Consider the following 72,089-nt stretch of genomic DNA (forward strand, 5'->3'; position numbering starts at 1 on the left):
CTAACTTTAGATGACATAGCTAACTTCACTTACCGTGAATGGCCGACTAGCTTAATGTTACATAATTGGCGCAGGTGGGAGTAAGTTAAAGAAATATAGTTTTATAATTATTGGTAATTATAATACCACTAAAACTAGAAATGAGTAGCTTTAAGACACAACCACTTCGTGCTAACGTTACAAATGAATCTTCTTTCTTCTACCTGCCTCCGGTGCGGAGTTTGACTGTGAACGTTAACGTTACATCCCTGGTTTTCTCCCTTCAGCCTCTGTGTGTCTCTGCCGCTCACACACACACACACACACACACACACAGGAGACTACAAGCAGGAAGTAGAAAAAAAGCAGACAGCAGCTGATGAAAATAAGGAAGTAAACGCTGTCGGATCGAAGCGGGAGCCTCTTTTTGCTGCTATAAAGTGAAAGTAGATCTGTCGACAGCTTAATAATAGAGCCAGAGCACAACAGCTGTGCTAAGGAAGTTAGCCGTCAAGCTAACTCCTCCACTGACTCCACATTACCTCAAAACAAGCCCTAGACAAGAAAAGCAGAAAGGGGGGAGGAAGACACAGACGAGTAAGTACACTGCAGTGAGTTGCAAACTGCTAAGCCCCACAGGATGAGGGAGAAAATGCTTGTGTGTGTGTGTGTGTGTGTGTGTGTGTGTGTTTACGTGAGGAGGCATCATGAATGTGTGAGTCAGAGACAGAGAAATAGCAAAAGGGGAAGAGGGGGTGTTTTTTCTCTCTCTCTGCATTACAGCACTTTTTCTACCGGTTGTTTGTGTCAGCAGTGGGGAAAGAGTACACAGACATAGCTCAGGAGAGGAAGGCTCCGAGGAGAAAGAGAAAGTGAGGAGTAAAAAAAACTCTCTTTGTGTGTGTTCAGTGTACAAGGCAAACATACAGGTCTCGCTTCACTTTCAGCCTCACTCCTGCAGAGTGAAGTGAAAGCAGGGCGAGAGGGCATAAACACACAAACTAACAAGACATGTAAAGGTCAGGGCCTGATGACAAGAGGTGAGATAAGAAGAGCAATGGTGTTCGGTCATGCTGAGGGTACAGTTCTGCTCAGCACTTGTGAGTCAGTAAACAAAGTGAGCATGTTTGCACACATAGTGATCGCAGATGGGGTCTTGGTGTTTATTGTCCTTGCAAAATGATTCCCTGTTTTTGTGTGGCTTGTGTGATGGTGTTGCTCCGGATGCTGTTTGCTGTGGACTTTGCCTCCCGCTATACATCATCTGTCTGGGAATATTATATCAGAGGGGATTAGTCCTGAGGATCTTGGACTTTCCCCTGTGCAAATATGAGATCTGCACACAGAAGGTCACAGCTATTAATAACCTGTCCTCTACTCTGTGTGTCTCCTACAAGACCTGCTCCTGTTATCCCCACAGTAATTATCAGCCGCCATGGACCACAAAGGGGAACCCCAGGAAGGAGCTATGGGGCTGAAACACGAGGAGCTGCCACAGATGGATGGATCATGTGATGCGTGCGAGCCCGACGAAGCCAAACCGGCCACACAAGTGTGCTACATCTGCAGCTTTGCCTTCTGCCCCGTCCACGCTGACAGACATGCCAGCAGTACACATCACCCCATAATGCCTTATAACCACGAGGAGACACAAGCTAATGGACTTGGCACCAAAAGAGACTCCAGAGTGGGAGATGGAGCCGAGGATGAGGTTGGTGTGGAGAGGGCAGCTGGAATGGGCGCTAATCAGGGAATGGCACTACTTGGAGTGGCAATGGCTAATGGCGGTGAGAGCAGTGATGCTGGGGACAGGGAGGGAGCCCAGAATGGCCTGCAGCAGGAGGCTGAGCTGGATGATGGAGCCAAGGGTGCGGAGGCAGGGCAGGAGGCCGTGGCAGCTGGAGAGGCTGGGAAGAGGGACACAGTGACAGTAGAGAGACTGCGCTGCAAGGAGCACAAACAGGAGGGCTCCTTGTACTGCAAACCAGATGAGAAGATCATCTGTGTGGTGTGTGCGGTGCAGGGTGAGCACCGCGACCATGAGATCATCACCCTGCATGAGGCTTATGTGTGGCAGAAGGTGAGTCACACACTGAGAGCATGATAGGTTCCTATATATAAGAACACTGTATGCTCTCTACTGTACTTAATCACAACATCTGCGGCTCTGTAATGTATTCAGAGTGTCGTCTATCTGGTTTGCATTTTAAATTCAGTATTAAGTAGTAAGTCAATAGCTGTAGGCCCTGTAGTCTTTAAGTCAACTCACCAGGGCTCTGTAAGAGCTCTGTGTAATATTTTAAACGTAACAATGGCTCATGATCACCCACATGACATCATTAATAAATGGATTCAATTACATGGCTACATAAATAATTCCTATGAAAACTGTGAAATTGATATTAAACATTTATGACTATATCCCAATGTCCGTTTGGCTTGATGCCAATTATAGCTTCACCCTTCCTCCATTTCCCAGATGGCTTTTTTGCTTCAGGCGTATTTCAAAGGTCCAGGGAATCACCGCTCATTCGGTGCAGCATTTCAGTCGGTCCAGTAAGTTGGGCTAATGCCGTGCTGGTTTTTTAGAATAACGCCATCATCACTATGGGCTCAGTTCAGCAGAGCATAGTGTTTGTGATGATTATAGAACCATTTAGAGTCAGATGTTATCTGCACAACGAACACATTTGGGCTGTGTTATTGCACAGAAGTCCAATTAACAGGGGTGTGATAGTATCAGAAACCAGGACGTAGTTTTGCATTAATATTTTGAACGGTCAAGGGTTTTGTTTGTGAACATTAAAATAAACTGAACTACAAAGCCGGCGCATTTAGCTACAGTAGTAATGACCCACATGGTGCGCCAACTGTAATTTACAGAGCACCGTTTTTGTCCCCTGCCCCGTGGCAGCACATCTGAAAAACAGAAGTGGAGCAGCACACTCCAGTGCTTTTCTCTTACATCATGGCCACATACGGATTGATTAGAGACAAATGGGGTCACACACACGCACACACGCAGCCCTAAGGCCACATTATTTACTCTAAACCTACCCTCGCTTTTATCCTGTTTACCGCGTCAGTGTATTCATGTGAAAGAACCTTTTATCTGAGGGAGTAGTGATATGATTTCCCATTGCTGTACATTGCATTGAGCATGTAGCGTGGGAAACTTTAATATAAAATTGTGGCGTATCATGCCTTTTTCTTGTGTGTAAACAGCTTTTAAAAGCAGCAAAGCAAAAATATTGTCACATTATCTCTACTGAGATGTTTGATTAAAAATATGGTAATTTGTTTTTTTGTCAATGTCCCCAGTTTGTTTTTGCATGGAGTTATAAACTGATAAGTATAGCCTACGTTAATTTCGTGCTCTTCTAAATGATTAACAGTGAAATAATGAACTAATGAAATGGATATATGTTTATTTTCTGTGTTTTATGCAGTCATTTACTCTGATGTGTTCACTGTGTGTTTGTCTGCTCCACCTGTAGAGTCGGCAAGGTTACGACCTGCTGGGCTGTACACAGCAGATGGCTGAGAATGTCAAGACCAAGTGGACCAACCCTGAGGTGAGCGCAAACTCCTGCATACAGAGTCAAATCTCAACATGAGTTATACAGCACGGGCCATTTTTAGAAAACCCCTCCCAAAGGATTTGCACTCAACTGTTCTCATTTAGGAATCCTATCAAATGAAATTAGAATTGCTCCGCAGCCATAAATGGTCGACTTGACCTCCTTGCAAGGAAAGAAAGGAGCCTCAGTCAGCCTGTCAAATGAACACGGCAGATCCTGCAGGTCCTTTTCTATATTTTAAATGCAGTTTTATATTTCAGGTTCCCTAATTCATAACTTTACTCCCTGCCAAGTCCAAATTGGATCGCTGACTACCTGATTTGAAGACCATGAATGAGTGATCATCATTTTCATTCTGTCTCAAAAAAAGCTGAATGAGTTTTTCTTTGAAATAGGTTATGTCTATAGGAATATGGAAGCTCATTTCCATAAAGATCCTGTAAGTCATTATAAAGAGCCAAGTTCTCAAATAATGACATACTATGATAATAATAATGATTTAGTATCTCAAAATAATGAGAAACTTTGTCAGTATAATGACGTATGTCATTTTTTACGTTATTTTGAGATATTAAGTCAGTATTTTTAGAAAGCTTCTCTTTTTTTTACTAATAATATGTTATATTCCATGCCCATTTTCACTATTGCAATGGAAAAACTTTTTTTGAAAGTGATTGTAATGGGAAACTTTGTTACGATAATGACTTAGTACCTCAAAATAATTAGAAACGATCTCAAAATAATGACATAGTATCTCAAAAAAATGAGAAACTTTTTCAAAATAATGACATTATCTCAAAATAATAAACTTTTTCAAAATAATGGCATATTATCTCAAAATAATGAGAAACTTTATCAAAATAATGACATATTATCTCAAAATAATGAGAAACTTTTTCAAAATAATCACATTATCTCAAAATAATGAGAAACTTTATCAAAATAATGACAGTACCTCAGAATGATGAGACGCTATCTCAGAATATTTACTTAATATTTAAAAATGATGAGAAACAAACCCAAGTCATTATTTTGAGAATTTTTCTCATTATATTTTAAATAAAATGTCATAATTTAGAGATACAAAGTCATTATTTTGACATGCTCAGTCAGTATTTTGAGAAAGTGATATTACTATGAGACACTAAGTCATAATTTTGAGGTACCAAATCATTATTATTTCAGCAAGCTTCTCATTTATTTTACTAATGATATGTTATATTTCATGCCCATTTTCAATAATGCAATGAAAAAAAGATCCTGAAAGTTGTAATGGCAAGCTTTCTTGAAATATTGACTTCGTCCCTTAAAATAATGACATAATACCTCAAAATAATGAGAAACTTTCAAAATTATGAGAAACTTTCTCAAAATAATGACATAGTGCCTCAAAATAATGAGAAACCTTTTTATTAATTATATGTCATATTCCATGCCCATTTTCACTAATGCAATGAAAAACAAAGATCTCGAAAGTCATTGTAATTGGAAACTTTCTGGAGATAGCAACTTAATACCTCAAAGTAATGACATAGCATATCAAAAAATAATTTTCTGATTTTCTTTCTCAAAATATTTACTTCATATTTTAAAATGATGAGAAATTAACCCAAGTTATTATTTTGAGAAACTCCCTCATTATTTTTTAAAATAAAATGTCATGACAAAGTCATTATTTTGACATACTGAGTCAATTTTTCAAGAAAGTTTCTCCGTGCAATAACTTATCTTTATGATCTTTTTTTAATCACATTGGCAGAAAATGGGCTACCATGAAATTTAACATTTTATAAGTTCGGTAGGTTTTTGATAAGGATATAAATAAACCTTTAGTTGAAGCTGGTTTCAAGACATGGGGAGCCATAACAGAGCCAAAAAAAAAAAGAAGAGGCATTACTCATTTCTAATTCAGTGGGTACAGCAGTAAGCACTGCGGCGGTGTATAGACTGCAGCAGTGGAGACACAGCAGTCTAGAATGAGATAAAGAGGGATTAGAAAGAGATTATGTCATAAAGGCATTGGGTAGTAAACATGAGAGCCAATTATTTCAATCCATATATTTATCATTCCGCCCCATTCACAGATCACAGACCGTGCCTTTTGGGTTTCTGCAGATATAATTCTACTTGAAGCGTAGGAGTGATGGCATCATTGTGTGTGACTACTGAGTCATGTCATTGTCAGGCTTCAGCTAATGTCACTTTTTGACTCAGCACTTCTGTGCTAAATCAGAGGTTGTATTTTCAAAGTGACTCTATTTAGGCATTGTCATGTACAAAATAGAGAGGGATGGTGAATACAGAATACCCTGTAGCTGTCTTTAAACCCTTGTTGAACTTGAAGTTGACATAAAAATCCTTGTATTCAATCTAGGACTAGGATGGATGTAGTGTGTGGTGTACAGTGTGTTTAAATGTAAGGGGTTTCTAACGTTTTTTAACCATCCCTATAATGAAGTGGACAAGCAGAGGACACCTTTCTATATAATGAAACCCAATATGGCTCCAATACTCATACAGAAATGACTGTAGTGATGCATCAACACAAACGGTTTGTATTTTTAACAGGACTGTTGTATCACAGCATACAGATATTTCACTTTTTCTGTTCATTGGTTAAATCTTTCCACACTCACACCCCCTTCTGTACTCATACCAGCAAGGTTGACCTCAGTTTTATAGTAGGGCTGCACAAATATCATTTTTATATCATCATTGCACTGTCAGCTTGTGCAATAAACATGTCACGACATACTGCGATACTGGAGTCAGGGATTATTTTTTGAGTTTGTTGAAAACTACACATTAAAGCAGTGGTTCCCAACTGGTCCAGCCACGGGGTCCAGATTTCTCCTTAGTCATTAGGTCAAGGTCAACACAGTTTAATGTATATTCAGCGTCATACTTGCGTTTGGCCATGTCATCGAGCTAGTTTGTTGTCTCTGTCAAGTAACTGTCTGTTCTCTCACTCATTTTACAACAGGAAACAGCGCTTGAAATTCACCATATTTCAAAATAAAGCATGGTTTTTACAAACTTGACATGTCCGTGACCCACTTTTGGCCCACGACCCACCAGTTGGGAACCACTGATCTATAATATCATTCACTATACTTTGGCTTCAGGATTTGGGAGAATGTTGTTCATGTGTACTCATATTTTCAGACTGTCTTGGATCACACAGACAGCATTTTGCAGGTTGCAAAACACGAGGCGTGCCGCACTGCCCTTTTTTAAATTGAATGCCACTAGTGGAAAAAAAACACTTGCTGCGCCTTATTATTGTTGCCAGGCAACCAAGGACTCACCTCCTTATTCTAACCTTCCCGTGTAATCAATCTATCGTTTATTTATTTATTTCAGTTTGACAGTAATTGGTTTCTAGTTCCTAAAATGGACAGGCAGAGGGTACTTGATGTAGCTCTGGTTGAGGATGAGAGGCTGTCAGTACATAGTTTGTTGGGCACAGGGAAATGGAGATCTGTGTGGGTACATGAGACCCTAAAAGAAAGGGTGGATCACAGGGAGGACCGCCAGTTTCGCCTCGATGATGGCCGTATTGAGGAATATTTTAGGATGACTTAGGGGGCAGTTTGACAACCAGCTGTCTATCATTGGGCCGTATAGCTCTGGGTATCCAGCAACCACTACCACCAGTTTCTCCTCCATTGTTTACCAACTGTACACAAACAAACTTGACCCACTTGCGAGTCACTTGCGGTCCATTCAGAATCAACATGCGGCCCACTTTTGGACTGTGACACACCAATTGAGAACCACTGCTTTAAAGTGTTATTCTTTCTTTATCGGTGTCTTTTGTGTTCAGTTCAATTTTCAATTTGTTCAATAAAAGAATGTAGGAAATAATTTCCTTCCATTTTTCTTTAATTTTGCAAGCAATTTGTTGTATTCCAGCATCATATTTCAGCAGAAAGGCGGAACTGAGTACACTTTAATATTTATTTATTGCAAATAATATCATTATCATAGTATTGTATGTTTTCTTTATAGTTTTCAGCCCTGTTTTATACTGCTGGCACTTGAGCAAAAGCACATTCTATGGTAGTTATTGGAGAGGACACAGAAGTGACAAGAAAGTGTTTGTACCACTCAGATTGTCTCAGTCAGTCATGTGGAACCGAGACATGAAATGAGGGTCACAAGCTGAAATAATGATCAAAACCTTATTTCAGTCTGTGTGTCTAACCTTCACCGAGTCGTCGACTGAAAATCCGGGTGCCTGGCGCATTTCGCACACAGTCACCTCTCTCTTGATATCAACCAAAACAAAAGCTGCAAACTGAATTTTCATGACAAGTCAACCTTGAAAACAGTGGCTGTATTTCCATTACAGATGCCACAGTGGGGGCATGTTCTGCCTCTGAAAATGAAACTTGACCACAGACAGTTATGTGCTGTGTGCCGAGAGATCTAACAGCAAGCGACAGGATCAGGGATGCACAGCTAGGTCTCAGCTACGGTCTCAGCTACTTACCGTTGTCAGGCAGCACCTGCTCTCCCAGCCACCCCTGCAACGCCTGTTCTGCCTTATGCTCTGCTTATAATACTGTGTCTGAACCCAGCGGAGAGCAGAGGCACACAGGAGCATTGCTTCAGTACCTGCAGAGATGTGACCCAAGCACAGTGGCATAATGTAGAAGGTTAATTTGACTGGCCTGCGAGAGGTAACACTTTTACTGGCAGCCGGCACCCCAGCCGAGTTCATGTCTATTATCATACTGAAATATCAATGCTGCCCCAAGGACTTCCTGGACATTTAGTCTTGTGCTGTTCCATTGTAGAGGTGCTCGGCGAAAACCACTTACCTGCTCACTCACAGGCCACTGTGTGAGAGACTATTATGTGGATTTGTCGGCGTGTCCTCCCTGTACTCTCAAATGTCAACCTTTCTTATTATGCATGACAGGCAACCATCAGAGTGACTGCTGCCGGTGAGGAAAGTTGTGTGTATATGTGTGTGTGAGAGAAACAGAGGCGAAAAAAGGGAAAGGAGATAGACAAAAGTTTGAGAAGGTTAAGTTGTGTGGGATGGATGTTCCTGAAGGACTTCAGAGGGAAAGACGTGTCAGCAGCTATCTGCGAGGGGGCGAAGGGTGAGTTTAACCCTTAGCTGGTGTTAGCTTATTAAATCTAGCCTGCTTAATTATGTACTTTGCTGCAGGTGTGGGGATTTTAATCTCTCAAAGCTCATATCCCCTTTCTCCACAGGGAACTGGAATATAATGCAAAAAAACCCCGATGAGGCTGCATACATATTAATGGCGGACCAGAGGCGTAGCGTAACATAAAGGGCCTCGATTGCGGTCTGTCATTCAACCTATCGTCAAAGAGCTGGAAATGATTTGTGAAGCGTGTTGTGGCGTCAGCCCAGGACAGCAGGTAGTCAGCATATTTATCTGCTCTCATGTTTTATTTACCCCACTTTCCGCCGGCAGGGTGCTGTCTATAGGACACACGGCGCCTGTGGAGCAGCTCTCCGCAGCTCCAGCAAGAAGAGTCGGATATCTGGAAGCAGCGCGGCAACATCAGCCCAGTCACAAACGCGAATGTGTGTGCAGTAGCTACATCCATTTTCCCTGCCTCATAAAATCTACAAGAGCAGCAGACACATTAAAGCTGTCTTAGGGAGCCAAGGCTGAGGAACAGACAGGAGAGGCATGAAAAGACTTTGCTGCTGCTGTTAGGTTTATTCATCCTGCTTTTTCTTGTCCTTCTCTACCTCGTCCTTTTTTCTCCTCCTCCCCCTCTTCCTCTCTCTGCCCCCCTCCTCCCATTGCTCTTTAAGGCTGCTCTTCCCTTTCTATCTCCACTCACAGCATTTTAATTGAATTACTCGGTATCATTCCCCCGAAAGTTGCTTGGCTGACATTGCCTCACTCAAAACCAATAAAAAGGTGCTGGATATTGAAACTCTGCTATTATAAAACCAAAGGCCTTCTGTCTCATTTTTCCTCTGCCCTCTTTTTTATACCCCACTTTGTATCACTTTATGTGACTTTTGAAGAGCTGGTGTTTTTCAAATGAACTTGTATTGCTGTGTTGTGTTGGAGGTTTAATTGGTGAATCTAATTTCAGGAAGAGATAAAAGAGAGCGTGAGAGAGTAGTGTTCACTTGGAACAGGGCCACTATTGCCAAGGGCAAGGACAGTTCAAATCCATTTACTCCTAATGTTCTATTAATGCTTTTTAAGCCTTTTTAAAAAAGCATCACACAAAACAGACCTCTGAATAAGCAGCACGACGCGCTGCGATTTCAAAGAAAGTTAACCATTTGAACTCTAGTGCTCCCCAAAATTCCCCCCTGAGGAGCATCAAAGTTAGATAAAACATTCTCATCTCTCTGTGCCATTTCCAAAAAAGGAACAATTCTGCATCTGCATTTTTCATCACTTCACTGAAGTTGCAGGATGTTTAAATTTAGGGAAATACTCTAGCCCAAGACAGCAGGGTTTTATCTTCGCCATTGATGTGGAGAAGAGTAATCAAATTAGTGCTTTTGTCCATTTGCATTTGTAATGATAGACCCACTGATGTGTCTGCGCAGGTGAAGGGGTTATGCTTAAAAGCTGAAGCTATTTTGATATTTGTTGTGAGCCATTTGCAGTGCATCCTGATGTCTCACCAAAGTAATGACACACAATTTGTTTGTTTTTCACACTGCTAAATTTTCATTCCCAAGGGCTTTGGTTCTTTTTTTGCACTTTTTTTCATCAGCACTAATGAGTAGCACAACCTTTTTTTGTAGCCAGTCACAAAGTACACCAGTGTGTGAAGTTAATTCTATTTAAATGTCTTGCTAGAATGTAATCATGTAAAGTGTTAGTGGAAAGGCTTAAGAAGTGTTTTATTTTTAGTGAGGCACAGATCCAAACTTTCTGTTTCTGAGGAAGTCACAAGGAGTTGTTTTTCCTCCCTTGGAACTTTCAGCCCACCTTACACAGCTCCAAAAATGTTCGTAAAGTAATGACATCAAGGTTTAAGTTGGCATTTCCTGATTAGAACAACCATTTTGGAAGACACGCATGACTGCAGATTACATTGCATATATGAGGTTTGAGCTGATAGGCCTTTTTAGCATTAGCTTGCAGTCCCATTATTCATGAATTTCCCAGATAGGAATGGTTCCACAGTGATAATACATGGCATGTTAGAAACATGAAAATGAATTTGGCTTTCCTAATCTGCTTGCTTAATGTTCTACCTCTTTTTTTGAAAACAGAAATTAGCTTTCTTAATCTGCTAGACTGTCCTACCTCTGCTTGTGCTCCCTCTCTCTCGTCCTTACTCTAACTCTGCCCTTGCAAGCAGCGTGCCACTGTCTCTCCCGAGGCCTCATTTTGTGGCCGCAGCTTGCAGCAATGCAAATGAAGATTAGCACGCATGAATGCTCCTTCCTTACTAGCCGGACCAATTCTCAGAGATACTCTGTCACTGAGTGAAAGGTCCAAGGGCAGAGGGCTCCTGCTCCACATACACAAAGAGCACTGATCCAGGATCACGCTTCCCATCTGTCACAGAGGCCACGGGGACTCAATGAGAGGGCAGGGGGCTCGGTGGAGGTCCTGGAGATTGGGACATGTGGTGATGGAATGTGGCGGTTTGATGACAGATACTAAAGACGATATGTTTTATGTTATAGCTCGGTCCGCCCTATTCATGTTGCAGCTTTGCTCTTGGCGACCGTTGTTCTTTATGATTTATGCTGTCTCTTTTCTCTGAAACCTGCTACGACCACAAAAGAACAAAATAGAAAGATGCAGAGTTTTATGCCTCCGCACTGGTAAATGTTTTCACATTGTCTGTTTGTCTGCCCCATTCTTGTGAACGCAATATCTCAAGCACACACTGAGGAAATTTCTTTAAATTTGGCATAAGCATCCACTTGAACTCAACAATGATTAGATTTTGGTCATCAAAGGTCAAGGTCACTGTGACCTCACGTTTGTCTCACTCTCATGAACACGATATCTCAAGAAGTCCTTGAGGGAATTTTCCCTGAAATTTGGCACGGACGTCCACTTGGCCTCCACAAAAAAAACTGATTCGATTTTGGTGGTCAAAGGTCAAGGTCACTGTGACCTTGTGTTTGTCCCATTCTCATTAACACGATATCTCTAGAAGACCTTGAGGGAATATTCCTCGAATTTGAGACAAAATTCCACTAGGGCTCAACGATGGAGTGATTATATTTTGGTTGTCAAAGGTCAAGGTCACTGTGACCTCACGTTTGTCTCATTCTCATGAACTCAATATCTCAAGAAGCCCTTGAGGGAATTTTTGTCAAATTTGGCACAAACGTCCACTTGGGCTCAACAATGGACTGATTGATTTTGGTAGTCAAAGGTCACTGTGACCTCAAAAAACATGTTTTTGGCCATAACTCAAAAAATCATATGCTAATCATGGCAAAATTTCCCATACATGTCTAATAGGACAAAATGCATAAGTGATGACACTTTATATCCAAAAGGTCAATAGTCAGCTTCACTGTGACATCATAATGTTCTGCAAAAATACTTTTCTGACCATTGTTACACCATAACTCAGGACAGAAGGGGAGACATTTAGTCAAATACTGAATTGGTGATGCTAATCTTGGGTTGCCAATCTTTTTTTTAGAATATGTAGCCTCTTTGCAGCGACATCCGTAGCCTGTTTGAAGTATTGTCAGCTGTCATGGCTACATATGACAATACTTAAAATGGATGTAAACTGTAACTGCAACTTGACAGGTGGGGAAGTTCGAACCCTGGGGTGGGGGAGCCCTACAGAGTTTGTATGTTCTCCCCGTTTTCTCCAGGCACTCTTACTCTAAATTGCACGTAGATGTGAATGTGAGCGTGACTGGTTGTCTGTCTCTATGTGTCAGCCCTGCGATAGTCTGGCAACCTTGGTTTTACCCTGCCCCTCGCCCAGTGTCAGCTGGGATTGGCTCCATAAAAATGATTAATATGTTATGTACTGTTATTTGTGTGGGTAAAATCATGCCATGTAATGTGACATGAAAGACTAGCCAAACCAAAAAACATATACCTCTTCATCCATATTCATGATAGTCACTGAATGTTAAAGCTGTGTGCACCATGGAAATAACCACTGAAGTAATCACTGCTACTGCTAGCTGTTAAGGAATTCATACTGCAGATACCATTGAAGAAATTGACAGACATTCACTCCACTTGGCCGACTGATAATAAATGTAAATGCCTAGCAGATGTTAAAGCTCTTAAAAATTAATATTTGAAAGGATTATTTAGGGGAATCGGACTTTAATATTGAATATGTTGATTCATCACGGTGCCCATGACACCTCAATCACAGACAACTTAGAGCAAGACTCCTCAGACGTCAAACCATCAGCAGCAGCTTAAGCATTAAATCATTGTCCCAGTACCAAATGAGGTAGTAAATGCCTTGTCAGTTCTTAATGTGTTTTTTTTAAGTGTTCACTGCTCATGTTTAAAATGATGAGTCTTCTAGAAGATTTCATCAGCCGCTACTTTAATTTAGTAGGATTTATTAAATTTTAGCACTTCCCTCTATTGTGTTAAAAAGAAGAGAACTTCCAAAGGCATAGGGTAGTAAATGATTGGAAAACAATGCTTCGTTCTCTCCAGTCTTACACATTCACAGACACATTTCACTAGAGTATCTGGACAAGGAATGGAACGTGTTTCTAGTTCAATGCCGTTGTAGTCTATTGTCCTTAATTCGTCAGACATATATTTAAGCTATTGATCTTGGCAAGGCAAAAAGAGAAAACGACTCTTTGCTTTCCAATTAGATGTTAACTAAGTCCCTCTGTCTGATTCAGGGTGAATGATGTGCACGTTTTTCTCTGCTCATTCAAAGAAACTAAATTAAAATTGTTACTTCTCGCACTTGGTTTAATGGCCAATTTGGGGAATCTGATTGCTTGTGCAGAAATGGCATATATGCGATAAAACTTTGGGCCCATAGGGGCCGTGGCTCCACCAACCTCAGTAAAGACGGATGATTCCTTGCTTCAGTGGAGAGAGGGAGGCTGAGGGGAAACAAGATAAAATAGATGGAAGGGAGAGTGAAGTTCTGCTCGAGGGAGGAGGAAAGACAGAGCAGCTGATGTTCGGAGATTGGAGCGATTATAACATATTCAGGGGCAGAGATCATGACAGGGGACTTTGGAGTGTTTTACCACATGTCGGTATCTGCGCTGGAGGTGGAGCCATCACAGCAGGAAGGGTTTCAGGGAGGCATTTGTTTATTGAGGTGTTTTAAGGTAATGAGTCATAGCTAAAGAGAGCTTCATCGGGGAACAGAGGAATGGATTAAAAAGGGTATCTCAGTGAGCAGTTCAGTTGCCTTGAAAGCCAAACAGATGGCTTGCTGTGGTAGAAGGAGCCTCTGAGGTCTCTATCTACAGATGGGATGCATGGAGTTTACCTCCAGGGGATGTGCTTTATGCTATCAATTAGCTACTGCATGACAGAGACCAGTGGGCTTATTAAAAAGTATTCACATGTCAAATAAAGACAGAATCCTGTGTGGCCCCTATACTGTGGTCATTACAGTTTATACTCTTACTATCTTCTTTTCTCTATTTTTATTTACTTGTTTTTAATTTTAACGGCTGTGCTTCTCTGTTCATCTCAGTATTTCAAACCTACATTGACGAAGTTCATTCATGTTATTTTCAAAGGCAGCCCAATCTCTTTCCAACTTGGTAACTTGCGGACATCCTGCGCTTAAATTCCCCCAGTCAATTCCTTCACATACGCTTCCCTCTGTCTCATCTACATATCTTAGATGTCGACGGAGGAGCTCGAGGCCTACGTGAACAGCCAGTTCGATGAGCTCCGCAGACTGGTGCGCCTGGAGGAGAAGAGGACCCTTCACCTGGTGGACCTCAAAGAGGCCTTTCTGACGGCATCTGCCGCTGAGAAAATCGCGGAGATCTCCGTCGAAACGGAACGCCTGCAGGAAGAGATGGCCAACATCACACACCAACTGTGCCTGCTGGAACAGGCCGAGGCGATAGGTCCTGTGGCGGCAGCAGAGGCCCTCGTTGCAGCGCCTGGACCAGCCCACAGAGTGCAGGTGAGAGGGATATGCCTTCCTCATTATCCTTATTCTGCATGTTAAACTGCTTCTCTATAATCAGCAGTGTGTGTCTGACTCACTGCACAGCTAAGTGCGGGTGGAGAGGTTAGTAAGCTGATAATGACACAGAAGTCTAGTGTGACGGACATTCAACCTGCCATTATTTATACATAAGCTAGTTTCATACAGTATATTTCACAAGTCTGATGTAGTTAGAGGTGTTGGTCTCACTCAAATATGGCCTTCTGAATCTAAGTTGACTTATTTGTGTAAGTAGTTAATGGCATTTTTCATCCCAGTTACAATCAATATCCTGTATTTTTCCATGTTTTTCTGTCTGAGCAACAAGTTGAGGCAACGATTTTTGAAACTGGTCCAGTATTGAGAGAGCCGGACAGTGAAACAGGCTGCAGTGTAATCCCTACTGACAATTGTGCGCTGTCAGTTTACGTCCAGTCAGTGTCTTTACCAGTGGCTGGCTCAGATTATTAGAAGTGTCTGACAACATTATGGAAAAAACCCTACAGAGAAATGAAATGTTTTTCCTTAGCTTTTACTAGTCGGGTGTATTATTGTGACTACTGGGCCTTTACCACTGCCACTTGTGGCCACGCTGACTGAAGCCATGCTGTGCAGATTTGTGTTTCCATTATCCGATAAAAGACACCGTGCCTCACAGAGCTGCGCCAGAGATGGACCTTCTCCAGAGTGGGTCCAAAAGCCGAGCCGTCAGCGGGTAGCAGTGACGCCTCACTGACTGCAGCCCAACCCCCAACGACCCCACTTCTCCCCCGCAAACAAGTGTTTGAGTTGCGAGACTCCACTCACCTCTGTCTGCAGGAGACCAGAGAGAAAGGTGTTTTTGAAAGTCTCTCTGTGTTCAGCTCTCAGTACTTTTGTAGCTTCTGAGTGAATCTCAGTGGTTTGAAGTTTAGTTCCTCTCCTGTGTCCTCATCTGCTTTATTTCACTGTTTCATGTTCGCTATCAGCTGTGTTAGAAGTTGTGTGAAGTTGCTGCTCAGAAACTCAACTTATTCTGCTCTTTCAAAATAGAAGTTTTTACCTCACAAAGTAACAGTACTTTTATTGTGAAGAATCTATAGGAAATTAAATGTGCTTATCACTGAATTAGTGGAACTTTATTAGCGGCTTTTCTTCAATAAAGGCAATACCGCAGGGAGGAAGAGTAAAAGCAGAAACAGCCACAGTGAGATGTTAGATGAGGAGCTGCAGACAACAGGCTCTTACTTCACCTCTGCAAACAGCTCACCTCCAACAGGTGAAATTCTTTTACCTTTTATCTTTTACGACAAAAATAACGGGGTACTTTAGCCATGGATCAGCTGCTTTTAAATGTCATCACTCAAGACCAGCCATCATCAGTAAAAGACACACCTTCAAGTTAGTAGCCCTGTTGTAATGGAAATGCAAATCCCTGCCATGCTGGCAAACTCACACCCAAGCCAAGTAAGCCAGCCCATGACTGTCGAAAAGGGGTACAAGTCTTACTCAAGGAGAAGTTGTTGTTGGAGAGAGGAGTGCTGGGAAGAGTTTATTGTGTTGGAGTACAGAAAGCATAGCTTAGTGTTATCTAAAAGTGTTTCATTGTCATGGCTGAATATTTAACTGATTTTGACAATGTAGAGAAAGTCTGCAAGATTTCACAACAAGACTTCTGCTTGAGCGAGACTCGGTCACACATAATAACACAATAACAGACCGGATCAGTGACAGCTAAGGAAAAACATTTCATTTCTCTGTAGGGTCTTTTTGTTATGTTGTCAGACAATTACAATAACAATCTGAGCATGTCAGTGGCAGAAACAAGCACTTTTACTTGACCTAAATTGACAGTGTACAATTTCCCATAGGGATTACATTGCAGCCTATTTTGCCACTGCGGCTTTCTCAATACTGAACCAATCTCAAAAAATTGTTGACTCCATTAGTCACTTAGACACAAAAACATGGGAAAATAGGGTCCAGACTGAAAAACACTGAGGTCTCCCTTTAAGGCAGGGTTGTAAAACTTTCACACTTCTACCTTTGTGATTATGTCTATCCAAGTACTCTGAACTCACGCTAAGGTGATATCTATAATGACAACATTACGTCACATGACACGGTGCTGCTGAGAGCACTTTTAGTAAAACACAAGCACACTGCGTCAATGATTAATTAATGTAAAGTTTAAACACAGAGGTCTGATGCCAAAGCTGTTACAAAGGGCAGCCTTGTAAAACTGGGCACTATTGCTCTTGTCAATAAACAATTACAAACAATTGGCCAGCCAGCACAAAGTTGCTTTGTTGCTGATCATGTGTAGCAACTTTACAGTGCATGCCGTACAGAGTTATTACTCATAATTTCAAGGCAGTGGCACCTCAACCTGTCTTCATTTGCGATTTGTGATGTGGCCCAACTTAAAAGTGTTACGCTGGTAAAATGTTGGTGCCTTGCTTAAAGATACCTAAAACAGGGTGGATGCTTGCAGCTGTGGAGGTTTGAGCCCGGGCCTTTAAATTAAAGGATTATCTTTCTAATGACAGTGGCATCTGCTTCATAGTCATTATGGCAAAAATGAATATGGTAAACAGGTGCCACCATACACAGCTTTGTTCCAGTTGAAAGGAGAGACTGGCTGTATTTATCCATGCGTATACATTATGTTCATGTAGAGAAATGTTTTCCTTTCACACAGTCAGCTGTGTCAGTGTGATCCAGGTAGTTAAATGAAGATAAATCTTGAGTTGTAGGCTAATAAAGCACAAGTGTAACTATGCTTGTCCTTTGGCTACAGTAGATGTCAGTTATAAACACAGCAGCTGGGTACACTGTTCTTGTCTTCACATGCCAGTTATAGACTGTATAGGAGAAGTGGATGGAGCCGCCATGTCATCACTCTTTAGTTTGTGTGCTACTGTTTTGAAGCCTTGAGTGTGGGCTTTCGGCCATTGCCATCTTGGGTTTTTTTGTTTGTTTGTTTGTCTGAACCAGAAGTGACCATATTTAGATGAAAGGGTGGAGCTGCTGGTGGCTAGGCATTGCTACGCCCCTATCCTGAGTGACAGGTTGCCGTGGTAGCAACTTGTCACTCACAAAGTAGCCACACTTTACTGCTTTATTGCCTGTTTTTCTCTAAATAGGACCATGATTTACAAATTGAACATCATGCTGTATTAAAGAAGACTTGAAACTAACACTATACAATATCAGCCCGATTATAGCCCAATGCAGCGTCGTATGGTGTCGGCTTGGATCGTGAACAACAATGAGTGTCGTATGAGATAGTCTGTCATTTCATCTCGTGTAGTTTGTCACAGTGGACGACAAACGACGTCACTACTGGTACACCTCGCGATGTCCCAACAGGAAGTCTAGCATGTTTGATTTTCTTTTTGTCGTTCATGACTTCTCCCGTCACAGCCGTCACTTTGACCAGTAGAAACACAAAGCGATCTGCTGCCGTGGACAACCGTACGGCAACAACACCCCAGCCTTTTTAATATTTCCTCTAGGTACGTTACCACACAGAGTAAAAAGGGAAAAATAATAGCATGAAACAGCAGAGGCACCTTATCAACCTGGTGAGTACTGCCATTTGCATCAGGCTAGCAAAGATTTCTTTACAAGGGAGACCGATATAAAGTAGGCCAAGTAACACTGAAAAAAAGTGTCAACTGCTGAGGGTACCAGCCTCATGTGAAACAGGCTACTTTGTAAACAGGTCATTATTTATTATTCCCTCTGTGTTTTTATATTTTTACTTTGAATCCGCTCCCGTCTGCCTTATTAAACGTCATGCATCGTGCCGTCATTTCAAACTCAACACTTCCTGTAGCTGTTTATAATTTCGGTCAAGAGATTCCCTTCATTTTCTAAAGAGGCTTTTATTGTGAAACATTTGCAGGAACTTGTGGAGGATTCAGTGACTTAGTTCGCATGTGGTACTTCAAATGTAGCTCCTCTCATCTGGTGGCGCTTTTTACGTCACTACCAAAACATTTCGGCAGGCACAGGAACCGCCATAGCAACAGAAATAATAGTAAGAATAATAAAAATAGGACAAAGAATAAACCAATGGCATCACTCACATCATGAAAGATGACCAGCGATTATTGATCGTGGACCAACGTGTAGTCTGTCAAGTCTGTCGGCCAAGTCACAGCACGGTTTTATAATTCCACAATCACCTAATCTGACATAGTGACTGTCGGAATGGACAAAAATGTTGTGTAGTGTGAGCCAGTTATAAGGAAAATGCTTTGTGAGGTAATGAATCAAGTAAGAAGTAGGGTGATTTTCTTCTGACCTCTTTTTGCAATTAGAAACAATGCAGGCACTTCCGCATTGGCTTCACTTTTCAGACCCAGTGGCTACATTCACATCTTTTATACAGCCTTTGCTACCAGCACCTTGGTCTAGTGAGGTTCTCATGCCAAATTACTGATGCACATCTGCAGTCAGAGTGCAAGCCATGTCAGCAGACTGACCACTTCAGATTATGTAGCACTTCACTCCCTCATCTCCCATTTGAACATTGAAGTGGAGGCTTTTACTGCGTATGGATCCCAAATTAAAAACATCCCATTGGTCCATTTGTCACTCTCTATACTTAAGTCACCACAGCCAGAAAAGCAGACTTGAGCGTTCCCCGGTGATGCTATATGGGACCAGGGAGGCTGCAGTAATGGTGGTAGCTGATGTGCAGATTGCTTTTCAAGCTGAGAAATGAATCCATGGTGGGCCAAGTTCATTAAGGCCCTAATTGAATGCCGATGGTTACGCTGTTTGTTCTTGTGTGTTACTTATTGCTGGAGTGGGCAGTGTTATTTGGAAATATATGGTCACAGGAGAGGTGTGTGTAGGTGTAGAGAGGTGGCTTATGCAGCAGTTTACTTATCCAGTAATGATGTGTCTTTTTAATGTTCAAAGTGAGTTGGGCTGAGTTGTGTGAGTGGTCTTCGAAGTTTTGGATCTGGGGGAACCAACACAGTCGTTGCATCAAGTCCACACAAACTCACCAACTGCCTGCAGCAATTTTTGTCCTCGGTAAAACATTTGCGATGTGGTTCCAGAGAACAACTGGCTCAAACATCAATTCTTCTACTTGCCCCCTCACTCTGTCACTGTTAGTCTGTCTGCCTCATAGTGGCAGTGTCTACAGATGGCACACTGAACTGCAATCATTCACTTGCCTCTTTACTGCAGTTCTGCTGAACTGTGTAGGGCACTCCTTGGCTATGATACAAGGGCTGAAAGGGTACATTTGTTGATTAATCTACCAATTATTGCTTTGAATAATTGGTTATAGCAGTTGTTATAAATGTCAAAAAGGAAAAACATCAAATTTATTAGAGCTTACAGTGCTGTTGTGTCCTTCTGCAGTATAATCTATAGTCGTCCCTGTTCCAAAAAACTATTAAATCCATGAATGAAACCATGATATAAGGTGATTTTACACTAGAAAAATACTATACATTGACTGCACTGATACAGAGCCATTGCCTTTAGCTTTGTTTAAATCAAAATACATATTTAAATACGTCAACCCCGTTCGCTGCTTTGGTTTTCGTTTATTTCTCCTCCTGTAAAGAGCAACCTAATCCTGTTTGCCAGAGAGGTACAGTCATAGCCGCAAGCACTTTTGGGAAGCAGTGCCTTGAATCCAACTTTTTACAAGAAAAGAAAAGACCAGCAGCTTTAGAGCCAAGTCAGAAAAGTGTTTGCTGCTGTGTGAGAATATCGAGCTCACACACTGCAGCCATGTAACAGCAAGGACAGCAATGGAGCTAGTATGATGTGAAATGTTCCTCCCCTGCATAAAACCCATCCTTTAAAACGGCTCCCCAAAGAATACACCACATAATTGAGGTGAGTCTTTTTGCTTAAGGTCAGACAAACAAATTACCACTGATTCAGTTAATAATCTCTCGTCCTTCTTTGAATGCAGGCACGGGAACACACAGGTGCAGGCACACATACTCGCACAATAAAGAGGGTCAGCAGGGATGAGAAAAACATTCTGAAAATTGACCAATCAGCGGGAGCCAGAGGGAGAATGTATTAAGACTTTGTCTCAGTCTGAGTCCATTTATTATCAAAATACTCAGTTTCCACATTTTCATTAAAAAGTGCCAGTAGGTACTCATTTGTACAACCACGCAGTGTGTTTACTTGAACATTCCCTGATGACTGTACGGTAATTAAAAAAGCATTTATATGTCACTGGGCAGGAAATGATCTTTCTGCCTGACTGGTGTACAAACAGTGCATAAAAAGCCGAAGCCAAGATGCTGCATAAACCAGGGATTAGGAGTCTGCACCAGTGACCCAACCCTGACTCAGTCGTAACCCAGGTCACAGTGAACTGCTCGGAGGCTGATTTGAAACAAAACAGTCTTTTGCCCAGTGGCTCTTCCTTTTAAATAAGGTGAAGCTTGTTGTTAACATTATTTTTTTCCCATTTAGTCATTTAGTTTTGTTAATTTTAAATATATAATGCATGTTAGGGAATTGTTTTGTTTTAAAGAGATCATTTTTCAGTGATTTATCAAGTGTTACCAGACTTTTACCCACATTTTGAATATTATGACTGAACTAATGAATTGCGGTAGTGGCTTATTATAGCTACTAATTCACCCTAATTTAATTGTAAACAGCAGTCTTCTATGGAGCTGCGCCCCAAAAGATTCCTTGTCTGGGGAGTTAAAGGCACACGTTTGAAATAAAGCTCGGCTTACATTGGAACAGTTCAAGGGCACATCGCTCCACTGAAGCAGATATTGTTTTTACATTATGAATGGAGCAGCTTCGGGTTGCATCTTTTGATGGCAGACACACAGGTGTAGGTTGTTCTTACAGTGGCTTTCAGAGAGTTTTCGTGCACACGTAAAGATAGAACTACCCCGAGGCCATGTGAATAATATAAAATAAGAAATGTTGAATCTAGTATTATGCAGCTGTAAAGGTATGATTTCTCTCTCTGTGCTGTTGCAGAGGTAACGGTGGTAATTACAGTCGGAACAAAGCTCTGTAGCCGTCAGCTTCTTTGCACCAGCATATTTCTTTCAATTTTGTGGGCAGTGGCATGAAAAAAACTCTTTAATTGGACCAAATGAAAACAAAGCACACAACTGGGACCATAACAACATTTCATTTTTATTGATGTAATATAATGCAATCAAAGCAAATAACAAAGAAATACAGTGTGCATTACTAATTCAATGCTTATATAGAATCATCAGAAAAATGGACTGGTGGTGTGCAGCCAAGTTGAAACCAGACAAATAGTAAAGTTTATTCTGCTCAGGATCTGACATCTGGGATGACTGCCCTGTTATTAATTATTAAATGATAATGTAAGGGCAGATAACAAGACATTATGGGGCATCAGCTTAGTGTTACGAAAACTTCGTAGTTGATTTTTAGTCTTTATGGGGGGACTGATTAAATTATAATATAATGCAAGTGTTACACTTTGATACACAGATCTTTTTCTAAAGTGTAGCAGTTACACACTTAAAGGAATATCTCAACCCCAAATCATCATTTGTATGTCAATTACTCAACCTGTGGCTAGATTAAATCCATGAAGAAACACTTATCCTGCATGTCTTCATGGTCAACAAACAATCCAAAAACAGAGAAAATTATTGTCATAGGTTTCCATGTTTAACAATGGCAAAACTATATCAAAGCATCCTTTTACAAACCTTCACACAGCTCATACAGTATGATCCAAGTGTCATTTGTCCGGTTGTATGCTAACTGTTTTCCCAAACAAACAGCCCTATCTGACAGGGAACTCAATTTATCAAGGCTTTCTTCAATGCCAGACTCCACTGACAAAAACTGAAAATTTACCTGGCTGAACACAGGAGCTGCTGGTCTACTGCTGACTCAATCAGTTAGTTTGTTTTTGTTATTGTACGACTTAGAGTTAGTTAGAGTTCACCAAAGTCACACAGTAACAAAACAAACTAAGTGATCGAGGCAGCGGTAGACCAGCAGCCCGTGTGTTCAGCGTCTGGCCTGAGGGCATACATTAAATAAATTTGCAGTTCAGTTCCTGCTCGGAAAGGGCTGTCTGTTTGGGAAGTACTGAGCATACAGCTGGATAAATGAGACTTGATTATACTGCACAAGTTGTGCGAGAGTGTATAAATGGACCTTTTGATATACTTTTGTTGTTGTAAAATGCCGACCCCTATGACTTCAACTAATCAGAAAGGTTCTTGGTTTTTAGATTCTTTCACCATGGAGGCAACAACCTTCAAAACAAAGTCTTCATCACGCATTCAAGGTAATGTGTGGTTGGGCTTGGCAATATGAAGATATTATATCATTACTGAGATACAAGACTATATTTCCTCTTGGATTTTGGAGATCATTGTATTGTGATATGACATAAATTACATATTTTCCCTAATTTCAAAGGCTGCATTACAGTAAAGTGATGTAAATTTATCAACTTACCAGACTTTTCTATTTGTTTTAACACTTGCCTTAACCCACTTAGTCATTATATCCACATTATTGATGATTATTGATCAAAAATCTCATTGTGTTAATACTTTCTGAAAAATTGACACAACAATAGACATCCCTACAATTTTGTCAAATCAGAGAGGGTATTTGGTCAGAAATATTGTTATGTTTGATTTTGTCGTTAATAGGTTCATCATGTAAGGGTAGTAGACTAAAATGTGTCTACACAAATATTTTTACCCAGCAACATAATTGTTTTTTTTGATAAATACATGCACTGGTCAGCCAAAACATTAAAACCACTGACAGGTGAGGTGAATAACAATGATCATCTTGTTACAATGCAATGTTCTGCTGGGAAACCTCTGGGTCTTGGCATTCATGTGGATGCTTCTTGATGTGCTCCTTCCACTCAAACATTGTTACAGACCAAGTACCTCCTGTCATGGCAGCAGCACTCCGTGATGGCATTGGCCCCTCAGCAGGTCAATGCACTGTGCCACACCATAAAAACTGCTCAAGAATGACCTGAGGAATGTGACAGAGCTCAAGGCGTCTACCTAGCCTCAAATTCTCCAGAGCCCAATCTAATTGAGTGTCTGTAGTATGTGCTGGTACCCCACGTCACAACTCACAGAACTCAAAGGATCCGCCACCAATATTCTAATGCCAGACACCACAGGACACCCCCAAAGGTCCTGTGTCCACGCCTCAATAAGTCAGAGCCAAGTCTGATCCGTGGTGGCTCCACCGTAGATCTACCATGGCTCTACCTCTTGGGTACCGGCATGTCCCTCAAATGCTTCAGAATGAATGATCAGATTGGGATTTGGGGAATTTTGAGGCCAGGTTGATGCCTTGAGCTCTTTGTCACATTCCTCAGATCATTCCTTAGCAGTTTTTGTGGTGTGGCATGGTGTACTGTCCTGCTGGGGGGCCTCTGCCATCAGGGAGTGCCATTGCCATGAGGGGGTGTACTTCATTTGTTATGGTGTTTGAATGAGTGGAACGCATCAAGAAGCATCCACATGAATGCCAGGACCCAAAGGTTTCCCAGCAGAACATTGCATTGTAACAAGATGATCAATGTTATTCACTTCACCTGTCAGTGGGTTTAATGTTTCGGCTGATTGGTGTGTGTCACCTATTGTGTTTGAGTGTTTTTAATGCATACAGTCTGGTATATTTAAAAAGGAAACAGTGGATTTGCAGTCTGCTTTAAATTGCAATTTAATTTAAAGCAGACTTTGGCATCCCTTTGAATGTCTTAAAACCTAAGTGTTATAAGTCTATTAATGCTAGGTTAGTTAATCAACCAAACATTGGAGAAACAAATAGAGAGGCAGACTTAAGCCATTCAAGAGCCTCTCTGGCAAATGTCATTTTTTGCACTCCCGATTTCACAAACCGACATTCGCGTCTATTGAAGTGTTTGACAAGGTAAACCAAGAAAAATCTCACTGAGTTCCAATATTTGAAACTACGTATTTGTCCAGATCTGGAGCTAATTAAATTTAGAGCCAAATCTTAGTCAGTGAGGCAGACAGCCAGTCATTGCTCCGCAGCCTCCACTCATCAGCTCTCCTCTCATCTGCTGTGCTGCCAAGGAGCCACTGCCTTCAAGATGCTGTTAGTTACACAGTGTCAAAATCCTTTCCTGGCGCAGCCATCTTAGCACTGGTAGTCAAGGTCCAGTGCTACAGTACAGTCGGTGCTGGGCAGAATATTAAAGATAACAACAGAGGCTGTCTTGTGCTCGGAGTCCTCTTGACTGAAAATAAACCAATTGAGATTAGGAATTGTATAACAAGTAGTTTGGCTGCAGTACATGACAGTCATTTCAAGTGTAGTGCATGCATGCTGGAGCTGTGGGTTGGCATGCTGAACGCTGGGAATATCAGTGTAGATTATAGCTCTGATATAATGTTACATGTTAAATAATGTATTTACATCCTTTGAAATTTGAAAGAACCTGAAATGTGATTTTTTTATTTTTTATTTGGCACATTAATGAGGCTTTTGCTGGCAGTATTTGTGTAACCATCACGCACTGGCAATCAACATATCACATCCATCATTTTGACTCGGAAAACATCGTTTAGGCCCTTTTAAGAAAAGCCAGCAAGCAAATAATGTTTGCAACCTACTCGGTGCTTTGTTCCAGACTGCTCCTTTAAAAAGCTCTTGAATATACATGAGCACAACTGGTGGAGGATGAAAGTGAAAATTAATTGGTCAGATTAAGAGCCACACCAGCTGTGGACCGAGTTGATGTAAATGATGTTGTTTACTTTTTTATTTGTTATCCACCAGCCCCTGTGCAAAGATTTTAAATATGTTTCATCCCTCTCTCCCTCCCGCTCCCCCTCCCTTCTTGTTTCCAGCACGACATTGAGGCCAGGCCAAGGTAAGACTGCCAGTATAATTCATTTTCACCCCTTCGTAACAAGATGGTTTAGTAAGGACCCTTCAAAACCTCCTTACTCAGGTCCTTGGTGCCATCAACCACCATGAGACTGATGAGTATTCATCTTGCATAATAAAACGCACACACAAAAACACACACTCTCCAAGTCTCTTTTTTCCCCCTCTTATAGTGACTCACTTAAGCAACTCACAAATTCAACACAGACTCACCTATGGGCATAAAACCTCCCCATGCCTCCTAACCTAACCGGCCACATGCGAGTCACGTTGGTGCCCCAGCAAGGCAATTAGTAGCTCTCATCTGTGTGTGCCCGCTGGAATCAGAAGAGGTGACAATCTGCCTGGTCCAATAAGAGGGCTATGGACAGTGGCTGACAGGCTGGAGCTGTGTGTACGTGCGTGTGTGTTTATATGCATGAATGCTGTATATGTGTGCACTTTAATAAGACAAGCTGTTGTGTCATTAGTGGGGTCAAGTCTCGCCCTCTGATACAGCACAGTATTAACATTAATACTATGCCAAAGCTGATTATGCGTGCATGCAGGTACGTGCAAGGAAGGATGAGAAACTGGACAGGACAGACGCAGCCATATTTATTTTTTCCGCCATATTTACTGTTTTTTTTTTTTCTTTTTAACCTAGACTACATCCTTAACCTTTATCTCTGTCTGTGTCAGACAATCTGAAATGGATAGTCCTCTTCCAGTCTCACACTTATTGATCTGTTGACATGAAAACCGCTCTGCCTCCTTCACCCGGCACAGAGGCGCTCCTAGCACCACCTGCTGTCTCTGCCTCGCCTCCCAGCTGTCTCTCTGGGCTTTCATCTCAAGGTGCCCCTCCCCTCTACAAACACAGACACGCACACATACTGAGACACCTTCAGCAAATGCCAGCACATTGGTCCTCTGAGAAAAGAACCTTAATTTCTGCAAGACTTTATTTAAGATGAGGCTTGAATACAAACAATAGTCCCGCTTGCCACAAAATACACCTCTGAAGGAAAACATGCGTGTTTTCTGCAAACAGATGTCATATTTTTAATTTCACTTTGTACTATTGATATTGTTGCGCTGCCTGCTTGTGGGAAATGTACTGTATTACATCTCTGGAGTGTAATGTGCCTTGCTTTTAATAAGCAAAGAAAGTCACGAGCATGGCTGGCGCACGGTGCCAACATGTAATATGTTATTGATTGGTCAGCCAGTATTATGACCTCGCTCTGGAGCAGATGGCAGCGAGCTTGGACCCAGGGGTGAGATGGAGCTAATAGTTTGCCCTTGGTCAAGGTTAACCTCTACATCTCGACACACTCACACACACACACACTCGGATATAATTACTCCCAAAGTCCCCTGTATTGCACTAAAATGCAGTAGGGTGCACAATCTGCTGTGGCTAGTGGAAAATGACACCTTTTGGAGAGAAATACTAGGAGAAGTGAGGTTTCAGGGGGGAAAAAGGAAACATAAAAGTAAATTCTGGACAGCTTCGTGTGTGAGTTTATGATAGAGGTTGAGAGATAGGGATTGGACATCTTGGGGTGTGAAGGGGAAACAAACAAACAAACAAAGGATGAACGGGTGAAAAAGCGATGAAGCTGAATTGGTGGAGGGAGAAAGAAGGGAGCAGAAGGAGAAAGATTTTGCAGGATCAAGCGAAGTGTGGATGTTTAGGGTTATGTGCAATGGGATCCAGACAGCAAATTGATTATGGAGCAGAAACACTAATCCGCTGTCTGAGCCCCATATCGCTGCTGTAGACAGAGCATCCCCACAGGACCACAATCCTGCACCCACACGCATCTTTCCCGGACTTCCTCATCAATACCATCCCCCGCCTCTCCCCAAGCTTCTTAACATAGGTACTCCATGCCTGCCAAGATTTGTCCTCCTCTGAATATAAATCTTGTTTTACTCCCCTCAGCCCAACCGTCTCACTGCTGCCTGTAACGTGATGCACTGCAAATTTGGCTTTCACTCCTCAGCTTTTACCCCCCTCATCTACCTTGCAACCTCTGTCCTTGACTTGCGCCTTTCATACATGTTTCCCTTGTGTGCATGTCTACAGTATATCCACGTGTTTGCCTCTGTATTTGTATGCATGAATGCACCTAACAGGAAAATCAGAATAATATTTATCAACTGGATCTAATCTAGCTGTTGCAGTCTCTCTGTAAATCATTTTTGTGTGTATACATGCATGTAATAATGTACCCTAAGGTGTGAACATATAGGTTACGCTAGTTTCTGATGGCGCACTATGACATTTAGTGTGTCTGCTATGTAAATTTAATTAGAAGAGAAATAATTAAATGTAGCACTTCAGTTTCTCTCTCATCATCCACACACACACCCCTCATTATGGAGGCACACCATTCATTTGCTTTCATATTTTGATCCCTGAGCCCTCATTGATCACATAGGGCCGTGGTACAAGGAGTCACCATGCCACTGATCAAAAGAGGAGAGGAGAGTGCCTCTTACTGTCTTCACACACATAAACACACACACATACACATACACACACAGACACACTCACAAAGGAAGGATGGGGAGTTGGGGTTTATTTCTGCAGGAACGCTTTAATTTCAGAAAGCCACTTTTATGTTGTCTCCTGAGATATCGTGCATAAGAGAGAAATCGGAGCAACGACAGTGAGACAGTCAATGAGAGAAGAAGAGATGTACGCAAAGGAATTCCACTCGTTAGACTTAAATTTGCTGTTCTGTTGGGAGTTGAGAAGATTTACTTTTCGAGCAGATATGAAGGAGTATTTCTCTGTATTTTGGCTTCTGCAACTCAAATTTTGAGCTTGGGAGTTTCGGACATTTAGCCACTAAGAAGGAGTCACTGGGGCAGTCCTCGAAGGAGTTTTATGTTTTTGATCCTACTCTGTTAATGTCTTAGGAGTAACAATTATAGTTAAGTTATAGTTTTCTGATTCACCAAGTTGCCCTTTGTGTCAAAGTAAAATAATGAGTTCTGCCCTCTCATGACTCAAGTCATTAAGATCAACATTTGAGTTTTCATTTTAGAGCCTTTGAAAAAACATGAATCCTTAACAAGTTACATCAGCTGTCCAGTCTCTTTTTTCAATGCCAGTCAATGGGATCAATACCTTCATCATATAGGAACTGCCTTCACATTCTGGCCACATGAGGCCAGGCATTGTCCCGCACCAGGAGGAACCAGGGCCCGCAACACCAGCGTAACATCCGACAGTCTCTCTGAGGATTTAATCTCGGTACCTAACAGCAGTCAGGGTACTGTTGGCTCTGACATGGAGGTCTGTGCGACCCTCCAAGGATTTGCCTCCCCAGACCATCACTGACCCACCGCCAAACCAGTCATGCTGGATGATATTACAGGCAGCATAACGTTCACCACAACGTTGTCAGACCTTTTCATGCCCATCTGGTGTTCTCTGCTGCATGGTGCTGGGCTGTGAGCACAGGTCCCACTAGAGGATGTTGGGCCCTCATGCCACCCTCATGGAGTCTGTTTCTGACAGCTTGGTCAGAAACATGCACACCAGCAGCCTGCTGGAGGCAATTTTGTAGGGCTCTGGTAGTGCTCCTCCTGTTCCTCCTCATACAAAGGAACAGATACTGGTTCTGCTACTATGTTGAGGCCCTTCTGCAGCCCAGCTCTCCTTGTGTAACAGCCAGTCTCCTGGTATCTCCTCCATGCTCTTGAGTCTGTCTGTTTGTTTGACACACTGCTCTCAAAATTAAAATAGCAGAAAAGACCCATTATCTCTAGGAACAAAAACTAGTGACTTTATCAACAGAATTCGAGTCATTTTTGTCAAATTCATTGTTTGGTTGTTTTGCATCAGAATTGCAATTGTAAGACACAAATTAAAGCTTGCTCCAACACAAATATTAGCATGTCGAAACATTAGCCTGAACTTCTGAACTATAGCTCTGAACACAGGAGAGGTCAAAATCGTAAACTCTGAAGTACTGGTACAACTTAAATAATGTACATAACAATTAACATTGGTATGGCTAAACATCCACCAGTAAAAGCAGAGAAGTATTTTTGTCATCTTTACATAGGTCTTATTGGAAATACAACTGGCTGTTTTCTTTGCCTCCCATAAACAGCCCTCCCTTGTGTTTTCATATCCTGTCATTCTGAGCAACAGAAAAAAATAGCAATGAAAATGGGAGGCCTTAAAGCAGAGATATTTCCTGAGAAAATGAGAGAGAGAAAAAAAGTTCAACACTTGTCAGTTTTCATTGAGATTGGCTGTTTTTTTTTCAGCAGTTCGGTCAGATAAATGCATGACACAGGGGACTGAAATAATGATTAAAGTGGAGTGTATGTGCATTGTAAGGGGCACGTCCGTGTGAGCGTATCACATTCTCTCACTTTTCACTCGATTCCTGCTTAATATTCTTTTGAAAGTCTGCCTTTTTATCCGTATGAGGTTTATTTTATTTGCAGAGAGAAATTATTTAAACATAAGAAATAAGAAACCCCAGAGCTTTCTTTAAAAAAACAAACAAAATGCATACATATCAAAACGAAGGGAAATAAATCGGCATAAATAACACTGATGCAAGGAGAGTGGGGGCTTTGGTTGACAGTAACTGAATCTGATCTCCAGAACAGAAACAGTCAATAACTTCAGCTGATAATGTGGTTTGTTTCTGAGCTCAAATCCGCTTCATAATCAGTAAATCTATAAAAAGAAAAAACATCTGAATTAAGGAAAGGTAAAGCTTTGCGACATGTGGCAGGTTTGCTTAGCAAGAGTGATGGAGGCCTTCTGAGCATATAAATCACACAGTGTAATCACACTAAAATGGTAAAGCCCGCTGGGAAGCGTAGCACTTCTAATTACAATGCGAGGTCCCCCCCATTCATTGCTCCAATCACTCACGTCTCTGCTGTATCTCAGGAGCTCCCGTCCCCAGCTCAGCTCACTTTATCATGCATGCATGGCCCAGAACACACACACAGAGGGAAAGTGGGCAGATTCTGTCTCCTAATTTTCTTCCCTATTCTTCACACTTTACAGACACGCACCCTTATATACATACCGACATAAATTCACACCTATACATAAATGGTGTGCTGACTGTTTTCGCTCTGTACTGTGGTTTTTAAAAGAAGAATTTGCAGATTTTCAAACAGCTTTATATCATAACAGTGTGGGTAGTATGTGTGAATGAACCTCCATCTTACCAGTGCCCACATCTCCCTGCTCAACTCCCAGCTAAAATCAGCTGAATGACGCATAGCAGATTTTTGCTGGCTTCAGGGCTCAAACTACAGATTGTACTTCCACATTTTCATCAAGGAGGTAGAAAAAAGTACAAGTCACAGTATGACATTACATCATATCATTGGGGTACGACACATATGCAGTAAAATCTGGCCTGCACTTGTCAAAAGGCTTAATGGCTGGCACACTATCATAGAACATGGGGATGATTGATCTGTTGCGCTGAGGCTTCCAGAGTCAGCCTTGGGTCGGAAGAGGAGAAAATTACAATTCTGCACTTACTGAAAAGATCTTAAATAAAAGACCATAAACAAATGCTTTCAATATGAAAATGTTCTATTATATATCGGCCGGCATCCGTTGGGGTGTACCTTAAAAGCTTTGCCATCTCCAGTGCACCCAAGGAGGCTAAAAAGAGATCACCAAAAGAGTGCCATTTGCTGTAACCCTCCAGCATCACTGCTCTAATTACATTGTGCATGTGTCATACCCCATGCCTCCCATGAGGTCAAAGACCGTGTCCCAGCCTTGATAGCCTTAAATCTGAAACAAAACTCCAATGAACCTGTAAAACCAGGCAGTTCTAATCAAGTATAAACCAAGAGACGATTACTGTATTGCCTAGTTTTCACTTAAAATGTCTGCCAAAACATATTTAAGTGCAATGTTTGCCTGTAATGTGAGAATTTGTGAACAAGCAGGCGCTCTACTGTTTGCTGTATTGTAAAAATGGAGGCTGAAAATAACTGAGATACATCTGTTAAACCAGGCGGTGCTGATCAAACCTAAAACAAGATTCTGTCACTGTATTGACTTTGAATGTAGCATGGTTGTTGGTGCTGGATGGATAGATGGATTTTCACACACAACCTCTCTAGAGTTTACAGAGGACGGTCCCAAAAAGAGAAGATATCCAGTGAGCGTCAGTTCTATCCTTGTTGATGCCAGAGGTCAGAGGAGAATGGCCAGACTGGTTCAAGATGATAGAAAGGCAACAGTAACTCAAATAACCACTCGTTACAATCAAGGTCTGCAGAAGTCCATCTCTGAATGAACAACACGTTGAACCTTGAAGCAGATGGGCTACAGCAGCAGAAGACCACACCAGGTGCCACTCCTGTCAGGTTTCTTGAACATGACAATGAGTTCACTGTACTCCAATGGCCTCCACAGTCACCAGATCTCAATCCAATAGAGCACCTTTGGGATGTGGATGGATGTGCAGCCGACAAATCTGCAGTGACTGCGTGATGCTATCATGTCAATATGGACCTAAATCTCTGAGGATGTTTCCATGCCAGAAAGAATTAAGGCAGTTCTGAAGGCAAAATCTGCCATCATTGCACACTCACTGACAGAGGTGAGCAATGGGGCAAATCGCTCTCTATGTCTCACTAAGTGAAGGCTGCAGCCCACCCTTGATCATGGTGTATGTTCACATGAACACACAAAGTCAAGGAAAAGGGGCTGACAAAGAAGCGAGGCGGGCACTTTGGGACATGGCTTATCTGTCTGTCTGAGCTGCCTGCCCTTCACTGGGTCAAATAGATGGGCTGAGTGAAGCTGTGAGGTGTCAGGGGAGCGTGGCCAGAGGACACAGGACAGCGCCCAGAGATGAGGGCACAGAGGGAGAGAGCTGCATTTCCTCTACTAAAAAATTAACACCGCCTCCTATAAAAGGAGCCACTGAAGGCCCTCTCGCCTTTATCCCATTCTGTTTGTGTTTGTGTTATTGTGTACATGTGTGTGTTTGTGCATCTGAACATGCCCTCATTTAATAATTTAAAATGTAGCTAGATGCATCTGCTGTATCTTTTTGCTGCATATATATGTGTGTGTGTGTGTGTGTGTGTGTAAGGCCCAGCTGCTTGTTATGACTGTACTGAAACCTCTTCATTAATTCTTTCTCTCTCTCTCTCTCTCTTTCTCTCTCTCTCTCTCTCTCTCTCTCTCCGCCTGTGTGTGTGTGTGTGTGTGTCTGTATCTGTCTTCTTCTCTTTTCTTGCTCTCTCCCTTGGCCATCACCATTCCACAGGGGTGGATCTGAGGTCCCGAAAGAATGCAAAGCACACACAAACCAAACTGACAAATACAGAGACATGCATTTAGATGATAAGAGACTATAAGCATGCATAATTCATGCCACATGCGCAACCTTCCTCCAGTTTTTTAAATGTCATTATTTTGTGTATATGTGTGTGTGCACCTTTGTGTGCGTGTGTGTGTGGGTGCACGTGTGTTCCATGGATACTGTCTGCACTAGCATGACTCACATCAAAGTATTTGGGAAAGTAGGGAAAGTGGGGTGTGTGCGGAGGTGTTAAAGGGAATAAATAAGGGAAATAAGTAGACAAGCGTATGCGTGCATGTGTGTGCGCGCATGCTTCTGTTTGCTTTGTCTTTTGTGATGACTAATGGCAGTTATTTGTTTCCCGTGAAACTTTTCCTGAATACAAATGAGGCAATTCACCCACCAAAACACACTTTAGCACCACCCATCTATCTCAGTTTTGCATGTGAGAGCCTCCAGATTCCACTGGAAGCTTCCAGTGCATTATGATGGTTCGAAGAGCATGCTGGGAGATGGAAGCTGTTTAATTGAATATCCTGTTAAAGTGGCAAGTATGACTCATGACTGTGTAACGGCCTGTCAAAACACAGAAGAGACCAGATAGTTAGGGATGTATTTTCGTGGAACAGACATGACAGGTATGAATGTATTTTCAAACAAACAGCTTCTTTTGATATTGGATGTGACTGCAGTGGGGATTGCCACCTAATAAGTTTGATGTACTTCAGGATTTAGAATTCCACCAGAGCTGTAGTGGCACCGTTACTGGATTTTTTTTTAGTTGTTCATTTCCTACAGTATAGGCTTGTGAGAGCCAGGGACACAGCGTATAGAGCTTTGACCAGAGCTTTAAGAGTGCTTCTCGTATTGATCTGCTGTGTAGATAGATATGAGAGCTCTGGCCAGCACTGTATGTCTTGTCTGTAATCCCGGAGAGCAAATAGTCGGCGGTAAGTGTCTGTGATGCATCCAAGGCTAGAGTGCGGCAGAATCAGGTTACTGCTGTGTTTGTGTTGATGCTTTGAGCCCGTAGTGCCTATGAATAATGGATTGTTAATCCATGTGTGTAAAATACATCTCTCTCCCACATACCTTTCCGTGCCTTTCCCCCGCCTCTGTTTTTGTTGTGTGTGAGTGTGTGAAAAGTTGTGTCTGTACTCACACACTTCTATTGAATTCTGTGTGTGCATGTGTGCGCACTCAAGTGCTTTTCTTCAAAGATCAGTGTCAGCATAGTGACTTCATACTCTGAGAAAGGGAATGATTGTCATTTTTATTCAGCTGTCATTGGAAAGCTGATACCGGGAAGGGAGAGGGATTTAAGAATTTAACAAGGAGCACCACAGGACTCTTTAAATATTCATATTTGATTAACTTTGCTTTAAAATAAGAAAAAAGGTGTGATTTAACACAAAGTAGTGGCTTGAGAACCTTTCCAATCAATATTTTACAAATCCAGAGGGACTTTGTGCAAGTTGAAACAGAAGACATTTGTATGTTAACATCATTTTTGGCTAGTATTAAAGACATGCAAGGAGCAAAGAAACAGCAGTGAATTTTGGAAATGAAATTGAGCGCAGGTATGGTGTATCCAGGCTCAGACAAGATGAGCACAAGGTGTTGCCTGTAGAGATGTACACTGCCTGGCCAAAAAAAAAGTCGCCACCTGGATTTAACTAAGCAAATAGGTACAAGCCTCCTATTGGATAATTACTGCATGGGCGATTATCTTTCAGCTGGCAACAAGTTATTTAACCCCAACTGGTGCAATGAGTTGCTTCTCATTTCCTAAACAACCATGTCGAAAGACACATCCCGTGGTCGTGGAAAAGATGTTAGTCTGTTTGAGAAGGGTCAAATCATTGGCATGCATCAAGCAGAGAAAACATCTAAGGAGATTGCAGGAACTACTAAAATTGGGTTAAGAACTGTCCAACGCATTATTAAAAACTGGAAGGATAGTGGGGACCCATCGTCTTCGAGGAAGAAATGTGGCCGGAAAAAAATCCTCAGTGATCGTGATCGGCGATCACTTAAACGTTTGGTGAGATCAAATCGAAGAAAAACAACAGTAGAACTCAGGGCTATGTTTAATAGTGAAAGTAAGAGCATTTCCACACACACAATGCGAAGGGAACTCAAGGGATTGGGACTGAACAGCTGTGTAGCCTTAAGAAAACCACTAATCAGTGAGGCTAACCGGAAAAAAAGGCTTCAATTTGCTAGGGAGCATCAAGATTGGACTCTGGAGCAATGGAAGAAGGTCATGTGGTCTGATGAGTCCAGATTTACCCTGTTCCAGAGTGATGGGTGCATCAGGGTAAGAAGAGAGGCAGATGAAGTGATGCACCCATCATGCCTAGTGCCTACTGTACAAGCCTGTGGGGGCAGTGTTATGATCTGGGGTTGCTGCAGTTGGTCAGGTCTAGGTTCAGCAACAGTATGTGCTCAGAGAATGAGGTCAGCTGACTACCTGAATATACTGAATGACCAGGTTATTCCATCAATGGATTTTTTCTTCCCTGATGGCACGGGCATATTCCAAGATGACAATGCCAGGATTCATCGGGCTCAAATTGTGAAAGACTGGTTCAGGGAGCATGAGACATCATTTTCACACATGGATTGGCCACCACAGAGTCCAGACCTTAACCCCATTGAGAATCTTTGGGATGTGCTGGAGAAGGCTTTGCACAGCGGTCAGACTCTACCATCATCAATGCAAGATCTTGGTGAAAAATTAATGCAACACTGGATGGAAATAAATCTTGTGACATTGCAGAAGCTTATCGAAACAATGCCACAGCGAATGCGTGCCGTAATCAAAGCTAAAGACGGCGGTCCAACGAAATATTAGAGTGTATGACCTTTTTTTTGGTGGTGACTTTTTTTTTGGCCAGGCAGTGTATTTCAGCTCCACCAAAGGAAGATGTGGGGTGACTGCTGAAGAGGAAAGTGGGGGAAAAAAGGGGAGGGTTGGGTGTGGGGGTGGGTGAAAACAGTGAAACTACAGTAAGCTTTCTGGGCAGGTTGGTAATACAGGAGGGAAAGGCATGAAAAATGAAAGAGAGCATGGCAAATAATATTTCAGAAAGCTCCAGTGCACAAGACAGCAACAATAGGTTAGTCTCTGATGGTAAACTTCACCAAGCTCCCTGGTATGAGCGTATCTTCCACCGGTCCAATATTTTGTTATATCTGCCTCAACAAATCCCCTTCCTGATAACCTTGTGCTATCTTATATGTAGCCCACTGTTGAACATCATTCCTGAGCTGCTTAAACTGAGCAACCATACTCATTTTTTCCCCAGGTCTTGCATTCATTTATTTTCTCAGCGACTGTAAATTGAGGCAGAACATGTCATGTTTATGTCACGTCGTAAAATGTGTTGATGTGTTATTATCTACTTCATTATTTATGAATACAGAGCAGCGCGTCTAAGTGCTGCACTCTTTTCTCCCAGCCTGACTTGTTAATTCTTTTTTCCCCCTGCACCTGCTCATTGAATTACCCACCCAGACTTCTCTGGCTGTCCCATCTAATAATCACATTGTCATAGACGCCTCTGCAGTTTGTGTTTTCTGTTAGGAGGAAAGACTGTGAGGATTTGGTATCAGAAATAAAAAAATAAATCCAAATGTGTTAATTACAGCTCACTTTCCCCCCTCTGGAAACAGATACTTCTGGTGTGAGTGTGTGGGGTTTTTTTTCTGCTTGTGGGTGTCAGTGTGTGCAGTTATTCGAAAAGAAAAATGCGACAAGACAAAAAGAAAGTGAGAGGAAAGTGACTGAGGAAGTGCAGTGATGAAGAGAGTTGGCAGACGGCAGGAGCTAGAATCGCTACATCGAAGCTGCAGATGTTGTGATTTTGTCTTTTTTTATCTCCGCCACATGTCAAAGCACATCTGGCAGGATGCAGATTTGCTGCAGCGGTAATGAAATGACCTTCTAGTTACGATTCTGTTATTCATGAACAATGTTTTATTGCAAGTGGCACGCCATGTCTAAGAATCTTCGCTGTCAGACTGTAAAACATGATAAATCTTGTATTACAACATCAACTTACTATTCTAAAATGAAAGACATATGATAAATGCTTGAATTTTGATCATAAATTAAAATCAAAGTCACTTCTTTTGACAACAGAACTACAGCAGAGATACTGAACTTGCTTTGTGCAGAGCCCACTCTTGCAAAATGACAGGAAGCCAGCCCCGTACAAGTCAGGTGTACGCAGAGGAATTTTTATGATGTGAAGACATTCAGTGCTTAGCCCAGACCCTTCTACAGGGTGTCCAGGGGATTCTCCCCTGGCACTATTTTTGACTGACAAGTTCTGTTTTGATGCTTTTTATGCATGCAGATAATTCCATTGTGAATTGGTTTGTTTTCATTGTGGATTAGAAAATGTTTGGGGGGCCACCCAGCACCCAATCAGGGGCCAGATTGGGCCCATGGGCTGTCAGTTGAGTATTACCAGTTGATAGGCATACTAGCAACTCTGTGAGGCTGCACTGAAAGGCAGAGCAGGGCTTTGACCTAAAAGGTTAAATCATTTTGCTTACATGCTCCCACTAACAAGTTTGCACACTGGCATGTTCACCATTTTGAAAGTATGTTAGCATGCTAACATTTGCTAATTACAACTAAACACAAAGTGCAGTTGAGATGTCATTAGTTTTGTAGGCATTTTTCATTATAACTGATGATGGTTCCAAACAAAAAGTCCATATATCCATTTTCAGCTGCTTATCTGAAGTCAGGTTGCGGGGGCAACAGGCCAAGCAAAGCATTCCAGACATCCCTTTTCTCAGCAACGCTTTCCAGCTCCTCCTGGGGGACCCCGAAGCTTTCCTAGGTCAGACAAGATATGTAATCCTTCCAATGTGTTCTGGGTCTGTCCCGGGGACTCCTACCAGTAGGACGTGCCCAGAACACCCCCGACGCGAGGTGCCCAGGAGGCATCCTGATCAGATGCCCGAACCACCTCAACTGACCCCATTGACGCAAAGGAGCAGCGGCTCTACCCCGAACTCTTTACCCTATCTCCAAGGCTGAATCCAGACACTTCTGAGGAAACTAATTTCGGCTGCTTGTATCCGTGACCTTATTCTCGCAATCATTACCCTGAGCTCATGACCATAGGTGAGGGTTGGGACATAGATGGACCAGTAAATCGAAAGCTTTGCCTTCTAGCTCAGCTTTCTCTTCACCTTGACGGTCTGGCATAGTGTCCGCATCACTGCAGACCCTGCGCCAAACTGCTGATCCATCTCATGCTCCATTCTACTCTCACTCATGAAGAAGACCCCGAGATACTTGAACAGCCTCGCTTGGGGCAGTAACTCTCTCCCAACCCGAGAAAAAGTCATGACTATTAATTATGACATTATAAGGATTTCATTAATGTTTGTACCAAATGTCATTGTAATCCATATTGTAGTTGTTTGAAACGTTTGACTCAAAATCACAAATGTCATCCTCATGGTGGCGCTAGTGGAAAAGTCAGGGGATCACCAAAGCCAGTAGGATTCATTGAGACCATGAATGTTTGTACATGATAATGCATCCAGTAGTTGAGGTGATATTTCAGTCAGGACCAAAGTGGTGACTGACAGACTGACATTGCCACTAGTATGGCTAAAAATAGCTATAGCTCACTAGCATGAGTGGTAATTTTGTTTTGGGACAGCCATACACTCATTTCAACAATCTGTGGTCTCTGGCGAGCTTTTATTGGGTACTTCAGAACAGATTATATGATCTGAACATTTAACAGCTGGACTGTAATGATCAGCAAATGTCAACGTTGTCAACTGAAATCACCATCTTGGGAAACTGCCAATCAGCCAGTTGCTAATCGGTATGATGGGCATGTTTTACGCTGTAGGCAGTGAGTAGGTGCCTGTGAGTTTTGTTTGCATTTGAGGAAAAACATTATTTGGCTTGAGTAAGGCTGATGTGACTTACTGTACAGGAAGTGGACGAGGCAATTAGAGCACCCTCTCCTCCTGTCTTGTGTCTTGTCAGGGAATTATTTACAAACAGGAAAAATGGGTTCTCTGGAAACTCTTTGCATATTGTCTCTCCCATTTCCTCTCTCTTTTTCTCACGCATACACACACAGACACACACACACACACACACACACACACACACACACACACACACACACACTTCCGCTCTCAGTGTTTTATCCACAAGGCAGATCGTCATACTGGATCTGTAGAAACTTTGCTTTCCACCCTATCATGCATGCACTGCTCACGCACACACAAGTAAAAGCGCTCAGAAGATGTCACACTGTGTATAAACATTCATTATTCATTCCAGAACTGCACATAAACAAGACACGCACACACACATTGGCTCGCACACACACTCGCACAGTTAGGGTAATTAGTAGAAAGACAGAAAGAACAAGGCAACTGTCTTTCCGCACAGACAGGAAGATGCTTTCACAGACAGATGCCTTCGTCACACTGTCTCACCTACTGTGTCCCCTTTACTACACACACACACACACACACACACACACACATGCACATCATAGTGTGTTAGCCTTCAGGTGGAATTACAGGTTTGATTTCAGCTTGGTAGAGATGTAGGGGGGCGATAGCAGCAGGCTGAACCAAGGGGCAATGAATCAGTGCCTTATCAAACCTCTGGCCCTAGGTATGAACTGTCAGCACAGAAACAGCAAACACACACACACCATTGGCAAACATCTCCCTTTCCACAGTTGGCCACAGCAACAACGTCACGGCACGTGTCTGAGGGCTTAGCGGGGCGGTCGTCAGGGCCCTCCTCCAGTCCACAGTTTTGTCCCTCTGCTCAGTAATTCTCCCAGCGAGGGGGAAGGAGGAGTGAGCGAAGGTTGGCATGTTTAATTCAGCAGCTTCGTGACGAGCCCCGTCACCATGTAGATTTATAGTATTGGCTAGAGAGGAATGAGGAGATGGTTGGGATTTAACTACCTCGGGATTCTAATGGGAGATTTAGCATGCACTTTACAAAATTACCTTAATCCAGCGTTGTTCTGAAGGGAGGGATGTGAAGGAAAAATTAATTGCTTTTTCTGACAGGAGGTCCCATTTGCACGTCTGAGTTTCCCTTCTGAACCAGGCAATCGCCTGCTGGTTGGTGGCTTTTTATCAATAAACATCATTGCTTTTGATTTTTGTGACTTTTGTCCACATATGAAGAGACGTTTGCATGTGTTAAGTAGAAATTATGTCACAGCAGATAAAGATCCAAATCACAATGGGTATGCCTCTTTTAAACAATGAAAATGATGATGAAATATCAGATAAGGGCATGTCACCTCTACAAGAAGACAGGCTTTTATGACTGATGTTTTACAGGATGCATTAGTACACATAAAAGTTTATTAGTCAGGCTGCATTGGGGAGCTGTCAAGCCCCATGACTGTATTTCACCGTGTTGCAAAGCTGCATCTAACTGCGCTTCTTCTGCAGGAGCAAAACAACAAATGTCACAGACTAATAAAGCCAAAACTAGTCTCAGTTTGTGCAGTGCCGCTTATAAAGTCAGATGCTTATACATTTGCATTACAGCACAACATTTGCATTCAGAACTTCCTTTAAAGCGGGTTTTGTGGTTGAGATCATAACTGTTAATCCTTTTTTTGTTTGTTTGTTCGTTGCAAGAGGAAGATTTTTGTGCTGCACCCTGAGGGAAGTCCTTTATTCCACAGTGTGTTTAACATTCTGCAGAGGAAAAAGCGGGGAGGGATGGATGAGGCATACGAGGCTTTTATCAGGCGAGATGAGAGTTGTGACAGTCTGGAGCCCAGGTTTTCTGAGCTATCTGTCTGGGTGTCCTTCACACTGAGGGCTTGGATGACAGGGCTTGGATGCAGGGGAGGGGGACTTTTCATGTGACAGAAGGCTTCGCCTAATAGCCAGTCTGTTCTCCAACTCTGTCTGTTTTTCACTGTCTCATAGACGCGCACTTTTCCCCCCTTTCTTTTCTCTCCCCCTACTCCTCTTCTCTGGCCATATGTGCCTCTGACATCCCTCCATCTCTGATGGAGGAGGGCGCAGACAGAGGAGGAGTCAGTTTCATCGCCCCAAGTGTGGCGTAAACAGGCTTTTAATTTTAAAATCTCTGCAGAGCAATCGAGATTCCGGGACAGCTCGTCCGGGCACCTGGGCAGTTCGCAGATTAAGGTGGCGCCGGCGTTCTGCTGTTAGAGAAGGGGGTTGTTTGAAAGCAGCAACAGGGGGCAGCTCTGCCAGCCTGCCAAGTGTGTGGGCGCTGCTGTGGCCAGTCAGTCTTCATAATGGCTGTCTGGCCGTGGGACAGAGCCAGCTCAGTGGTCACATGACTGACTGTGCAGATCAGGCTAGGAAGGACTCCCTTCAGTAACCCTCCATCAGTGGTGCCTATGGAGACGACAAAGGGCAGAGAGGCGAAGGCATTTCAGGCACAGACAAATGAAGGGAGAGATGGGAAGATAAAAAAAACAGTTGAAAGTAGTTACAGGGAATATTGAAAGACAGAGGTTTGACCAGGAAATAGAATAACACTCAACTTGAAGTAACAAAAGAGGAAATAGGGAAAGAGGAATGTAAGAAGTCTTAAGTAAAAGGGAGAGTGGGGACAGCATAGGTGCTCACTATTCATTACCTATAAGCTGATGTGCTGTGCTTTCCGAAGGACAGATAAAAGTTTATCTCTCCAATGTGTTTTTCTCTCCCTTTCTCACTCTTGTGGGTTTGAGATTCAAACTTCAAAGGAGCATTAGATACTACAGAAATTTCAATTTAAGCCAAAGACATAGTCTGCATTTAAAGTCTGCATGTTTTTAAAAAAACGCATGCAGGAAAAGGAAATTTCACGAGTATCAGATATCCCCAGACCTGGGACCTGTATAATGAAGCAAGATCAGCCTGACTGTGCCTGAGATATTTGGGTTCAGTAGGCTATAAGTAGTCCAAAATTACTGGCCTGACAGGTTATCGGCTTTAATCAGAGAAGATGTCCTGATCCAGCAATGGCTGTTTACACATTTAAGATGTGGGAATTAAATCCCTAATCACATGCAACAGGAACAATAAAGACTGAAATTTAATAAGAGACCAGAGTGTTTCGCATGGGGGATTGGTCATTAGAACAGCAGAAAAATAAGAACGTAAGGACAGCACATACCCCTAACACAAATCAGACAGTAGAAGTATTCTAAGCCCCTTTTACACATGCAGTCCATTTCCTGCATGGAGTCAGGGGTCACATCAATATTTAGGGAAATCTGTACTGCCAATTTCCAACATCAAGGCTTAGTAACATTTCGAGGGAAATGCCATTACGACTGTGTTGTGAATGAAAGCAGTAACATTGCAGGGACAAACACATAAAGGGTTGAGTCCATCTGACGACTATTTCAAGTGGAGCGAGCAAACCAGTCACAAGACTCCGGTGATGACTCATGTAAATCTGCATCTTTAGCATTTAGCATTTACACCAATGCTTTTGCAGCTGATTTAGTAACTTACAAGTAATACATTAATTGAACACATTACAAGAACATTGGCATCAGACAGAAACAGCTCTTTGCCCACCATGTTCCTGAAAATACTAAGAGACGTCTTCCGCCACATACACAGACATCCGACCTTGCCCCATCTTCTTCTCTTTTTCTTGAGTTTTATGGTAATTGACATTCGTAAGTGTTGAATTGACCCTTCGTTTCACTCTATCCCCAGACACAGACAGACCAATCATAGCGTAGCATTGGGCCAGCTCAGACCAGCGTCCGACAACAACACAGCTGTGCTCCATTGACTCTAATGCAGTCGTTTCAGATTTCCTTCATTTTCAGGCTGGTTTTGTGGATTTGGAACTAAATGTTGTGCCTGGGGCACGTCGTGTATTAATGATACTCGTTACCTGGAGAGGTTTGAAGGTGCTATAGGTATCCTCCTCGTTCCAAAAACAAAATCAAACCCTGAAAAATGTAGGGTTAGCTAGCTAGCTACTGAAGACATAGCCTACTGAATGTATACACATGCTGCTTTTGCTTTTTAATGATTATAACATTGAATATCTTTTTTTTTTATCTTTTTAACCTCTTTTTGCAGCTGAGTCAGTTTGACATCCTGGATATATCCTTCAAACACATTTTGTAGACCCCTCCGTCTGCCTCTCTTTGAAATTGCTTTTTCGTTTTTGCAAAAAATGTGATAATATTTCATCAGGAAGTGCAGTTGTTTACAGTGTGAGCTCCATACTAGCGACAACAGCTTGACGGACCATCACAAAGGGGCGGGGCTTAGTGAAGGGTCAATTACTTCCATCTGCTGGACTGACCCTTGCCCCATCTGTTCTGGCATTTCCATGGCATGTGTAAAAGGCACAAAATGGAAATGTTCCTGAATGTAGTGTTTGTGTGACTAGTGAAAATCACATGCGGGGCTCAAAAGGTTACCCCAGTAATTTACAGGGAACCATTGTGTAAAATAGGGTTAAAGAAAAAAAAAAATAGGGTGTTGAAGAAAGGACAGCATGATTATTGTGTTTTTATGTTTAATGAACATTATAACGGGCAGCACAGTGGCACAGTGATTAGCATTGTTGCTCACAGCAAGAGGGTTCCTGGTTCGAACCCCAGGGTGGGGGAGCCCTTCTATGAGGAGTTTGCATGTTTGCATGACTAAAATGTTAAGCTTGGCCCGAGAGGTGCGCCAGAGGAAAGGCCATGTTGATTTCTATGCAAAAGGTTTATCCCCAGGTGAACATGAAACTGTTTTGCAAGGCAGAGTGTATGGCAGTATTTTCTCATGATTTGTGGTGGAGGAATTGTAAACCAGCTTGTGTATCTGTAAATCACAATTTAGTCATGCTTTAATACTTAAATGACATGTTGGTCATGATGGTACAATACCGCAGTTTAGGTTCTGTAATACATAATATATTGCAAGCAATTAGCGACAGTATATAACAGTGTATGTAAAAGTAGAGGAAAAATGTACACGTCTGAAATGTAAGTAAGGTGACATACACTGTATTTACTCAGTGTATTACAGTTGTGTCAGTATTGTACAGAGAGCTGAATTGAGCCACTGTGTGATTACAGAGAATAGAGAATAGTCTCTTCATATCACTTTACTGTGAACCTTGTGTCAGCACAGTGTAGTAGTAGTGACTCCATTTTCCCAGACCTTAACCTGCAGCTGTGTGACACAGGTTATCGCGGTGGCGCTCGTGAATGAATAGTAGCTGCTTTAAAATCAGTGATTGGCATGTGGCCAGGGGCGCAGTATGTGATTCAGAGTTACATTAATGCTTTGCTTATTTATTTTTTTTAGCGTAGGTACTTTCAGTTACACCAGAAATGGACGACAGGCACTCAAGAAATAAGATTCTTTTATTTTCTTTTTTGGAAATGGTTTTTGTTTTTTGTTTAGGTCCATTGCAGTTATTAAAGCATCAGTAAAGCTTGTAGCAGTGTTGTAGAGCTGCACTCACCCTTTGGCAACCAGTGTTTTGTCCAAGCTTTTAACACACTGCATCCTATTACATCTGTAGTCTTTAAACGGTGCTCAGTTTGCCATCAGTCATCGTGTCCCTCTCACAGCGAAACACCAAACAGTAACATTTACTTTGTATCACCAGAGAAAGCAATTGTTATAGAGCACAGTGAGACATTTATCCTGTTTCATAAACACCCCTGGGTTTCTTTATGGGTCTGGGTTTGACTGTGTTTTAAGAATGAGTAGCTACATATTTGTGAGCATGTCAAATGAGAAATGACACAGAATAACCTCCTGAAGATTAAACCTCTTGTTAGGAGACGACATCCAATATGTCTGTCCTCTCTCCCCGCTCTCTTATACAGTGGGGAACCATTAGGGTGATTCCATTATCTCCTCCTTGCTCTCCTCTAAGGGATCTTCTTAACGTCATTCATTGCCATTTAATTTGTGACCAAGAGTATAATGGCTGTGGAAAATTGGAAGGCAGAGTCCTGCGCCTACACAGAGGTGCGCTATTCAGGATAATTGTTGATTGTCACATTGCATCTCAGTGAAGAGGGCCTTTTAAGGAAGTATTATGGTCCCCATGCGGTCATATATATCTAAAGCAAGTGAGATCAGGGATGCTTGTTGGTTGTTATGTCGGGGTCAGTTCTATTTTTGTGAACCACGCGGACAGGATCGCTGCAGTTCTCCTCAATTAATTCTTCAATTGCCCCCGTGGCCACAGAAATTGTAAAATCTCTAAATGAGCCAATGTAAGATTGAGTCTTTACAGTGGTTTAATGCTCTTATCTGAATGGCTCTGCATTAATTCCTCTGTATGATTAACGGCAGGTACCTGTGTCAAAGTGAGCGGGAAATTAGTTCATGGAGGGGTAACGGTACTCATCCAACTCCTCACACCTGCTGCAGCACAGACGAAACCTGTGTGATTATTCTGATTGGCTGAGCATCAGCACACTATTTTATTCCGCTTCACTGACCTTTCCGCCTCACTGTTCGCCGTCTGTATGCAGGAGGAGACATCCTCGGCATAATACATGCATCTTGTAGTGAGCTGACTGCACGCAATTCTTGGTTGGAGTGGTATGCACCGCACTTTCCAATGCACATTTCAAACACTAATGGCATGCATGAACATGAGTTTGAATGGGGTCTACTTGAGGCAATACATCTGGTGGATGATGAGATGGATTTATCCTCGCCTCTCCCATTTTGCTCTGATGAATAAGCTGCGGTGCACACAAAGGGTCATATTAAACAGCCCCCAGCTCTCTGTCCCCTGTACCATGATGCATTGCCTGTTGTTGTGCCTTGTCTCTTCACTTCCTCCATGAGCTGATTAAGTCTTTGGAGCAGCATGGAAACACCACAGGGTGTTGCATTGTTTTTCAGGGGGAAGACAATCCCAGTGAACAGTATGAATAGACCAGTGACTCTGAAAGAGGCAGACTGTCACTGTTTGTAGCGATTATTCAGTCGGCTCAGAACGTGCAGCATGTGAAGGCTGGCGCACTCTTTGGTCAGGCAGTTTGTCTCACTCTCCTCCACTGATCTGCAGGCATTAAGATACAGTCAGTAATTTATTTCATGTAAATACGGGTGTAAATTGTCCATTTTGTGCATATTTGAAGAGTTTCTTCCCAAATTGAAATGTAATTACAAGAAGACTTACTTCATAATTGATAGGATAAAAGAACGCTTTTCTTGGCTAAAGCAAGCTGTCATTTTAGATATTACATTAGAATATTATTTCCTCCACAAGTGTGTGCGGCTTGCTGTGGTCAGTGTGGATATAGACAGTTCTATTTCCTGGGAAAAGACTCTCCTCAGCCCAGTAAATCACCATGTAAACAAACCCAATACTGCTGCGGCTGCGGCTCAACAGGGATTGCTGCACAGATGCAGACTATAAAGAAGTTTTACGGATTTATCATTAAAATGCCCGAGGAGGTTTGACACCCGTGCAGATTCTACTCCCATCTCATGGAGGAAGAAGAGTGTTGTGGTTGTTTTCTTTGTCTCAAGGTAAATCGCTAACATCATGAATCCCTACTGTGCGTGTCAGTGAGTGTGTTTCTGTGTGTATTACTGCATCAGAGAATATTAGACATGGCTACAACTTTTGCTAAAGGAGGGAGGTTTCTGAATAGCCAGTGTGTGAACCCTTTAAAACAGAAATTTGAGCAAACCACACCAAAACTGGTATTGTTTTTATGGCAAAAAAATGAATGAAATATCAGTTCTTCAGGACAGTGTCCTCTAGGGTTGAGTACCAAACTTAACAAGCTTACTTCTGAGGGTATTGACTGAATTACGTCACTATTACTGAGTACCCTTTCACACTAAGTCCATTGGTGCCAAATTTTGGTGCCTGAGAGCACCTCTGGCTGAGACCACCAGGTTTGGATAAGAGGCAGAAGTGCTGCAAGGCACCTCGAAGCCTGGAATCCAACCACAGAGCTCCGAGGCCAGCAATGTAGCTCTGCTGAGCCGCAGGGCTCAACTGTCATTGCTGCGCCAATCTGCCACAATACTTTTGGCATCTAGTCTATTTTTTTCTTTTTCATCTTATTTTAGAAAAAGCCCAGTATCACTGCTAGATGGGCAGACACACATACACCCAGACACATGCAGACAGACAGACAGACACGGAAGATTAGCTCAATGTGTGATTAGAAATTAGCAGGGGAGCAGAATTGATTTTTAGTCTACTATGTCGTCCCTGCACCTTTAAAAATTACATTTTTGTTATGACAGAAAGTAAAATATTAAAAAAATAATTTTGCAACTTTCCCTTCCCAAACTCCCTCTAGCTGGCTCGAGGATCGTATCCCTCTGGGTCCCTCTGAGCATAACTTGATATCTCAAATTTATGATATGCTACTGTCGTTAGCTTCGCCCCCCTGGACCATCTGAAATCAAAATGCGAGGATGACTTTGGTGAGAGGATTTCAGTTGAATCCTGGAGGTTGGCTGTGGCTGAGATCATCTCAGCCTCTATGTGCATCAGACATAATGTTATTCAGTTCAGAATACTTCACAGACTTCACCTGTCAAGGAACAGACTTGCACAGCTGTTTCCTGAATTTTACCCAACCTGTCAATGGTGTATTCAGGACCCAGCAACTCTTTTCACTTATTTTGGGCATGCCCAAGGATGGGACAACTTTGGAACAAGATTTTTGAGACATTTTCGTACATGTGTAATAAAACCATGGATGCTGTGCTTTGGCCTTTTTGTCATTGCTAGCAAGGCATCTCATTCTGTACATCTGGAAGGCTAATCTGCCCCCTCTGTTTTGACGCTGGGTCAGTGATGTCATGGCTCACTTGAAGTTGGAAAAGCTCAGATATACCATCTAAGGATCAGCCAATGAATTCCGTAAAGTATGGCAACCATTCCTGGACTACCAGTCACACTCCAAAGTCGTCGAAATCCGGTGCTTGGGCAGTGACTTGCGGCATCAGAAACCAACAAAAAAAGTCGTCATTTGACATCGGCATTATATGCAGCCAGTTGCCAGTTTAATGGCACCCAGCAGCGTCAGGGGGAAATGCGACGGCACAAGCATAAAGTTAAGGCGACGAAGGTCCAAGTGGGAGAGGAGGAATGGTGGATGGGTCCAACAAACACCGACCTAACCTAAACCTAACTACTTCCTTTTGTTGCCAAAACCTAGCAATGTTTTTGTTGCTTAAATCAACTATGTGTTTGTTGTTGCAGGAAAAAAACGAGAGACTGTATGTAAACATTAAATTTCCTGGAAAAGGGTTGTGTATCTTGAAAGAAGAGAACTTGACACGGTGTCCCAGAACGTCTACAACCAAAGCAACCAAGGGTACTTTGCATGTGACATGTGGACATGGAAGGTCCATGACCAAACGTCAATATGTGACGAGGTCGGAGTGAGAATGTGTTGTATAGTAGTGTCTATAATGTGATTTAATGCCTATATGTGCCTTATAGTATATTATATTATGGAAATGCAATATGGAATTTAGTAATGATAATTAATAAAAAAAGGTACCATTGGGTGCCAGTACCAAGTACACCAGTACCCAAGCCTAGTGTCCTCCATTCAGCATCCTGCAGCATGTCACCTATTTGTAATACTGACTGTCACGTAATCCAATTGAAAGGCATATTAATGCATCCCTGTATATTCCTGCACATCAGGTAATCATCCTGTGTGTCAGTGATTTAAAAGCAAAGCAGTGAAAGTCATAAAACCCAAGCTGTGAACCATCCTTTCAGCCGTCCCCCTCCAACACCTGCAGAGCCGGTACCACCTGTGCCCACGTAGCAGCCTCTCACCACGGAATCTTAATAGAGTCCTCGCTCCTCAATAACTGCTGTCACACTCGCTGAGGTTTTCTCTTTCTGCCATGACAGGATGAAAGCTCTGTTGCCAGAGTTATACAGAAGATGTTGTCAAATGTGAATAAAACAGGACTGCACGAAAGAGAAATTATTAAAGACAAAAAAAAAAATGGAAAAACAAGTCGTCACTAACATTTTACATAATAAACAAACATTAAAATAAAGTGTTTGACAGATAGACAAGAAACATTTTACTCACCTCTTCAACCGTTTTTTTTTTTTTTTTTTTCTGTTATTTTGAAGTTTCAAAGCCTTGAGTGCAGATCATGGTTGCTTTTAGTCTGCAGTCTACTTTGTGTCATGCTTTCAAAGTAATCACTTACATTTTAAAATAGTCAATTCTAAAAATAATGGCTACAGAGGGCGACAGAAGATTCGGGGGCAAAGTGCTTTGCTTTTTTCTTTTTTTTTGTTGTTTCTTTTCAGCAGTGAAAACCGGAGCAGTATTTTCATGCATTTTGAAATGGCTGGAATGATGCTAAATAACTTTTACCAGCAGATAATAAAAACCTACAGCAGTCTAAACAAGTTGATGCCAGTGAGTTGTTAGCCAAGGACGCTTTTAATCTCTGTAATAGAACAGAATTCAGATAAACAAGAATTATGTGGTAAGTGGCCAGGGTCAGTGCTGTTTAGAGAAGTCATTCAGTCTAGAGCACAATTAGGAATGCTCCAAAAGTGTTGGCATTTATCTGTGAAATGTTTTGAAACACATTTTTTTTTTAGGTTAAAAAAAATGTGGTATGTGTTTACTGTATGTGTGCACACACATATACCAGTTAAACTGTAATGAAACATGATAAAAAGAATGTTTTAATGTGTTTTTATTACCTGAAATTGCTTAAATAATGGAAATATAAAAGATATATGTATTTTAAAGGGGGGTAGTCAGTATTTTTTTCCCATATGGCAACCATCTGCAACCATGAAAAGTCCCATGAAATCAAATTTTTCCCATTTAATTTCATGTAACTATCATTCATTTCATCATCATAGACATGTTTTTCAATCAAAGTCACATTACATTCTCCATTCTGACCCAATTTCACTCCTTATGGAAGCTGAAGACGCAGTTCCACTTCCACAATGCATTTGCATGCTCTTGTCATTTTACATCTCCCCTTCTTGTTTGCTTGCAAGGACCAGTGGTCTGCGTTGTCCCTTCTGACTCGGACAAAGCCAAAGCACACTCTTCTCTTTTTGTAATTTTCTTTTTCATTTGTTACATACACAATTATACACAGTACAATGTGCAGTGGAATTCGTTTTATGTCAACTCCAGAAACAATTATTGACTAAAAGTGTACACTGAAATGCACAGACATGTAATTTGGGTGGTATATTACAGTTTTTTTCCATTAAAACTATGATTTCCGGGGATGTCATTTAAAATCCACATAATGCAGTACAGTAACAAAATATATACTGCTCAGATGGCCAAAAGCTAGAATGAGGAAGTTGCCAATTTTGTAGCGTAAGCCTGGAAGAGAAGGCAAGAATGTTTGTTTAGTTAATATTAATAACGCTCTCTTTCAGTTTTACACAATAAATGCCTTTGTGAATGATTCACAAACTTGGTCTTCCAAAATGATGATCAGATTATATATGATGCCTTTGCTGCTTTGCTTCATTTTCTTTCCTTTTAATGCCATCTGTACTTATGTTTGCTGGACTCTAATGCTGGCTTGCTCTGATTTTATGGTGTCTTTTTTCCTTTTAATCAAAAGTTGCAAACACTGTCTCAGTGTAGCCTAGTGTTATGTAAGTCAGTTGCAGTCCAGTGGGTTGAATACACATAGATCGATACCATATTCACATGCATTTGCCATCATGGCAACAAATTCATTTTACTCATTTTACCATCCCTCCATTTCATAACCGCTTATCCTCTTGAGGATGGTGGGGGAGCTGGAGCCTATCCCAGCTGACATTGGTCGAGAGGCAGGGTACACCTTGGACAGGACACCAGACTATCACAGGGCTGACACATAGAGACAGACAGCCATTCACACTCACATTCACACCTACGGCTCATTAAGAGTCACCAATTAACCTGCATGTCTGTGGACTGTGGGAGGAAGCCGGAGTACCCTGAGAAAACCCACACTAACCACTACACCACCGTATCACATCTAAGCTGGTTTTAATGATGAAAACTAGAAGGTAATGTACCCCAGATAATCAATTAAAAAGTTCTTGAAGAAATTTTGCCTAAATACTGAATAATTAGTTAACTTCCTGGTCGTGTGATGATGAAAAGGTGAGGCGGGATTTGGGAGGGAGTTCCAGAGCTTAAGGCTCTAGACCCCATGGTGGTCAGGCTGGCTGGCGGGAGCTAGGTTGTGGATGGCCTTAAAGGTAAGGAGGAAGATCTTAAGGTCAACGCGATATTAAACTGGGAGCTAGTAAAGCTGCTGAAGGACAGAAGTGATGTGATTGATGGAGGGGGCTCTGGTGATGATGCGATCGACAGAGCTCTGGAACAGCTGAAGTTTGTGGATGTACTAAATGATGTGATCAAGTATTTGTCCCATCAAAGAAGAAGACCCTTCTTTTCAAAGCTTAACAGTTAAACATGGATTTGATGTTACTGCCTTTTAGTAAAATTGGGATAAAGTAACTGTGGCCATATGACAACACCACCGTATAAATAGCGGGGAAGATGGACATAGCACAAACCTCCGGGGTACCATGGGAAGCATCTTTGTGCGTCAACTAGTCTCCAACACTTTGAAGTTCTGTTTTGAAGATGAGATGAGTTTGAAGCTCTTGAAGACACACAGACCCAGCAAATGTTGTGCTTGAAAGAAATGAAATGACAGTTTTTTGTATCAGTTGCTAAATTAGCTAATCATTACTATTTGAGGCAGAGTTTTAGCAATGTGCGTAATTATTAACCCCAACAGAACCATCAAAAACAGGCAATTTGTTTTCATAAAAGTAATCAACTGTGAAGCATTTTCTCCTGTGAAATACAATGTTGTTATAGAGATTCAATTATCATTACCCACTGAGTTTCTCTTATTTCCCATCACAGTCTGTTCTTTTCTTTGGCTTTTTGTGCAAATGCATCCGCAAAGAAAATTGGTTTGTAATTTGACAGATTTTTTCATACAGTGTAATTCACACAGTCGCAGCAGCTGGTGACAGCCCAACATTGTTTCCTTTGTGGAGCATTGCTACCTAATTTGAGACGTTCTTAAACTTGTAGCATGAGCGTATCAAGAATGCTGTTGACGTTTGTGTTCCCGGCAGTGCTCGCGAGCACGAGAGAAAAGCACCTTATCTGATCATGGCCCGAGTAACCTGTGACAATGGAACTTTAATAGAAACTCCTGAAAAATGTATTAGCCGTGGCTCCCGCGCTCGCGCATCAACTCTCCCTTTCTTGTGCCTGAGCTTCGGCAACAAGCTCCGATCAAGATGCTGTCACTCCCTGACAACGCTGTGGCTCTCCTCCCTTTTGTTCTGTGATCTTCACCTTCCTGAAGCTCTGATAAATTGTCTTTTCCTTCCTTAAGTCTTCCTCCACCTCTCTGCGTCGCTCCTTTGCCCCCCTCGGTTTTCCCCTCACATTTCTACTCATTAGGATACATCCATATCTCAAATTCTAGCTGGCAGGATCATCGCAGTGCAAAGTGTTGGGAAGATCACAGGGGTGCTCTTAATGATAGGTGTGTGCAGGGGCGATTTCTAAATTACACACCCTCAGACGGGGCTGTCAGATGAAAGGAAAGAGCATAAATCCATAGAGAGAGGAGGGGGATTTGGCAGGCGAGAGACAGAGAGGGATGTAAACCTTTCCAGGACAATGGCCAATTAGATCCAGCAGAGCGGTAGCACAGAAAAGGTATAGTACTCATAACGGTGTACAGTATGGCTTTTCTTCCTCTTCTTTTAGATTAGACTGCAATCGACCAATCAATACCTGTTTTTTTTCCACAGTCACTTTCCTTCCTCATGTCATTAATGCTCTATGATCTTTTCTTTCCCCATTCCACTCCTTTATTTGATCTATTTTTCCATACAGCAGTCATCTCTCGTCGCAAAGCTGTTTGTGGTGTTAAATCATCCTGCAGAAGCGACAAGATTTACTTCATTAAGTAGTGGCAGAGTGCACTGCTTCACTGGAGAGTAAGGGTAAGAGTCTGTCCTCGTGGGCTCTATCAATAACCATTAAGGATCCTCTCTCATTAGACCAAACCTCGTAGGCCTCCGGGGCTTGAGAAATGTGCCCTGCCGTCTTATGTGATGGAGTGCGCTTTAGATGGCATCACCTCTGTTTGAAAATGCAAATTGCAATAGTTACTTTCCCCTGAGGATGATTGCCACCAGCGCTATGTACACAGCCTTATTCTCACTCAACCTCTTTGCTTAATCAAGAAGAACCCCACTCTCCTATCAGCAACCCCCAGTTTGCTCTTCAGCTCCTCCCTGTTCCTCTCTCTCTCCGTCGTTTTTCACGCGCACACACCTCAAACCCATTCAGCATATCCAAGCTACTGCAGTATGATTATTCATATGGCAATGAGGCTGCTGGATCAAGCTGGCAAAGGCTGCTACGGCGTGATGGGAGTGTTTCCGGATGATGACTTAGGAGTCCTGCAACTTCTCTGCCAAGAGCAGGGAATTCAAACTTAATCAGGGCAAGAACCCCTCCCTCCTCTATCTCCCAGAGAGCTCCACGGGGTGGAGGCCAAAACAGGAATAGAATGAGAGAGACAAAAGTCAAAGTCTAGGCAACATCCTGCACTCTCCCTCCCTCTGTTTTCCTCGTAGGGAGCCAGAGGTTTTCTCCCATGAGTGATGGGTTCATTTTGGGGCTATTGGAGAAAGTTTTCTGTTTCACTCAGAGAGGGGACTTTAGTAAGATTAGCTTTGTTCTGGTCTATCAGTCCTATCTAGAATCTTATCTCCCTTGCACACACACACACACACATACACACAGTGCTCCACATTTCCACACACCAAGCCTGTTGTCCATCCATCACCCAGGAGCCACAGCCAGTGCTCGACTCGAAGCCCAGACAGCGAGCTCTGTAGCAGGGCTCCCGGCCCTCAGCTCGCCCTGTCCGCAGGACATGGTCACACCAAGGGGAGGAGGCAATGATCGGCCCTGATCAATAATACATCGACTGCATTAAAGCTTATGAATAAGTCATGGGCGGAAAGAAGCCAGTCGTCAGGGCACACACACACACACACACACACACACACACAGCAAAGTGATCTTTTACTTAGGCCAGGGAAGATGAACAGACAGAAAAAGAGAACAAAGCAAGGGCTTTAACTTGTAGGGAATTTATCACCCACCCACTGACATTTTGTTGCATGTTGAAGCCCCACTCCGTCTTTGCTCTCTACCACCCACCCCCAATCGCTGCCATTCTCTCTCACTCCCTCTCAAGTAATGGCCTTTTTCCTGCGGGTGGAATAAATAAGTTATTACATCCCTGTGTCCTAAGGCTTAGCAAGGACCGTTTGAATATAAATAGTTCATTTGCCTCCATGGTGGAGGCCTCGCTTTGTGCCATATAAATATATTTGTAATTACTTTTTCTTTTTTTTCTTTTTTTCTTTTAATACGAACAGCAGGGGGTGACTGTTTTGGTTGACTGGAGATGCAAGATGAAATTGCCTCACACAAATAAGTCTGCCAACGTTTTACCCCAAACACAGTGTCAGACAGGAGGGAGCTGTGTGAGAGCGAGGGGCTTAGCTCCATGCACACTTTTGTGTGTTGTGCTGACAATAAAGAGTGAACAGCCTGTGTGATGCTGCAGACAATCTGAATACTGAGTAAAAATTGGTGTGGCAAGTTTGCCAAGAATTTGAATGGGAGCAGCACTTCTGAATAATTAATGTCTCGGATGTATACTTAAGAGAGATGGTATAACTATACAGCAACTACATCCTGTGTGTGTGTTTATGCACTCTGTCCAACATCATCATTTCTTTTGGCAGTCAGTAAGTTGGCGCTCGATGCCAAGGTGTGTGCGTCTGCATGTGTGTATGCAAATTACCGCTCCTTAGTTAAACCCTGAAAGTGCAAAACTTCACCATAGGCATTTTTTGGAGTTTGTCCATTAAGTTTCGAAAAGCCAACAGTTCATCAAACTGTTTTACAACTCCGCTGACAGTTGCACACGCATGTGCTCGCAGGATTCATGCGTGCATACATTTGTGCCGCTCTTTGATGAGTTTGTGTTGTGATGATGCACTCCTCGAGGAGGTGCAGGAAAGGGGAAAGGAAGCGGCTCTTTGTTTTTGCCAACAGAAGTATGTCAGACAGGAATACTCAGGGAGCAGTGCTCAGAAAGATATCGCAGCCTATTAACCGACATGTAGATTTTTTCTCAGAGATTGTGCTGCATACAGCATGGGGCAGGAAAACGGAGGCGTGTAAAAGCGAGGGAGAGGGAGAGAAGCGGAGATGGATAGAAATGTGTCCTTGACAGAGCGATAGGAGATAGGAGAGTATTACTAAGTCATTAAATTTGTACAAAATGTATTAATTAGCTGCCTCCATGTATAAGGGATATTGCACCATAGATAGAAAGTATGTTTACACAGCCAAAGCTGCTGTGGTGAGGGAGGTTTAAGGTCCAGCAGTGTGAAGGATTTAGGGTAATGTATAGTTGGAAATAGAATATATATGTTTTTATTCATTTATAATCACCTGAAACCAAAAATAATTGTGTTTTAGTTTAGTTACCTATTTTGGTGCACAGCTTTTCTGTTTCCACTGTGAAAAGTTGTGGATGTTACCAATGAAACTGTTCCTCACCATCCCCATTTCTGGTCTGCAGTGTTCACAGCTCCACCTTTTAGTACACTGCAGTCTGTTGATTGGTTAATAGCGGATAGTCACTCTGCTCAGGGCTGAGTTGTGGCTGTTTTTTAGGCTTATGTAACCACTGTTCATACCATGGAGAGTTTTGCATATAGTAAAGTGTAACTATAAAATGAAAGGATGTTTTGCTGCCTTTTGTAGCAGCTGCAGACTAAGAAAACATATCTTCACATATTGGGCCGACTGTCGGCAACTTTTAAGGTGGAACATTTACTTGTTACTCACTGTATGAGTTGACAACGTGAATCCATCAGCACACCTTAAATTGCAATGTGACAATTTTGACCATTACTTTAGTTTTTATTGTCTCTCTTGGATGACACTTTTAATAATGAGTGGATCTTTAAGCATTTAATAAAAGTATTATTATTAGTAGTAGTAGTAGTAGTAGTATTTTCAACCAGGTTATGTGAACTGCATATATCCCATTGATCAAGACTCTCACTGCAGCCTGTTTAATTTTGTTCGAAAATGTCAGTGTGTTCTGTGGAAGATAAACGAGGTGCAGTCTGATAGGAGGAAATACAGTGAGTGCTGGACAGAGAGCCACATTTAAGAGTACTGTTTGCGGTGGAAACGCTAGGGTCTAGGTACCATGTCTGTAAGGGTTACTTCTGGTTCCCAAATTACCATACAGACAGTGTTTGGTGGAAACGGGGCTTTTGTTGTTTCTACAGTAGCCCAGACCGGACAAACTAAACACTGGTTACACATTGGACCATCTCATTTTACACATCGGCCATCGTAGTTCTTCTTTGAGAAGTTGCAGAAATGCCGCTGAATCCTAAACCCTGCATGGTAAGATTTAGGCTCAGTGAGATTAAACAACACTGAAAACTCATTGATGCATGAATAATAGAATGTATCGGAGAAAACATTTTCTCAAATCTCTGTGGTGACTGTGACCAGTGGCTATCCACATTCAACCAATATTTAATTTGAATACACTAAACTCATAACACGGTGTCAGCTGCTCCATATTGTAGCTTGACAGGCAATCCTTGATCTTTTTTGGCAATTTGATGCCAGTTATTGATCATAAGGCTGCTTACACCTTTGCTTTCACCCCTTATATTTGTGTTTGTGTGTATAGAAAAATCACAATCTCTTGTTTTTTATTTCCATCACTAGCTCGGGACACAACACATGAACCTAAAACTGGAAGATGTTTTGCACACAGTCACATTGAGCATACTGTACGCTTTAGTAACTTTAATATGTTGGCATGCTTTTTTTGAAGAAATACTTCACCCACAAATGATCATTTGTATATCAGTTACTCACCTAGTGTTGCATTGTTTTTTGTGAAGAAAATTTTGTATTTCTCACATGCCTCCAGGGTGAATGAAGAATCCAAGAACAGAGATAATGAATTGAGGTAATAGGTGTACACATTTAACAACAGCAAATTCTCGTACAACTTGTGCAGCACAATCCAAGTGTCATTTATCCAGTTGTATGCTCAGTATTTCTCTTGAATTTTAGCAAAACCCTCACTATTTAAAACACTTAAGCATACGATAAACGCACCTTGGCAAGCGTATGCTGTTGAACTATGTTTGTGGATTCCATTTAGCAGAGTTCAAACGCACGCTCTTGCCCAAGCGCACAACTCATTCGTGCAAGAGCCTGTTTATGCAGAAGTGTTTTAGATAGTAACATTTTAGCAAAAATGCATGTGTTTGGGAAGTACTGAGCACACAACTGAATAAATTAGACCCAGATTATACGGCACGGTTAGCGGAATCTTCATTCACCGTGGAAGCATGCGAGAAAAAGTTTTCTTCCTCAATTCAGCGGTGTGAGTAATTGATATACCAATGATCATTTTGTGGGTGAAGTATTCCTTTAATGCTCGCCGCGCTTGTTCTGGGGAATGACTCATTCGTTTAGCTTACTGGGTTGTGTAACCGTTTGTGTGAGAGATAATATTGCTCGCTGTACAAATTACCTGTTGCTTTATTGGTTGTCATGAACGACTTCTCCCTCCGAATGTAATAACTAGGGAGCAAAGTGTCTGCGCTGCGGTTACATACTGATGGAGCTGCGCGACTGACTGTGAACAAATGGGTGACCTTATAGGTTCATGCAGGTTGTTCGTTTTAAAGCATCCAAATACAGCTTCATTTTGTAGCTATGATATCTTTTCTGACCTTGAAGCTGTCAAGTATATCTAAAGCAGAAAAAGCACAGTCAGTCAAGCTGCCATAGCACTTCCCTTCGCTTCTACTCAGGTGTGTGCCCTATAAAACTGTGCATCAGTGTGACATCAGATTTCATTCTTGCTGTGATAGACAGTAAATTCACAAATATAAATGCAAACCAGCTGTCCAAGGTCATAGGAAGTGATTGTTTTAAAAAAGAAACATTTGGGTGGTGAAATTAGATGGCGTAGCTCTAAAGTGCATTGAATCTCATTGAATTAAACAGCATCCACATACAGTAAGTGTGTGTTTAGAGAAACATGCTGACACGTAGCCTTTTGAAAATGGACGTACCATAGACATATAGGGGGAATATTTAAAATAGGAATGGTGGAGGGGTGGAATGAGAGAAGTTACAGAAAGAGAGTTGTGTCTCAGGGAGGAGCAGTGCTCCATCACCCTGACGACATTGTCCAATTAGAGCATATGATTAGTGTAGACTGTCTCCAGTGAAATTGAATCTATCAGCCAGGCTCGGATTGCTACAGGTCCCTGCAATTTAGCTATCACTTTGTCTCTGTCACCGCAGAGCTGCTAATATAAAACCGACAGAATGGATGATTTCTACTTAAGGCATAGCTTGATTGAAGCTGATTACATTTCACAAAGGTTTATTATATTTCCATAATATGTGCGCTTGGTAGCAGGGTGTGTGTGTGTGGGGGGTGTGTGTGTTTGTGTGGCTGCATGCAGGTGTTGCAGAAGAGAGGGTTGGAAGAGTTACAGTCAGATAATTTGTCTCTGCTCTGTTTTTACTGTCGTTTTTCTCCCAGGCTACCAGAGCCGAGGGCAGACCCAGTGAATCCGCGGGACTTTGATGACAATGATTCCGGACCATCCATGGACCACGCCCCCTGATACCGGCAGACCAGACCCCTACTACATCCACCTGTCCTTCAATGTCTGCTTCAGGCAGCCGTCAGCCCTGTCGAGCTGTCAGCCTGGCCCTCTCCCTCTCTCTCTCTCTCTCTCTCTCTCTCTCTCTCTCTGTCAGCCATCTCCCTTTTTGCCCACGCTCCCCCTCCTCCCCAGAGCCTGCTGGCAGTGAACTGACCTTGAAGAGGGCTTGCTGTGACAAATATGGATGGCCACGTCTTTTCTGCTCTCAAACTTTTTTAATTCCTCACTAGCTACTAACTTTCTTTAATTGAAGCACGCAAGTTATGTGCAATCAATTACCATCAGGCTCAATTTCCACAGCCAGTCAGATCCTTGGCTTACTGGTGAGCCTGGCTGCCTCAGACAGGAGCCCGGGTAGGCAGCCGAGCGGAGCGTCTGTTAAGCCCAACAGATGTCAGAATTGGGAGATTCTGTGGCACAGCGCGCCTCACTCTTCATTTATGCACAATATCATTTTGTTTCTGTCGTATTTTTTGACAAACATTCTGGACCCTCCCAGACATAGAAAGGGAACATTTTTCAGATGCCACAATGCCTTACATTTAAAAAGAATATATTACAGAGGTGATCCGGGTTTTATATTTTGATCGTAAAAGTGTCTTGTTCTGCAGTGTTGTCTCTTGTATTTCCCACCGTCCTGTTGCCTTCACCCCTCCTCTCCCCACAGCCTCTGCCCTACCTGCTGATTTTTTATGCTTGTAGATTTGCACGCATTTCCTCATGTGCTTGTCAGATCCATTATCAGGAGCGGGGGACATTTTGACACCTATTGATTGGCGAATGTTGCTGAGTCTTTGTTAGGTGAAAATCGAACCGTAATTTGACTGTGCAAAATAGCACTCCCGCGGTATCAGCTATCTATGCGCTGTAATGTAAAGGCTCATTACTCCTGGCCAATCTGCAGCGTTTGACGGATTGCAATCTAGACGAGTGTACGCACTTTCTACCTTGACCCGCTCAGCCGTGGCTTTCATTCATGATGTACCGCCGCGAGTCTGTCTGTGTCAGCAGTTTGTTTTTAATGTGATTGATTCTGTTGCCTTAAATCCAAAATTGAAAGCGGTGTCACCTGCAATATGTGGGACATGTTTGACAACAACATGACTTTACTGTACTGTAGCACTGCACTAAGATGCACCGAGAGTAGTAAACCCACCCAAGGGAATTGTCAGTGTGTCAACAGCCTATTGAAATAACTCCAACAGCTCAGTCTTTATTCTAGTGTAACATCAGACAAAAGTCTGACTGTCTGATGTCTCTTTTTGTTTTTATTTGTCTATTTTTGTCTTAAATCTATAAATAAACAGCCACTTTCTTAGATTGGATGTTGAGGATGACATTCATATTTCCACTTTTGGAAAAATTCCTGCATTATTTGCCTCTTGCAAAACGCCACAAACACCTGAACACCATCAGTCATCCGAGACACTAATATCAAAAAAACCTTGCAGGCATGCGACGATGGATGGAGACAGGAGGAGAGATGAAGTGCTGTAAAGAGGAGATTCAGGAAGGGGAGGATTTCTTGTCTTCCTTCATCAAAATGCAAAGCAGCAACCCATCCAGATAGGACTGGGAATAGTAGGTTTGGAAACAAAGGGGGTTGATGGAGCAGGAGAACTCTTTAGGGTTTCTGCTTTTTCACAGATGCATTTAAATGCAGACCGCTTTCATTCCTACGGATCGAGACGAGCCAGGACCCACTTTCATCAACTCGCAGCCTCAATCAGAAAGCCTTTGTCTCTCTGCTGCTCATTTTTCTTTCTCACTTTACTTCTCTTGCTTCTTCAGAATCACACCATGTGGCTTACACTGGCTGCACACCTGCTTTCCACACAGAGCCGCTTCATCAAGCCAAGAATGCTTTCTCAGCGTGTCTGATCCCACCGCATTGAGATATTGACTCCGAGAAACTCATTTAGCCGGTGGTCACTGCTATCTGGGTGGTAACACATCTGGGTTTGCATTCTCTTGTGAGTTTCCCTTTACAGAAATAATGGGGCTTAATGGTTTACCGCATGAGGCATTGATCCTCAGCATTCACTAAGCCACTGCTGACTGACCAAGCACCAGAGCACTCAAACCCTTTTAGAGATTTTACTTGTTGTGTTTTAGTGTTTCTGCAGCTAAATTGATTAAAGTAAGCCTAGGAGGAGGCATCGCCAGATACAGGCCCTCTGCGCTATCAAAAGGAAGGCTGGGTAATCATTACCCCGTCATCTGCGTAGCCTCCGTCATGGAGTCCGACCCGATCAAAGAAATAATAACAAACCTGAAGGGGGGGCGACAATGTGCCTGTTGTCTGGGGAGGAAATGGAGAGGAGGAGATTGTCTGATCTAATTTAGCCAGGGAGACCACAAGGTTCCCTTTTTTTCCACACCCAATTACACCTGCTCCTCCAGGTTCACTTCACCGAGCATGTTCACACAGAGGCACAAAGATTCGCAAATAAACACAAGCACAGCCGCGAGACCCGCGCTTTCCTGATGGGCAAAGAGACTATTTGTGTATTTGTATTGACATGAATTAATTGCTTCATGGGTTGTGAGATTGAATTAGCTACGTGACATGCGTGCAAGTGGCGATGCAGCTTTGATTGCCGCCTTTAATAGAGCTTATTTCTTTCCGCCGTCATTTAAAAGACAGTTGGTGTCTGTGGTTTCACAGTAATGGAGCAGCTCCACCACCCACCAACCCACCATGACTTAATGATTCTGTTTATTAGCATGCAAGAGCTGGGAGAAAAATAGGAACTTTCTCTAATAAAAGACCACACTTTGCCTTGAGACGTACGTATGTGTTTGTGTGTGTGTGCGTGCTGCATGTGTGTTCATTTAAGTATTTGTGAGGATGTGCATTAGCCTGTGAAAAATGACAGTTTATTTGCGGAGCCCCACACCTCTTGTACCATTCAAGAGAATGTATTGCTTGTCTCACAGTAAATGCACTTTCTTATTCATCTTTCCCCTTGGCCTCTTTACACACACACAAACACACAAAAATGAGGGAATAGGCATCAGTCAAGGGATTTTTACATTTTCCACTGTTTGCTTTGGGTCCAACCACTTGCTGAAACCAGAGATGACTATTACAATACATGACATCACTTGTGGTGTTATGAAAGATCTTCGAGGTTAACATATTAATTCTTTACTTGAGTTTCCAGTGTGTTGACTTTGCGTTTTGGATCCGAACTGGAGGTGGAGAGCAGATAAAATTGGCATCTTGGCTCGGAAAATGATGCCCATAAATGCACACAGCCCAAAAAAATGACATTTCTCCATGCAGGGAAGCGCTCTCTCCATTTTTTGGGTTGTATTTTTAGTCACACCTCTCACTAACACCTCCAGCTTGTCTCCATTTCTTTTAATGTGTCCAACAAAAGGCTGAAGCACCTCTGAGAAACGCTAACGGGGAATAAATCAATCTCTTCCTAGCCGTCGATTTTTGGCTCGCACGAGATCCAGTCGGCGAGGAGGTGACGCATATCGTGGACCATTCCAGACTGACTGACAGCGGGCATCTGTCAGACGTGGCAGGTACAGACAGCTGTCTGGCAGCCCCCAGCTCATGAACAATGACTGGGTGGAGACGAGATGGCCGGGGAATCCATCTCTGCAGTCGACAGCTCCCATCACTCTTGCATCCCCGAGTCAGCAAAGACACCTTAGGGCTTCTGTCTCTAACCTCTGTGCAATCTTTTCCTGTCTGAGCATCCCGCTTGGACAAGTAAAGGTATTGTAGAGTAGGAAGGGAAAGGAGACTGGGGGGGGATATTGCAATCAAAGGAGCAGCAGATGAGCAGACTCACACCAGGCTTTAGAATGAGGATTAGAGTTTAGAATTAAGCTTGCAATGGGGAGACATAAAACTGGTCGCACGCAAGGTGATAAAGATGGGGATCATGATGGCGTGGATGCAGTGGAAAGGAGCCGGGATGCTCGGTTTCCTCCAGCTGATAATGGAACGTGCCTCTGAATAAAATGAACATCCCGCCTAGATAACACCTACGGCTGTTCCTTCTGGGAGCTGTAACACATTATACTCTCTCTGTCACAGCTGTGATGAATCATCCACACAACAAGGATGAATGTAGAATGTAGAGAAGTGGGAGGCAAAATATAGCCTTAGCAGACTCGCTCTCCTCAAAATCTCTGCCCAAAGGTACACGGAAAAGACAATATAATACAATATATGTCTATATAGTAAAATCAAAACAGAATATTAAATTACTTGGTTGACACGAATATGTCTGCATGTGTATGACATCTAAAAATGATATGTTGTATTAAAATCCTCAAGATGTTTCCTTTCCACAGAGTTTGACATCCGCCCACAGAAAACTTCCCTTCAGAAAACCGGGCAACCTGTGTTGATCCATTCGTGTTTCCACCCCTCCATCTCTTACATACTCCCCATCCTTGCTCATGCCTCTCATCATTCATGCTGTGTACACAGTCTGTCCCTTTCTGGTTGCCCAGGCTCCTCCGGAGCTTGTTAATTGCGTTGGTGACACAGGTCTGTGTGTGAAGCAGCAGTAGTAATTGCTCTGGCCTGGCCCGAGGTGAGGAAAGGTGCAGCTGTCTGGCCTCCAGGTCTGCCCCAAGGCTACGAGATTAGATACACGCTTCCATGTTTGATGAGATGGATGGCATTAGCAGTTTTATCAGGGACACGGTCTGCCGTCAAACTTGCGCTGCTGTCCTCATTGGGTTTGCCGGATTCTACTGCAAATATAGTATAAATACGGTATAGGTGTGTTTTGTTGTTATTTTGCCGTATAGCTCGCCAACAGTTGGGAAACAGTTTGTAGAATTTTGTGATGACCTTTAGATTACAGCAGAGGCACCGTGTTATCCATTCAGTTTATTTGTTTCTCTTCACTCTAATACAGGGAGCTCAAATGCCATCACTTTGCATAATTTGTAGACCCACATGCACGAAAGTGGCAGTCTTAAATGCCTGCTGTTGTACAAATAGCTTTCTCTCAGTTAGTAGTTTAGTGTCAGTGGCCCCCATTCATCAAGCTGTTCTGGAAAAGACTGGAGATTCTACCATGGAAATTATCCTAAATAAATCAAAGCCAGCATCTGGAGGGAAACCGGTGAAATCAGTTGACCATTTGTAAATAAAACACTTGATGGTGCAGTTTGATTTATTTAAAGGAAGGCTTGGCACACCATGGTGAAATTTACTGATGCAGGAGTTGATTTTGCTGTCAAGTTAGGGGTTCTGGCACAACTTCATGTGCCTGCAAGGTTAGTGGAGAAGGGAGAAATTCCTAAAGATGAAATCCTAAGAAAATACTTGTGGTATTGAGAAAAATCACGACCAATGAAAACAGGAGTTTAATCCAACTAGTGCAGCGGCTGTCTAAAAGATGCCTGTCCGGACTGGGTTGATTGCTTAGCTTGTGGTATTGCGGCTTGCGCTTTCTCAAGGACAGCTCATCCAAACAAACGTTTTGAGTACCTCTTTACCACTGCCAACATTCCCAGCTAGACAAAGGGTGAGAAGTAAAGCAAAACGGCGTTTGCCTGGGGCTCCCGAATCACTAAATCCTCCACTGACAACACACTGAAGGTGTGACTGTGTGTGGCCAGAAACACCACAGAAATACATTTAGCAGAGTTATTAATTTCCAAATAGGCGTATTAGTCACTTGCTTTGACATAACTACCATTGTGGTTATAAAGTAGACAGTGGATTTAATTAGCAGAGGTATTTTGCCTGGGGTAATATTATTAGTGTTAGTACTGCAAACTTAAACAATTGACTTGCAATGGCAGAGTGGCACTGCTCCTGTATCTGCTCATGCTCAGTGGCTCTAGGGAAGTGAAGAAGAGTTCGGTTGTAACGTTAGTATATCCAGCATCCCACAGCAAAAGTAAGCTCAGTCAGCAGGACCCTGAAGCCCTGCCCTTGCTGCCTCACAGAGCGCTGTTTGCTTGTTTATTCAAAATCTATTAATATTAAAATGCCATGTGTCCAAACTGCACCAACTTCGCCCTCCAACTGTGAAACAGATCAGATGAGTGGTTCTCGAGATATGTGAAGGACAGACAGAGACTCCTCGCTTTGTAGTTAAGATTAAGGCAACCGGCCAAAACCTGGCAAGGCGGCTCAGTGGTTAGTGGGGGGCCTTCCTGCATGGAGTTTTCTTCCCATCCCAAAATACATACATGTAAAGCAGGAATGCCCCTAACTTTACCCTTGACTAACTTACTGGCCTTAAACCTTGACTTGGTTCCTCGGGGCCGCAACACAGCTGCCCACTGTGGCTAACTGGGTGAAATACTGTACAGAGGACACATTTCATCACAGTGACTAATGAAGTATAACATAACAGGTGTTGCTTGAGTTTTCAACTTCAAGGTTGCATGAGTTGCTGCCAAGAGTCGAGTTTTTTGGCAGTCGTAGAACTGGGCTTAAAGGATGTCATAGAAATACGTTTTGGAAAGCGATGGAGGAAGCTATTGTGTTAGAGTATGGTTCCCTATCCTCATCAGTCTCAGGTCAGAAAGAAACAATCTGCTGTACAATTTTACCACCCTCTGGTGTGAACCAGCACAGTGAAATTTACATGTACTTGTTCAGCCAATCAGGAGGAATCCATCAAACTCCTACTCAGTATGCGATATGATGAGCTCATTCATTTCTGCCTGCTCACAGTCAGATACTGTTTGTAGAGTTATTCTGCTCTGCTTTTGATATTCTGTGAAATCAAGCAGTCAGGATGCATTTGCTTGACTTAAGGTAATGGCCTTGCATCGTGATGGCGTCATGGGGTGGGGGGGTGCAAGCATTGTCCCCAGCAGTGTGTAGTCTCGCTAAAAAAGGCCCAGACAGATCAGACCGACATCAAAGAACGAATGGGGATGAAAGCCAACTGTTGTGTCACCTCACGTCACCTGTGTCGGCCAAAAAGTTGCACTTGAACACACCACAAAGGCTACAGTCAACAACCAACTAGCATGTATGTTTTGCGCCTGCGTAAGACAAATAACTCTCAATACCAGCAGGTAGCAGTAAAGAACATCTTTCCTAATTCATTCCCTGTGGAGCATCTCCAGACTTTATACCTGATGGCATCACAAATTTGAGTTGGACCACTCTAGTTTTGGGTTTCGTAAAAGGTTGTTCATGTTAACTTATGTTTTTGGACTGTCTTAAGCCCAGTTCAGGCCAAGAATTCACAACAAGACGAATTGAAACATGCAACTACTTGCAAAGCATCATTCTGCAACATTCTAAAAACCTGCAGGTTCATATTAATGCAACTAGATGAGATGGTGTATCATCTCTATGCAACAACTCTCTGTGCGTCCATTCTGATTTCCAGCTTTTCAGAATTATTTTGTGGCTGAATATAATGTGTGGCTTCTTAAAATATGAATGAGGATAGCGATAGTGAGAGACTGACTACAGTTGCATTTACAGTACTGATGAAACAATGAAAAACATCAACAAAACAAGCATCAGATGGACTGTATTCATAATTAATACACATACAGCCAGCAGACACAGTTACCCGCCGTCTGACACCAGCACACCGCGAGGACGGAAACAGAGGGCTTGGCGGGGACGGCGCACCTGCTGCAGCAAACAAACACACCATCTGTGGCCATTTTGACTTGACCTGCAGACTTCACTACAAGCTGATTGGCTGTTGAAACAGGTGACGTGCTTTATGTTCTAACTAGCCACCGGCGATTTGACAAGCTGAGTTGCAGGTGACATCATCAGCCGGCTTGAGTCGAGCTCAGACCGGCCAGTTCACACCGCTGCAACTTTTCTCTGCAACATTCGAAAACGGTTTCATCTCGTCACAAATCTTTGGTCAGAACTATAGGAATAACGTGTATGAACTTTGAAAATGGGCGCAGTTCCACATGACTATACACGATAAAATCAGATACAATATAAACAGAGCACTGACTGTACGGATGCACGGTGTGTCATGGCTGTTTTTACAAGAGTGTTAAGATTCCGTCGTCGGGAGTGGTGACATTCTAAATTAAATCACAGTTTAGATAGGAAAATAGAAAAACTATGAGGAAAATGTAGACAGGGCTGTGTCAATATCAGTAGGAATTTGTAGAGTGAATGCGATTTTATCCATTTAGTTCTTTACTGACATGTTGTATTACTGTCTGTCCTTGTACTTCCCGCCTACACAAAATGTTTCTTCAGCAGACTCCCCGTGGTGAGTGCTTAATCAAGATGACAAGCAGCTTACAAAATCAGATCCTAATTGGTTGCAGCAATGATAAGACATTCACTAAATGTGTGCTCTTTTGTATTTCCTTAAAATTCTCTCCCTGAACAAGAGTTTTTTTCTTGGACGTTGTGTCGAACTGATTATAAAAGAAGAACTACTGCATTAATTTACTTGAAACGTTGTTCTCTTTTCTGTTTCAACCCTATACTGTAACACCTCCACCAGTTTCCTGTTTTCTGTTGATTCGTCTGTCACCTCCTTGGTGCTGCTACACTTGTACTCCGAGGCACCTACACACACAGAGCCAACACTTGCAGACGTGCTAATGACCTCTGTTCGGCAAGGGGAAAGGCTGAACTGTCTATCTCTGCAGCATCACGAACACTTCAATACTTCCTCTGCATAGAAATCCACATTGCTCATGATGCTGCTGCTAAAAGACTACAATCACTCCACAATCAATACACTACAATGTTGGTATTTCTGGATAGCTGCAGCCCACATACTCCCAATAGACATCTGTTCACATAATTTTTAAAAGTATAAGCCACAAGAGAAGAAATAAAAAGAAATGAAAGCGAAATGGTGATTTTATTTATTTATTTATTTTACCAAGGGAGTCTTGCAATTTTTGATGGATTTCTCCTAAACTGGAGCAGCAAATTGGCAGAGTAGATATTTCACTCTGTTATGCTTGTGATGTAGCGCCTCCTTTTTAAGGGAGACAATAAAGGTGTGGTCTCGAGAGGTGATATATTTTTTTCCCCCCGCAGAAAAAGACAGAGGGCAGAGAAAAGCGTAATAAATAGTGTGTGAACCGAGGTGCAGTTTGAAAGGCATGAAAAGCAGAGAAATAAAACCCGTAAACAAGGCATGGGGTAGGCTCTGCACCTGGATCAGAACTCTATTGCAGACTGAAAATGTTTTATGATGTGTAGATAGAGCTCAAAGCATAAATACAGGTGTTATTGCATTCAAGGAGCTTTAGGATCGGTTTTATTCAATTTACAGCTAGGCAGCTATGTTACTGTAGGTACCCTACGAGTCTGTATTCAATCATCCTTTAGCATTATTGATGCATCTTTTATTTGCAGCAGAGGAAATTGGACATGGGGCTTCTAACAAAGGGCAGACAATGTGAAGATGGAGCAGAATGAAAAGTAATTCTGCTCTCCAAACTGATTGCAGTAAACTGACACATCAGGGCTGCTGTGAAACAATGGTGGGAAGTAAGCTTTCTCTTTCAAGGCTATAGAGGAGGCTGCTGTTGAATTCAAATCATGCATAATACACACGGTAGGACAAAGGGATTAAACGTGTTTGTGTTTTTCACTCATGTCCACGTACGCCACAGGAGCCTGAAATCCTGTCTTTCTTCGATTTCATTGTCTCTCCAAAACAGGCTAACATCCATTAGTGCTGGCAGGCAGGGGATTGAGATGAATGTGTTCCAATTTTAACCACCCCTCTGAGTGCCCTGCAGGGTCTCGCAGTATACAGGAGGACTGTGAAGTGAGAGCTGGAGCTGTCCCAAGGTAGCTCGGCCTGTTTCAGAGTAGCCTTGCGATCTCTACCTGTGGGTGGAATACCAAACGTGCATCTATGAATGTGCTCAAACGATGTCACATAAATATTTGCACAGACAACTCTCTACCTCTTTCTGTCTGCTCTGTGCTCCCCTCTCTCGTGTTCACGCGTTATATCTCTTGAGAACACTGCACATTCACAGGTCAGTCTCTGAAAATGTATGTAGTCACTTCAAACGTGGCCACTCCATCTCCATTACCATAGGCCTGCATGGCAGATAATGGCCAAAAAGATGGCAACAGTTTGCATGCAAACACACTCACTGAGAGCCCGTACCTGATAACTCAGAGGAAAAGAAATAACCAGCTTATTTCTGAGAGGAAGAATCTGTTTATTCACACTGCGCTTGAGTCATAGTTGCTCCGCATCCTTTCCTCACGAAAGCTTTGTGTATGACTGAGTGGAGTAATGAGCGCATACAATAAAACTTTCTTCTCTGCCTCATATTTAAAGATGTACTTCACCGCTGGAAAGATGGTCTTTCATAACACTAGGCTGTTTACACAGTAGAAAGACACAGCTGCTTTTGAAATGTGTGCTATATGACCAGAGACAACAGATGAAAAGGGTTGTGGCATTCACTACAGCTCAAGAGGTAGAAAACCTACAACTACCAGAATGTACTGCACCACACTGGACCAATAAACCTTCAAGGTGATGAGTAATGTGAGCTTGTCTGTCTCCAGCTGGTAACAAACAATGTCAAATTACAGATAGCAGTAAGTTAAAATACGTTTCTGAAAACATTTAAGGCAAGAAACAAGCACTGCCTAGTTTTAACATGTGATCTCAGCTTCATCGGCCTCCATTTACACAATGCAGGACGCAGTATGACGCCCACTTCCTGTTACAAACTCATGTATTACAGCCAAACTGTGCACTGAAATATATTTCTGAAGACATTTTAGGTGAGAAATGGGCAATCCAATAACAACATCTTGTTTTGTATTTGATCAACACTGCCTCGTTTGACTGTTTCACTTGAGTTTTCATGGAAAGGCACTCTGAAAAGTTGAAAGTTGAAAAGTGTTACTCAACAGAAATCACAGCACCGCACAATGTTTTCACTTCATGCTTAGGTGAAAGGTTGGAGTCATCTCCGTGGTAACCACACACCCAGTCCGAGTCTATTTCTGTCACGTTTATTGAAGTGTATTCTGCCACAAACAGCTGTTTAAAATCACACAGATATCCTGCTGTATATGTGTGTTTAACTTACTAACTGTGTATTTATTGATTGGTCAGCTCCCTGTCTGTCTGTGAGCTGCAGATTCCCCTCACTCGCCACGGTGGGCCGGAATATAAAATCAGTGAATTAACAAACATAAACACTGTTGATTTCCCCCCCGTGGAGCTGACAGGAAAACAATTTTGCTTCGGTAAATATCTGCTGTCACTCAGCCTGGCGACGACGGTTTGACTGGCTGCCTTGTCTCGGCTGCGCAGAAGCTGCTGCTGACAGACGGCTGCTTCTGTGGACAGAGATGCTGAGTGCAGGTAGGAGTCCGTGTGGATTTCAAACTACTGTCTCCATCGCAACAAAAGTAACACCGCCAATCACACTGTGTGACAAAATATGATGTCCGCAACATAACAAAATTCTCCCGCTGTGTGACATAAGAAAAAAGTGTCACCCGACACTTTTTTCTGTCGAAATTTCTGTCAAGCAACACTCACACTCTGAGCGCCCTACTGTAAATTAGGCTTTAGAGAGAGAAAGAGAAAGAGGCGCAGGTCCATTCTGGTCTGCTTTTGTCTGTGGTGGCAGTACAATCTGTAATTTGAGCAGCAGCCCAAGAGCCAGTGAAAATCCGCTGGGATACTTGAGCTGAGAGATAAGCAGAGAGATCTGGGCGCCCGTATGATGGAGGTACACTCATTACAGTTCATTTACTACCCACATTGTTATGAAACAAAGCTGGTTGAAAATTGGCAAAGTATCCCTTTAACATCTACTTTCAGTCTTTCCGTGGTCCCTTTGGGTTGATGCATAAAGCCCTGGCGAAGCCTCTCATTGCCGTAGCAAATCAGAATGCTCATTTAACCCTGTGCCTGCCTCACCGCACTGGGGGCCACAACTTGGCGAACACGATTTGACTTTAACCATGATATATGTGCCGCCATTAAGATAATGATAATAAAATGGCCGTCTGATTAAACGAGCATCCAGTCATGTTAATTGTTCTTATGATGAAAGGTCAGACTCAGCATGTGTCTGAGCCCGGGCGCCACCAGCAGTGGTATTTAATGAGACTTTCTCAATTAAATTATCCGCGGGGAAACAAAGACCAAGGCCGGGGCTTTTTGCTCCCAACTGACATTTATAGAACATGCTGGGTCCTAAAGGCACTTTAGCAATAGAAGGCAGTTATTCGCCCCATCAAGTGTTATGGAGCATGGATCGCTCTCCACCTTCTTCTTCAAAAAAAACATAATCACAAACACTTCGAGCACATAAATAATCATTTTAAGTGTGCGTGGTTAAGGTGTTGCACAAACATGCACCGACACTCCTCTTTCTCCCTACATGCTGGATTTGGCCTTACTTTTTCGACGTGCTGATGTGCCCACCCCTCCACCCTCCTTTGAGGATTAGAAATGATCAAAGCTATGCTCATTCCACGCTCACATTTCCTCCCTCCGAACAGCAGGTGGGAAAACCCCATTGGCCCACACACGCACACACACACACACACACCTCTGTATCAGCCAGCAGGGTAAGCTTCAGGCATGCTCCAGAGGGCAGGGAGATACGCGACCAAATACTGCTTAGAAACATTCTATTACCTTTGCATTCATTCTCATGACGTTTGGCTGTGTTTCGAGGCCATGTCCCGTATGTGTCTGTGAACTCATTTATAGGTGAATCACGTTGCTTCACAACATTTCCTCCCTGTTTTGAATTTCAATGGCTCCCCTCCATGTCGTCAAGTCAGAGACATGTTTTGACTCTGAAACATGTTACCTTCACACTTCAAAGATGTCCTACATTTCGACTGTGTTTCACGTTTCTGCTGCCATTATTCAGACGCTTCTAATGATGCCTTCTTTCTGTCTGGCGTGTGTCTGCGAGTGTGTGCAGCCTGGTAACCCCCTGTGTCACTGTGTGTCATAGCCCCATAACTCCTCAGCGGTGACTCTAACGAGAGTTCGCCCAAGGCAAGGCAACATAACAAAGTCATTTATTAGCTTGTGTGTGTCTGTCAATGTGTTGGCTGTGTGTGTGTATTTTCGTCTATGTGCGTGCCAATAAAGGAATCAGAGCTGTGTGGCGAGAAAAAGGGACTGATATTTGAATATGAACATTTCCCATGGTGCTTTGGGGTTGGGGCTCAGCAGCAGTGGGCATTGAGCTGGTAATTCTTCACCCTGTGATCAAAGGCCCGCTTCTCAGCAAGCTCCCCTACCACCCTCTCGCCATTCCCCTTATTTTCCCTTCCCTCCTCTCTCCTCGCTGCTCCAATCAGAGCCCAGAGCAACCAGGCGTGAGTTATAACCCCGTGGTGGTGTTGCTTATTATCCCTGAGTCTAGCAAATCCTACTGGTCCCG

At 42.6% G+C, this 72,089-nt stretch overlaps 1 protein-coding gene across 2 annotated transcripts; it reads left to right on the plus strand.

Moving 5' to 3' along the window:
• Nucleotides 1-314: 314 nt before the first annotated feature.
• On the plus strand, nt 315-60,047 carry trim44 (tripartite motif containing 44). Of its 2 annotated transcripts, XM_033635430.2 has the most exons (6): nt 317-576; nt 1,377-2,059; nt 3,477-3,554; nt 14,367-14,657; nt 25,535-25,557; nt 58,604-60,047. In XM_033635430.2, the coding sequence occupies exons 2-6, from the start codon at nt 1,415-1,417 to the stop codon at nt 58,686-58,688; spliced, it is 1,122 nt and encodes a 373-aa protein (XP_033491321.1). In that variant the 5' UTR covers nt 317-576; nt 1,377-1,414; the 3' UTR covers nt 58,689-60,047. The 2 variants fall into 2 exon arrangements, with proteins under 2 accessions (XP_033491322.1, XP_033491321.1); XM_033635431.2 differs by lacking the exon at nt 25,535-25,557 and having other exon boundaries at nt 315-576.
• The last annotated feature ends 12,042 nt before the right edge of the window (nt 60,048-72,089 follow it).

Source organism: Epinephelus lanceolatus, chromosome 5, assembly GCF_041903045.1.
Source record: "Epinephelus lanceolatus isolate andai-2023 chromosome 5, ASM4190304v1, whole genome shotgun sequence".
Lineage (NCBI taxonomy): Eukaryota > Metazoa > Chordata > Actinopteri > Perciformes > Serranidae > Epinephelus > Epinephelus lanceolatus.

Coding starts and splice junctions, on each gene's coding strand:
- trim44 (XM_033635430.2), top strand. CDS start 1,415: ATGGACCACAAAGGGGAACCCCAGGAAGGAGCTATGGGGCTGAAACAC. Junction 2,060..3,476: donor AGGCTTATGTGTGGCAGAAG/GTGAGTCACACA, acceptor CTCCACCTGTAG/AGTCGGCAAGGTTACGACCT. Junction 3,555..14,366: donor CCAAGTGGACCAACCCTGAG/GTGAGCGCAAAC, acceptor TACATATCTTAG/ATGTCGACGGAGGAGCTCGA.